Source organism: Acinonyx jubatus, chromosome A1 (genome assembly GCF_027475565.1).
Source record: "Acinonyx jubatus isolate Ajub_Pintada_27869175 chromosome A1, VMU_Ajub_asm_v1.0, whole genome shotgun sequence".
NCBI lineage: Eukaryota > Metazoa > Chordata > Mammalia > Carnivora > Felidae > Acinonyx > Acinonyx jubatus.
Genome location: NC_069380.1, coordinates 155,492,288 through 155,564,376, shown reverse-complemented (window position 1 = coordinate 155,564,376; position 72,089 = coordinate 155,492,288). Strand labels below are relative to the sequence as shown.

Sequence of the window (72,089 nt, the reverse complement as noted above, 5' to 3'; positions counted from 1 at the left end):
GGGGGAGAGGAGAAGAAGGGGTGTTAGGAGAGCCAATGAAAGTGCAGAGCTTCGTGTCACCCTCTGGGGTTGCCCCTAGTGCACCTGGGGTTTGATTCTTTATGGCTCTTCCTGCCCAGTCAAGGCCCCCTCCCTGCTAGCAGGGCTGAAGTAGCCTCCGGGTGCCTGCAGCTGAGCTCACTCAGGGAGAGAGAACTGCCTTCTCGATTTTCTCTTGTGTGCCTCATAAGACTTCAACTACTTTATACATAAAATTACAAGTTGTTTTTAAGGTGGGGTATGAAGGTATTTATTTTTGAGAGAGAGGGAGAGAGCACACAGGCAGGTGAGGGGCAGAGAGACAGGGAGGTACAGAATCTGAATCTGAAGCAGGCTCCAGGCTCTGAGCTATCAGGACAGAGCCCGACGTAGGGCTTGAACCTGTGAGCTCTGAGATCATGACCAGAGCTGAAGTCGGATGCTTAAGCAACTGAGCCATCCAGGCGCACCCCCCCCACCCCGCCCCTTATTCTTTGTTAAAAAAAAAAAAATTAATGTTTATTTTTGAGAGAGAGAGCGCAAGCAGAGGAGGGGCAGAGAGAGAGGAAGATAGAAAATCCAAAACAGGCTCCAGGCTCTTTGCTGTCAGCACAGACAGCCCCAACATGGGGCTCAAACCCACAGAGGTGAGATGATGACCCGAGCCAAGCCAGATGTCCAACTGACTTAGCCACCCAGGCACTCTATTTGTCTTTTGCTATTATTCTTCCAAGTCATCCTAAGGATCGGGTATGAATGTTCTTTAAGACAATCTGCCCTGCCTTCTAACCAGAGGTGTCAGACACAGACCAGAGGATCCACTCTGGGAAGGAAAAACCAACAACTCCTGGGAAGACCAAATCAGAGACTTTGGCTGGAAGCTGTGGCCACAAGGCCTGTCCCCTAGCATCTAGAATGCAATCTCCCTCTGTGGCAAGAGTGTGCACACAGGGTTGACTCTGATTGCCTTTAACCAGTCACCTGAGTGGAAGATGTCACTCACAAACACAGTCATTGGATGACCAGAGAGTGCAGAGTGTGAGGGAAGAAAAGGATGGATTACAGGCTGCCCTCTCAAAAGAGAAGAATGTGAGTAGCCTGAGACAGAAAAAATGTAAGCTAACCTGAAAGTTGCCGTGGTTCTTTTCCCAACCCAGAAAGCCTGAGACAGGCAGCACCAGAGAAGGGATAAATGTGGCTCTGGGCCATTTTTGATGACAACTTATCCCACTCAGGTATGTCCCAATAGACTGTCCTTAATATAACAAGGAAAACTCCCCTTGTCCAAGTGAGGGTTGGAGCAATGAACACAAAGTGCCCCTTCACGCACACCTGAGCTGGCATGAGAAGAGAAAATATCCCTTTGTGAGAATCTGGGGAGTGAGGGCTATGTGCTCCCCATAATGAGACGATCTTTAGTGTGAGGCCTCTTCTCTCCACTGATTATTCTTTGGCTTGTGGAGAGTGGACCCTGTGACCTACAGAAACCTGGCATGGTCTCAGGGCTGTTGACAGAGTCAGAACATCCACAGATGTTCCCATTTTCCACAGGTATATACAAAGACGTACCTTTCTATGTATCTTTTACTACATCTATTTTTTTCTAGTATTTCAAAAAAGGTGAACAATTGGTCTACCTAGTTAGAAGTTTTTCTTGGTTTATTTTCTTGTATGGCAACAGCAGCAGGGAATAAAAGATAAACTCATTTAAAGGATCACTGCATGTACATAGAATTATCTCTTCAAAATAGTTAATTGACTTAAAAAGAAAAAAACCATCTCAGCAGTTATAGTAGCTTTTGACCATTACTGTTTTCTCAGTGGCTAAAGCATAACCACTATATGTGGAGAGGCTGTGGTCTGTCCCATCTTTTAATATCGAAAAAATGGGGAGGGGAGTATCCAGAAGTTTGGAAATATCAGAAGCTATTGTCCTATACCAAAGAGATGGCTAACACCTGGTTCTCAACCTTCCTATTTGCACAGATCAGAATCTAGAAAACAGCCACAGACTAAAGGTAGTAGCAAATAATGGTTAACTCCTATAAAAGTCAGTGTATAATGAATTTTATCCCATGTTTCCCAGGCATTTTTAAAAGGTTATAGAATCTACCCATTGGCTGGAATAGGAGAATATAAAAGTCTGCATGCTCTGATGAAAGCAGCTTAGACAGACTCAGCTGCTATCACCGGAGGCCAAGCTCATTCTATGTTTTGAACATGTTTTCACTCATGTGATCCTCCCAGTGGCCCTATAAGCCAACTATTATTGATGAGAGAGCGTGGGGCAAGCTGAGGGCAAAGTACAGGCTAACAGCACCCCCAACCCCAAGGTGTAATATGTGATGTTCCTCGAACACTCCTGGCTACCCAAGAACATAGGAAAGAGCTTTAAGTGCTTGCCATGGTGATGCAAGAAACAAAAGCAAATGAAAAATTAAATTCCCTTACTGTGAGCAGCCCACTGACAAGTCCTTGAAACCAGCAGAGTGACCTCCCTCTAGGAGCTCGTTGTCTTGATAACATTTTGCTAGGGGCAAAAGAGCATCTTGGCTTCACATTATCCCAACCTTGAGCATACTGTAAGTCTACTTTAACATATAAAAATTCCACTGGAAACTTCCTTTATCTCAACTCCCCCAGGGTATATGCTGGCAATCACACTCCAAGCCTATGGCCCCTGATATACATCTGAAAGTCTCGTGACTGAGGTTTTACCAAACAGTAATAAATGGTGCTTCCCTAGCAACAGCTCACCCCCCTCAAGATCCTGGAAACCTCGTTTCCAAAATAGCTTAGAGACCTACTCTATCCCTGACCCCCTCCCAACCTGAGGGCACATAATCAGTTACCCATCATGACCCCAGTTCAGCTCTTTCTGGCCATGGGTCCTGTCCCCATGCTTTAATAAAATCACCTTTTTGGATGTAAAATATCTGCATGCTGAAAACTATAGAAAGCTTATGAAGGAAATTGAAGAAGATATAAAGAAATGGAAAAACATTCCATGCTCACGGATTGGAAGAATAAATATTGTTAAAATGTCAATACTACCCAAAGCTATCTACACATTCAATGCAATCCCAATCAAAATTGCACCAGCATTCTTCTCAGAGCTAGAACAAGCAATCCTAAAATTTGTATAGAACCACAAAAGACCCCGAATAGCCAAAGTAATTTTGAAGAAGAAGACCAAAGCGGGAGGCATCACAATCCCAGACTTTAGCCTCTACTACAAAGCTGTCATCATCAAGACAGCATGGTATTGGCACAAAAACAGACACATAGACCAATGGAATAGAATAGAGACTCCAGAGTTGGACTCACAAAAGTATGGCCAACTGATCTTTGACAAAGCAGGAAAGAATATCCAATAGAAGAAAGACAGTCTATTTAACAAATGGTGCTGGGAGAACTGGACAGCAACATGCAGAAGATTGAAACTAGACCACTTTCTCACACCATTCACAAAAATAAACTCAAAATGGATAAAGGACCTGAATGTGAGGCAGGAAACCATCAAAACCCTTGAGGAGAAAGCAGGAAAAAACCTCTCTGACCTCAACCGCAGCAATTTCGTACTTGACACATCCCCAAAGGCAAGGGAATTAAAAGCAAAGATGAACTATTGGGACCTCATGAAGATAAAAAGCTTCTGCACAGCAAAGGAAACAACCAACAAAACTAAAAGGCAACCAATGGAATGGGAAAAGATATTTGCAAATGACATATCAGTCAAAGGGCTAGTATCCAAAATCTATAAAGAGCTCACCAAACTCCACACCCAAAAAACAAATAATCCAGTGAAGAAATGGGCAGAAAACATGAATAGACACTTCTCTAAAGAAGACATCCGGATGGCCAACAGGCACATGAAAAGATGCTCATCGTCGCTCCTCATCAGGGAAATACAAATCAAAACCACACTCAGATATCACCTCACACCAGTCAGAGTGGCCAAAATGAACAAATCAGGAGACTATAGATGCTGGAGAGGATGTGGAGAAACGGGAATCCTCTTGCACTGTTGGTGGGAATGCAAATTGGTGCAGCCGCTCTGGAACACAGTGTGGAGGTTCCTCAAAAAATTAAAAATAGACCTACCCTATGACCCAGCAATAGCACTGCTAGGAATTTACCCAAAGGATACAGGAGTACTGATGCATAGGGGCACTTGAACCCCAATGTTTATGGCAGCACTTTCAACAATAGCCAAATTATGGAAAGAGCCTAAATGCCCATCAACTGATAAATGGATAAAGAAATTGTGGTTTATATACACAATGGAATACTACGTCACAATGAGAGAGAGTGAAATATGGCCTTTTGCAGCAACATGGATGGAACTGGAGAGTGTGATGCTAAGTGAAATAAGTCATACAGAGAAAGACAGATACCATATGTTTTCACTCTTATATGGATCCTGAGAAACTTAACAGAAGACTATAGGGGAGGGGAAGGAAAAAAAAAAGTTAGAGAGGGAGGGAGCCAAAGCATAAGAGACTCTTAAAAACTGAGAACAAACTGAGGGTTGATGGGGGGTGGGAGGGAGGGGAGGGTGGGTGATGGGCATTGAGGAGGGCACCTGTTGGGATGAGCACTGGGTGTTGTATGGAAACCAATTTGACAATAAGTTTCATATTAAAATAAAATAAAATAAAATAAAATCACCTTTTTGTACCAAAGACATCTTCAAGAATTCTTTCTTGGCCATCAGCTCCAGACCACTCCACCATCACCCCAAAACTTCATCACTATCACCATCATTTCTGTTCTAAAGATGCAACACACAGAGAGGTTAAGTAGATTACCCAGGATCTCTCAGCAGAGCCAGGATTTGAGTCCAGCAGGCTTCCAGGAGCACACGTGCACATACTTAGAACCACACTGTCCTTTATTAGGCCTTTCACCGTGAGGAAGACATACAGGTATTTCCTGGTCCAAAGGAATGACTGAAGGGCCTTCGCAGGCCTCTGGGTGCTGAGCCACAACCACAAGAAATGATCTGATACTTCTCCAGCATGACTGTCTCTTAGCTCAGGGTTTCCCAGAATAGATACTTCAGAACACTGGCTCCATGCCACATTGATAAAAGTTACATGAAAAAAGGGGTCTGATGGTCAAATGAGTCTGGGAAATGCTGGGCTGCACAACTGGCTGGCTGCAGGAGTTGCACTCATTTTCAAAGTCTATGCATTTTATCTGATAAACTTTAAGAACTTACGCACTTGAGGACTTCCAGCATCCAATTCAATACGTAAGAAGCTTAGAAGTTGACACTCCACTTTAACAAGTGAAAAGCTGAATAAACCGAAACATTAACGGTGTTTCTTAGATCCGTAAGAGAAATGAAGTCACAGGTTAAACCACTGCCCTCCACATTGGAGAGACTGACAGGCAGATACAGAGAATCACAACTGACCAGAGCAGGGAGCTCCATGAGGATTAGTGTCGGTGCAGGGAGACCTGAATTATAATCGGTGATTTGCTGGAGGCCCAGTGTGGACAATCTAAGAGTTAAAAACTCCAGGGAGCCCCCACTTTTTGTGAGGTCTGCTTCCTATTTTTCTAAAGAGATTCTCACAGTGAATATTGGAGAAAAGTCCCCTCATGGTTCCAGCAGGGGGAGGGGAGAAAAACAAAAACAAAAACAAAAACAACTTTGACATGTGCCACTGTCAGTGCCACATGAACACTGTTTTTCTTAACAAGGTCTATTCTCTCGGGAGTTAACTCTTTAACTTGGGCCTAAACTGCTGGACTTTTATCAGAAGCTAACTGACCTGGGGGAGGTGAAAACCCATCTGTACTCCCTGTAGTCTTCGACAAAGGAAAAGGGAAATGCCCATCTCCATCCTAGCCGTCCTATTGTACCCGGCTAGGGGAGGGGGGATGACATGTGAACCTTACAGTGCAGAAGCACAGGCTCACTAAAAACTGACACCTACCAAAAGGACTGTGGAAGGCTTCCCCTCCCCCCACACATCATATAACCACATTATTGAAGTCTTATTTACAACATTTACCCAGGACATGTGAAAAAATGATAAGGTGTATTAAAAGGCAAAAAGCACAGCTGGAAGAGAGAGAGAGAGAAAGCCTCAGAACCAGATTTAGATATGGCAGGGATGTGGGGATTATCAGGCTGGGAATTTAGAACAACTATGATTAATATGCTAAGGGTTTTAGTAGATAAAGTAGACAGCACACAAGAACAAATGGCAATGTACAAAATGAGTTGGAAATTCCAAGAAAGAAACAAAAAGAAATGCTAGAGATAAAAAACACTGTAACAAAAATAAAGAATGCCTTTGATGAGCTCATTAGTAGACTGACATTTGCTATGGTCTCAATGACCCTATCCCCCAAATGTACATGGAGGAATTCTTATACCCAATGTGAAGGTGTTAGAAGGTGGGGCTTTGGGGAGGTTATTAGGTCATGGGAGTGGAGCCCTCATGAGTGGGATTAGCGCTCTTATAAAAGAACCCACAGAGCTCACTAACCTCTTCCACCATGTAAGGACACAGTGAAAAGCCAGGACCAAGGAACAAGGTTCTCACCTGGCATCTTGACCTTTCTAGCCTCCAGAAATATGAGATACAAATCTCACTGTTGTTGATAAGATACTCAGTCTATGGTAATTTGTTAAGCAGTTCAAACAAACTAAGATGGAGGAAAGAATCTCTGAGTTTGAGAATATCTCAAAGGGAACTTCCCAAGCTGAAAAGCAAAGAAATAAAAGACAGGGGGAAAAAAATAGAGAGCAGGATATCAAAAAACTATGGGACAATTATAAAAAATGAAATATATGCAAAATGGGAACACCAGAAAGAGAAGAAAAAGGAACAAAAGAAATACTGGAAACAATAAGGACTAAGAATTTCCCAAAATTAATATCAGACACCAAGCCACAGATCCAGGAAGCTCAGAGAACATCAAGCAAGGTAAATGCCAAAAAACTGTCTCTAGGCATATAATTTCAAACTACAGAAATATAAGATAAAGAGAAAACCCTGTAAGAAGGCAGAGGAAAAAAATATCTAACCTATAGAGGAACAAACATAAAAATTACATCTGACTTCTTTTCATAACCCATGCAAGCAGTAGGCTGAAATACTTAAAATGTTGAGAGAAAAATCCCACCAAGTTAGAATTCTGTGCCCTGTAAAGTTACCTTTCAAAAGTGAAAGAGAAATAAAGATTTCCTCAGACACACAAAAAATGGAAGGAATTTGTTGCCAGTATTCATAACTGAACCAAGAGATAGCAATTTATCCAAAATAAAAATAGCAACAATGTATTTGATTGCACGTGCTTAGGTATATAGTATATGGACATACGTAGGCTTATGCGTAAGTGAATCAAGTGACAGCAATGATACAAGGGAGGGAAGGAAGAATGAGGATTTGTTTGTTAGTTATGTGTGAAGCAATACAGTGTTCTTTGAAAGTGGATTTGGATTAGTTGTGAAATGCATACTCAAACTCTAACACAACCTCTAGAAAAGGTAAGAAAAAAAATTGATATGCTATGAAAGGAGAAAAAACTAAATCTTATAAAATGCTCAATTAAAACTAAAACAAACAGGGGCGCCTGGGTGGCTCAGTCGGTTAAGCGTCCGACTTCAGCTCAGGTCACGATCTCGCGGTCCTTGAGTTCGAGCCCCGCATCAGGCTCTGAGCTGATGGCTCAGAGCCTGGAGCCTGCTTCCGATTCTGTGTCTCCCTCTCTCTCTGCCCCTCCCCAGTTCATGCTCTGTCTCTCTCTGTCCCCAAAAAATAAATAAACGTTAAAAAAAAAATAAAAAAAAAAAACTAAAACAAACAAAAAAACAACAGAAAAAGAATGGAAGACAAAAAAAAAATAGGAACAAAGAACAGGGCAAAAAATAAAAAGTAGTAACAAATCCCAGTATACCAGTAATCACTTTGAATGTCAATGGTCCAAATGCACTGATTTAAAGACATTGTCAAAGTGGATCAAAAAACAAGGCATATGCTTAAAATGTAAAGACACATACATTAAAACTAAATGGATGGAGAAAGATATGTCATGCTAACACTAATCAAAAGAAAACAGATAAAAGCTATACTAATTTTAGGCAGAGCAGACTTCAAAGACAAGAAAGTTACCAAGGATAAAAAAGGGCATTACATAAGTATAAGGGGTCAATTCTCCAAGAAGACACAACAGTCTTTAACATATAGGTAGATAGAACAACAATTAGATAAAGCTACCATTATTTTTTTAAGTTTATTTATTTTGATAGAGAGGGAGAGCACGAGTGGGAGAGCAGCAGAGAGAGAGGGAGAGAGAGAGAATTTCAAGCAGGCTCCACGCTCTGTGCTGAGCCCAATTTGGCGTTCAGTCTCATAACCATAAGATCATGACCTGAGCCGAAATCAAGAGTCAGACACTTAACCAACTGAACCATGCAGACACCCCAATAAATCTACTACTATAATTGAAGAATTCAACACCCCTCTACCAGAAATAGATCCAGTTGGCAAAAAGTCAGTAAGGACATAGTTTAACTCAAATCACATTTAAGCAACTGGATATAATCAACATCTATAGACTACATTCAAAACAGCAGAATACATATTCTTCTCAAGTTTACGTGAAGCATTCATGAAGATAAACCATAAAACACACTTTAACAAACTTAAAAGAATAGAAATCATAAAATATCTGCTCTCATACCAAAGTGGAATTAAATTAGAAATCAATAACAGAGGGGTACCTGGGTGGTTTAGTCAGTTGAGTGTCTGACTTTGGCTCTGATAATGCTCTCACGGTTCATGAGTTTGAGCCCCAAGTCGGACTCTGTGCTGGCAGCTCAGGGCCTAGAGCCTGCTTCAGATTCTGTGTCTCCCTCTCTCTCTGCCCCTCTCCTGCTCACACTCTGTCTCTCTTTCCCTCAAAATAAATAAACATTAAAAAAAAAGAAATCAATAAAAGATACCTAGATAATTTCAAAATACATGAGGATTAAACAACACACTTCCCAATAACACATCATTCAAAGAAGAAATCTCAAGAGAAACTTAAAATATTTTTGACATATATAAAAATAAAAAAGAAAAATGATTCATCAAAACTTGTGGGATGCAGCAAAAATGGTATTTAGAGGCAAATTTATAGCATTGAATATATATGTATATATATATAAAGAGGCAAAGATCTAAAACCCATCATCTAAGCTTCTATCTTAGGAAACTAGAAAAGATGAGGAAATTAAAGCCAAATAAAGCAGAAGATAAGAACAATACAAATAAGAGCAGAAATCAATGACACTGAAAATAAAATCAATAGACAAAATCAACAAAATCAAGTCTGTTCTGTGAAAGATTTGTAAAATCAGTAAGCCTCTAGCCAATCTGCCCATGAAAAAGAGAGGACACAAATTACTAATATCAGAAATGAAAGACAGTACATTACTACAGAGCCCATAAATGAATACTATGAGCAACTCTATGCCTGCACCTTTGATAATCTAGATGAAATGGGCCAATTCCTTAAAAGACACAATTTGCCAAAATTGACACAAGAAGAAATGGACAATCTGAATAGGCCTATATCTGTTTCAGAAACTGAAATCAATAATTAATAACCTTCAAAACAGAAAGCATCAGGCCCACATGGGTTCACTGGTGAATTCTACCAAACAAGTTTCTACAATCTCTTTGAGCATAAAAACTGAGGGAATATACTTCCTAACTCATTCTATGAGGCCAGAATTACCCTAATAACAACAAATACATCATAAGAAAACTACAGGTCAATATCATTCACGAACACAAATGCAAAAGTCCTCAACAAATTATTGGCAAATCAAGTCCAACAGCGCATAAAAAGAATTATATACTTTGACCAAGTGGATTTATCTATCCCAGGTATGCAAGGCTGATTCAACATCTGAAAGTCAATTAACATAATCAATCACATTTACAGGCTAAAAGAGAAATCACATGGTCATATCAATAAATTCAGAAAAAGCATCTGGCAAAATCCAGCATCAATTCATGATAAAAACTCTCAGTAAACTAAGGATACAGGTGAACCTCCTCAACTTGATAAAGTATATGCACAAAAAGCCCACAGCTAACATCATACTTAATGGTGACAAACTTGAAACTTTCCCACTAAGATCAAGTACAAGACAAGGATGTCCCCTGTCACTACTCCTTTTCAACATCTTCCTAGAAATTCAATAAGACATGAAAAGAAATTGAAAGTATACACATTGGGAGACCCAAAAAGTCCTGAAATTAATAAGCAATTATAGCAAAGTTGCAGGATACAAGATTAATATACAAAAGTCAATCACTTTCCTATATACCAGCGATGAACAAAAGGAATTTGAAATTAAAAACACAATACCATTTATATTAGCACCCCTCAAAAAATACTTATGTATATGTGTAACAAAATATGTAAAAATCTACATGAGGAAAACTATAAAAGTCTGATTAAAAAAAAACAACAAGAAGAACTAAACAAATGGAGAGATATTCTATGTTCATGGATAGAAAGATTCAATATTGTCAAGGTGTCATTTCTTCCCAACTTCATATATGGATTCAATGCAATCCAGTCAAAATCCCAGCAAATTTCTTCTTGGATATCAACAAACTCATTCTAAAAGTTTATGCAGAGAGGCAAAAGATTCAGAATACTGAATACAATATTGAAGAACAAAGCTGGAGGACTGACACCATTTGACTTCAAGGCTTACTTACAAAGCAATAGTAATCAAGATGGTATTGTTAAAAGAATAGACAAATAGATTAATGGAACACAACAGACAGCCCAGAAATTGACCCACATAAATGTAGACAACTGATTTTTGACAAAGGAGCAAAGGCAATGAAATGTAACAAAAGCTGTCTTTTAAGCAGATGGTTATGGGACAACTGGACCTTGTTTTGCACATGCAAAACAAAGAATCTCGACACAAACTTTGTAATCCTCACAAAACTTAACTCAGAATGGCTCACAGGCCTAGATGCAAAATACAAAATTACAAAACTCCTAGAAGATAACATGGTAGAAAACTAGATGACCCTGGGTTTGGGTATGACTTTTTATTTTTTTATTTTTTCATCTTTGTGATGGGAGGAGATGACTTCAGATACAACACCAAAGGCACAACCTATAGGGGAAAAAGTGATAAGCAGGACTTAATTAAAATTAAAAATTCTGTTCTGTGAAAGACACTGTCAAAAGAATGAAAAAGCAAGCCACAGATTGGGAGAAAATATTAGCAAACAATGTATCTGATAAAAGACTGTTACCCAAAATATATAAAGAACTCTTAAAACTCAATGTTCAGAAAACAATCTGATTTTTAAATGTTCCAAAGAACTCAACAAATACCTCACCAAAGAAAATATACAAATGGGAAATATGCATATGAAATGATGCTTCACATCATCTGTGATCAGGACAATACAAATCAAAATTAGATACAACTACACACCCATTAGAATGGCCCAAATCCAGAAAGCCGATACCACCAAATGCAGGTAAGGATATGGAGCAAGAACCCTCATTCATTGCTGGTGGGAATGCAAAATGGCCTAGTCACTTTGGAAGACAGTTTGGTGGCATCTGACAAAACTAAATATACTTGTAACATATAATCCAGTAATTGCACTCCTTGGTATTTACCCAAAGAAGTTGAAAACTGATGTCCACACAAAACCTGCACATGAATGTTTATGGCAGCTTTATTCATAACTGCCCAAATTTGAAAGCAATCAAGATGTCCTTCAGTAGGTGGTAGAGAAACTAAACTGTGGTATATATAGACAATGGAATATTACTCATTGCTAAAAAGAAATGAGCTATCAAGTCATGAAAAGACAGAGGAACTTTAGAAGCATAATACTAAGGAAAAGAAGCCAATATGAAAAGGCTACATACTATAGGATTCCAAATATATGACATTCTGGAAAAGGCAAAACTATGAGGCAGTAAAAATATCAGTAGTTGCCAGGGGTTGCAAAAGCGGGATGAATAGGAAAAGTGCAGAGGACTTTTAGAGCAGTGAAACGATTCTGTATGATACAATAATAATGGATGCATATTATATTTGTACCAACCCACAGCAAGTACAATACCAAGAGTGAGCCCTAATATAAACTATGGACTTTGCGTGATTATAACATATCAATGTAGGTTCATCAACTGTAACAAATGCACCACTCTGGTGAGGGATATTGATAACGGGGGAGGTTGTCTATGTGTGAAAGCAGGAGTATATGGGAAATCTCTGTACCTTCTGCTCAATTTTACTGTGAACCTAAAACTGCTCTAAAAAATAAAGTGTATTTAAAAAAAATATGCTCTTAGCCTCACCAAATCCTACCTACATACAAACTTAGAACTTCTCTCCCTTTGCCAAGCTATAGGAAGGGGACAACAAAGGATAAATGGTAGGGAAACAGCCTCCCTGAAAGGCATCTCCAGCTTGGAGGATATGGGGTAGGTCACTTAGGGTCCTAAGTAGGTGGGCTCAACCACACTCTAAACCCAGTCTGACACCCTGGACCATCCAGATGTACTAAATCAGCATCTGTGATGTGTTAGATGTGGAAGTTTGATTTGTCCTGGGCATTAGCAGCAGAGCAGTGGCAATAACATGGAAAGAAAGGCTCTCAGGCTATCAAATCTCTCCAAGAGACACCCATACAGACACCCATACAGACTCTGCCAGCCCTTGAGGCCTGGCAGTTTTACCTCAGAACTTGTCAGAGCCTTTAATATACCAATGTACATTTTGAATTTCCAAAGTAATAATAAAGTACTCATTACTTCTCAAAGCTTTTAACCAGCAGTCCTTTCCTCAAGAAGCACCTCTCAGAATTTAAGTCACAAGCATTGAGAATGCTGATTTATTACCCTTTCACTTCCCTCCCCTGATTTTGCCAATTCTCATGTGCTTTTCTGTGCATTGCACGTAAAGGATGCTCAACTGGTACATCACGTCAATGATATCTTCCATGTTAGTGTCCTCTAACCTATTTATGCCTTTATGGATAAATGGTGTAAATCCTGAAGTTCTCAATAGTGAAACAAAATCCATCAAAATCCTCATCTGCTAGAGCAATTCAAGCATCGTTGTAACTCAGTCTGTGCCGAGAGTTGTTATACACTATGATAGCTGATTTATCAACATAGTCTTAGGCATTAGCAACTGTATAAATGGCATCGTTAAGGCTGAAATCTTTCAGATTTCTGTTAACTGCAGCAAGCATGCCACTACCAAACACACACACACACACACACACACACACACACACACACACACACACACACAGGTGTTTGTGCTTTTTCTTCATGGAATGTAAAATCCCCTGGTCACAAGGCTGTGTTGCAGGTATGACATGGAAGGGAGGGTTAATAACTTCACTAGGGGCATGGAAATCATTTCTCCAGAAACAAAATTTTTCTGTTTTTATCCAGTTTTGCTGCTCTTCACTGAACTCATGTCACAGGTTTACAGTGGTTACTGAACCAGTTGGAAAACATTTTTCTAGCTACTCATGTTTTATTTTCTTTCCTTCCTTCCTTCTTCCTCCCCTCTCTCCATTCCCAACTTAACTTCTTTTCTGCCTTTCTATCTTTCTTCCTTCCTTTCTTGTTTTTTATTTATATGACTTTATTCAGGCATATATTATAGGCCATGTAATTCATCCACTTCACTTGTATAGTTCAGTAAAAGAATGTTCACCAAAGCTGTATAGCTCCTGGGGCACCAGGGTGGCTCAGTTGGTTAAACGTCCGACTCGATATTGGCTAAGGTCATGATCTCTAACATGTGGCATACAGCCCCACGTGGGGCTCTGCACTGACATCTCTGAGAACAGCTTGGGGTTCTCTCTCTTTTTCTCTCTCTGTCCCTCTACCATTTGTTCTCTCTCTCTCTCTCTCCCTCCCTCAAAATGAATACACATTTTTAAAAAATGCTATAAATTTTATGAAAACTGAAACTGAGAAAACTGGTTATTTTTATCCAGCTTTAAACTTATTAAAGTAAAAGTAAAAATAAGACTTCCAATGAGGAGGAGGGGAAAAGCATGAAGTCCAAAGTAAGCCCACGTGAAGGGGACAGTTGGTTACTCAGTAACTCCCTGCCACCTGTGGTAAAAATTCCTGAGGCCCATAAAACTGGTTTAACCAAACTTTGTCCTTCTAGGACCTTCAGTTTAAAGTAGATTATTTGTGATTATGCTCTAATGCTGTTTCCAATTCTTACAGGACAACTGAATTTTTTTTTTTAAATCAGAAGATAACAAAAAGGTCGGTAATTTTCAGGAAAAAATGCATACTGTGAGACTAGCAAAATCTGTCATTGTAAACAAAATAGATCTAGGGACTCACATTTCCTACTTAAACTCTCTCAAGAGTACACATACAGATTGTCTAAGGCTTTCTGAAAGTTAATTTTACTTTAAATCATTGAGAAGTCAGAGCCCTGCATCACCTCTTGGGCAAGACAGTCAAAGGTCCAGCACACAGCATCAGCCCAGGGAAACCTCAAGCTCAAGAGGAGACTGGAAGGCCAACAGTGGTGTGAAATGAGGCCTGCAGGAGGCTTAGTGGGTGACCCTGAGTGTCTGAGTCCAGCCTCCCTCCCCTGACTCACCACCCTCAAACTCTCCCGCCCGCACTAGGCAGAAATAGTCCTAGGAGTCTCTGCTCTGCCTGGCTGCCCCATAGGCCGAGGCTTAGGGGGAAACTGTTGGCTTTTGGACAAACTCTTGTGAAGCAAAAACAGAAAATGAGGAAATGGTGAAAGAGCTAGAAAAACTATCAAGGAGACAGAGGAGGGACTTGGGTCTAGAGGTCAACGTTCAAACTGAAAAAGGAAGGGGAGGGGATAGGCTCTCAAGTAGTCAGGTGCTTCAGATCCAAGAGAAATGAATTGTTTAATGGTTCTCAAAGCATGTTCTGTGGACCAGCAGTATCAGCATCACCTAGGAACTTGTTTCAGATGGAAATTCTCAGGCCCCAACCAAGACCAGCAAAGTCAGAACTTTGGGGCTGAGGCCTAGCATTTTGCTTTTAAAAGCACTTCAGGTAATTCTGGTAACTGCTACAGTTTGAGAACAACTGGTTTAATGAACTACTGAGTTAAAGGTACTGGACTCTACTCAACCCCCCCCCCCCCTTAAATGGTTTTGAGAACAAAGGATGTAATTCATGACACCTTTGTATGAAGGAAAAGGGTATATTAGTTTCCTACTGCTGCTGTAACAAATGAGCACAAACTTAGTGGCTTAAAGTGACACAAATTTATTTTCTTATAGTTCTGGAGGTCAGAAGTCCAAAATCAGTCTGACGGGGCTGAAGTTGTCAGCAGGGCTGTTGCCCTCTGAAGGCTCAGGGGAGAATCCATTTCCTTGCCTTTTTCAGCTTCTAGCGACTACCCTTCTTCCTTGGCGCGTGACCCCTTCATCTTCAAATCCTTCCTCTCTACCTTGCCTCCTGTTGTAACTCTTACTGTACTGCCTCCCTCTCATAAGGGCACTTGAGGTTATAAGGGACCTATTCAGGGTAATCTTTCCATCTCAAGATCTTTAACTTAATCATTACCTGCAAAATCCCTTTGCTGTGGAAAGTAACATTCTCAGGTTCTAGGGATAAGAATGTGGATATTTTGGAGGCAGGGGGGCATTATTCTGTCTACCACAGGAGGAAAATGAGAATGTACATTTTAATTGCTCCTATTCACATAAGTAAACACTGTAATGACACCTAAGAAACTAATGTAAATGATTACCTATGGGGAATGTGGAAAATAGGGCAAAGGGAAAGAGATGGGAGCAAGGCCTCTTTTCCCAAAGTATACTCTATGTTGTTTTGAACTTTCAGCCCCACAGACATATTACCTATTAGAAAAAGTTAACACTAAACAACAAAAAGAATGAGAAACTTTTTAAAAACTCTTGGCCGTTGAAATGTTCTACTTGAACATGGGACATCAGAGACTAAACCATAGCAACTCTGTAATCACAGAAGTTGTAAGTATTAAAAGAAAAGTGTTCTAATGGTGATGTGGTTACTAGAGGAAAAGGAATTAAGATATCAGAACACCCATTCTTGGGAACAAAAACAAGACAGGCATGAAGAAATAGATGAGGGGCTAAGCTCAGCCTTTAAGAACATCAAGCTCTGACAGTTAAGCAGGGCAACCAAGAGTTTGAGAACACAAGGTTCACATGCCAGGAAAATCACTTACATGCAGTTATAGGATCATTTGCATACAAACATGCGCAACACTGGGAGCTGCTTCCCCTCTGTTATTCACAACAGAAACCCTTCTGTTACCCCCTCAGCTCTTTCTGCTGACCTCCAATGGCAACTCCCGGGCAGGACCATTGTGTATATGTTCTGCATCCCCCTCAATGGTCCAGTACTTCTCTCTCTTCCATTTTGTTCATCAAGTCCCCAGAGAGTCAACCACCATGGTCACTCCAAGTCCCACATGCCAGCTGACTCTGCCGACTCCTGGACAAACAAAGCCTCAAGTGTGAGGGTACTACTCACTTGCAATAACAAGTTTTTGATTATTGTTCCAACAGAAGCAATTTGGCCTTCTCAAGGGCCATTTATTAGATAGAGTCTATGTCAGTCCCATGCTTGTTGGAGGGTTTGGGAAGGGGTCACAAAGATAAATCAAGACATGGTCCTTGTTCTTAAGTTATAGCCAAGTTTAAACCACCAATATATTAATATCTAAAATGCAGTAAGTGCCATAAAAAAGGTATGAGTAAAGAGCTATGGAAAGACACATGTAGAAGCAATTACTTCTTACTCACATGCAGAAGCAATTCTCAAGTCCTAGAAAGCAAAAGAGATATGATGTGTAAGTGGGGTTTTACAGGATCTGCAGAAGTCTGCACAATAGGGAATGGCAACCCAATCCAAGCCATGAGAAGAGTATGAGCTGTGTAAGTACACAGGTGATGTGGATGGATTCCACGTGTCCAGGCAGGACAATGAGGCTGGTTATGAAAGGCCATGATGGCAGTAAAAACTGTGGAGTTTCTTCTATAGGCAGTAGGGGTCCTCTGGAAGAGAGTGTTGCCAGGTCAGGTTTGTGGTAGGACCATAATTCCAGGGGAATTGTAGAAGCCTTTATTTGTTTAGACTTTACTGGCAATTTAGTAACCTGGGGAGGGACTGTATTATATAATGCACACTCCATTTTCATGTTATGATTGCCTCATCGTTCTCCTCCTCCTATCTGACCTCCTCAGCCCTGAAAAGTTCCACGCTCTTTTTCTTTTTCATTTTTTTTAAATTTACATCGAAATTAGCATATAGTGCAACAATGATTTCAGGAGATTCCTTAATGCCCCTTACCCATTTGGCCCATCCTCCCCCACAACCCCTCCAGTAACCCTCAGTTTGTTCTCCATATTTATGAGTCTCTTCTGTTTTGTCCCCCTCCCTGTTTTTATATTAGTTTTGTTTCCCTTCCCTTATGTTCATCTGTTTTGTCTCTTAAAGTCCTCATATGAGTTAAGTTATATGATTTTTGTCTTTTTCTAATTGCACTTAGCATAATACCCTCCAGTTCCATCCACGTAGTTGCAAATGGCAAGACTTCATTCTTTTGAATTGCTGAGTAATACTCCATTGTGTGTGTGTGTGTGTGTGTGTGTATATATATATATATATATATATATATATATATACCACAACTTCTTTATCCATTCATCCATCAATGGACATTTGGGCTCTTTCCATACTTTGGCTATTGTTGATAGTGCTGCTATCAACATGGGGGTGCATGTGTCCCTTCGAAACATCACACCTGTATCCCTTGGATAAATGCCTAGTAGTGCAACTGCTGGGTCATAGGGTAGTTCTATTTTTAGTTTTTTTGAGGAACCTCCATACCGTTTTCCAGAGTGGCTGAACCAGCTTGCATTCCCATCTTTTTCTTTTTTAAATTGAGGTATAGCTGACATGTAACATCCTGTTAGTGTCAGGTATACAAATAACGATTCAATATTTGTATACATTATGAAATGATCACCACAGTAAGTCTAGTTACCATGCATCACCACATAGTCGTAATTTTTTTTCTTATGATGAGACCTTTTAAGATCTATTCTCTTAGTAACTTTCAAACAGAGAATACAGGATTAACTAGCCACCATACTGTGCATTACATCTGATGATGACATGTTATAACTAGAAGTTTATATCTTTGGGCTTCCCTTTACCCATTTCACCCATCCCCAGTCCCCAACCTCCACCTCTGGTAAACACCAGTCTGTTATCTGTATCTACGAGCTTGGTGGCTTCTGTCGTTAAGATTCAACATATAAGTGAGATCGCGTCATATTTGTCCTTCTCAGTCCGACTTGTTTCGATTAATGTAATGCCCTTAAGGTCTATCTATATTGTCACAAATGGCAAGATTTCATACTTTTTATGGCTGAATAATATTCCACTGTGTATATACAACATTATTTTCTTTATCCATTCATTCACTGACACTTAGGTTGTTTCCATGTCTTGGCTGTTGTAAATAATGCTGCAGTGAACATGGAGGTACAGATATCTTTTCAAGTTGCTATTTTCCTTCTTTTCTTTCAGATAAATACCCAAATGTGGAACTGCAACATCATATGGTAGTTCTATTTTTGATTTTTTTAGGAACCTCTACACTGTTTTCCACAGTGGCCGCACCAATCTACATTCCCACCAGCACCACATGAGGGTTACCTTTTCTCCACATCCTCATGATTTGCAAATATTTTCTCCCATTCAGTGGCTTGCCTTTTCATTTTGTTGGAAAGTTCCAGTTTCTTAACCCTATATTATGCAGAACGGCTTCATATTTCTCAAAAGTCTTGGCCTCAGCCAACACTCAAGCCACAGGGCTTACTTCTATGCTAAATAATTATCAAAGCATTTTTCTAAATAAAGGCAGTTATTTTGGTAAGAGAAATGCCAGTAGCAGCTGTTAAAGGGAAATATAAATTTCTTTATCTCATCATAGGCATCAGCAACATCAGCGATATTCTAAGTATCTTCTATGTAATGGAAATTATCTGTGAAACATAATTATGCGTGAGAAACACAGGCAGTATTCCCAAATTTATTTCAGCATTTCAACATCCAAGGTAAAATAATTGCAGGATGCTATGTTAAACTTGTTTTAAAAAAAGTTTATTTGTTACAAAATGTTAAATACTAAAACTAAAAACATATAAATCCAGGTCAGGCTATATTAAAATACACACATACCCTTCTTAGCAAAATTATTAAAGATTGAATTAAACAGATGCTTTAAATAAAATAAAGTACTCTTGAGGAAAATTTTTTTCTAATTAACTATGTCAGTGTAGTGTAGTTTTTAAAATTACAATTGAAAAGTTCAGCTGTCTTAGAAGTTAAATTTATCCAATTCTTCAGTTTTCTGTTACTGTCCAATATGAAGCTACCATGCTGGCTTCGACAGGGTGAATTTCAGTTATGTTACTGAAACGTCTATTTTACAATCCTACTCTCTTATAATATGAACAGAGAGTGGTCAGAAGTATACAAAGGGTTATATAAGGTGAAAACTTGGCCCATAAAGAAAAGGCCTTAGTTCTACCACACAGTATCTTCTCTAATTAAAATGATTGGTAAATATACTGAAGCAGAGATGTGCACAAAGCATACATTCATCTAGAAATAATCTTTCAATTTAAAAAAAATTCAAAAAGAGCACTCATTTCTCCAAGATAGTTGATAAATATTTTTAAATTTCCTGTTATTTTAAATTGAGTTAATTCAAAGGTATTGAAGAGTCTAGGTTTAAAAACTAATTTGATTACTGTTCTGACTAGTTCTGAAGAGCCATGACACCAGTGTGTCTGAGTCACTCACACAGGTGGTAAAGCACTTTCATAATAAAAACTACATGCTCAACACTAACAGAGCACCAGCTTCCAAACCTAACTTCCACTCAGGTCAAACAACCTAAAATAGTATCTATGGTCTAGGTAAATGTTAGATTTACAAGTATTTTCAAGAAATACTTTCTTTTGCTTTAGAACTTAATATTTTTTCAATTTCCTAGATTAAAAGTTACTGATTTAGAACATTAAGTGCTGTAATTCACACAGGGTAAGACTACGCTTAGGAAGAACATAAGACTATTGTGTTTTAAAAGACCTTAAATATGATGAATTTCTAGAAATCTACTGTAGTATTTATTCTTTACAATGCTTATCCTTGTCAAGTGGGATTTGCCAATAGTTTATGAACCCAAGTGATTAACATACAAAAAACATAAAATGCATTCCAGTAACCTTCATCAATACAATCTAATTAAAAATATATAGAGGGCATTTTTACTGTCTTACTCTAACAGTGCTGATATACATCCAAGGACTAACTATATAGTACTTTGTCTAATACTATGGTATAAAACAATTTAATTAAACCTTTGAATAGCTGGAAAAATTAGGTGTCTTCGAAAGTCCTTAGAAATTAAAAGAAAATTATATCCCAATACTGAATTACAAATGAAAATGATGTTAACAATAAATAGTAATCTGATCTTCCATCGCTCGGCTTGTGAGCTTCTAATGTAATTATTTCTGTTGACATTTGATACAAGAGACACTATAATTCTATCCTAGTACCATTTTCTCTACATGTAATGAGTCTCTGATTTATATCCTTTCTTTTAACTTACTGGATTATCTTGAAGGTCAAAATTAATGCTACTCCTCATTAAATAACCTTGCGGTCCTCAGAATTCAAACAATTCAAGCTGCTGACATCCTAAGCTTAGTAAGTTACTAAACAAAAAACTCTTGAGCCTTTGCTTACAAATTCTCCAGAAAGCATCTCTTCCTATGAACATCTTTATAAATGATGCATTAAAGTCACACTGGTCAGTCACTTTTATTAACATCCTGGTCTCACAATGATCAAGAAAGCATTTGTTCACCTGTTATGGAACCAGAGCTGTGAGTGTTCTAATGCTGAGACAACACAAGACACATCTCCCTTGCCTGAGGAGGTGGCAGCAGAGGCAGGAGAGACTTCCCCAAGGATGGGAAACCCCATGTGATTTCTTCCTTCCAGCATGCCTCCTTCCCTTCCCTTGATGTCAATGACTCTTTTTTGCTTTCAGAGAAAATGATGTTTGAGCGATGAAATACAGTACATATCCTGCCAGGAGATACACATAATTTGGGGGCCCCAGTACAAAGTGAAAATGCAGGGCCTTTCTTTAAATATTATGAAGAATATCAAGGTGGCAATGGCAGAGCATTGAACCAAGCATGGGCCCCTGTGTTAACACACGTTACATGGCCTTAAAGCCAGCTCTGTTTAGATCTCCTGCCCAGTCAGAATCCAGAGAAGAGACAAGGTGGCACAGTTGGGTTGTCCACATAAAAAAATAATTTTTTTTCATGATGGTTTAAACATTGTCACTGATTTGAATCCACGTGGCATTTCACTTTCAAAATTCCATGCAAATTTCTATTCCTTAAAATTTCAGACTGATCAGCTCTACCTTAGATTTTTTCATTACTGAAATAGTCATACCAGGTCTTTAAAATGCCCATTATTTTAATAGAGCAATTAATCAGACGATGAAATTTTAAAATTAATCCTACATGATTTTTTTCTTAATTTAATTTAAACATTTCTTAATTTAAACATTTCGTAACTGGGAGGGGTACTAGTATCACTAAAGCAACAGGGCATCTTAAAGGGAAAAAATAGCTGTATAACAACTTTATATATTAGGATGGTGACACCTTAGTTTTAGCCTATGGTATATTTTGTTCCCTTTTAAGATCACAATAGTAGTTTTTTGTTTGTTTGTTTGTTTGTTTGGTTTGTTTGTTTTCCAGAGGACTAACAAACACATTAAGCTGTATGGTAATTCTTTTTAACGCCCATATTGGTTTCAGTCACAGAATTTTACTGGAACACAGAGGTATCCCATTCTTCATAATAATAATAATAACAATAATAAAAATAATAATAATAATAAAAAGTGTATGTATATAAAAGCTCTGGGTTACATTACTAAGCAACGACACTTCCGGGAGTGAATATACTTCCTGTATTCCGCAAGCTGCTTCAAGTACATATTCGATGGCCATCTGTGCTTTTCAACAAAACTGCGTTCTTCCACTAAAATTTTTAGAAAAAACAATGTTAATTGCAAATATTTTATTTTGGATCAAGTTTAGATATTAACTATTGATTCCTTATTTAACAGATGGGATCCAAGCTCTGCTCTGTATCCTCGGCCCTTCACTCAATGCTTCCAAAATTGTTTAACATAATTTTGGTTAAATCAGTCATCAGGATTTATATTACATAATTTACGATAATATACATCTTGCCCACTTCTTTATCAAGTAGTATTTATGTTCTTTTTGTTTTTCTCCCAAATAAGACTTATTTTTCTTGGAGATGACAACAGACTTGCTTTTCATTTAATTAGTTTTCTTTATAGCTGACTTATTCTTCCAAACTCTTTAACATCCTCTCAATTCCATTCTCCACCCAACCACAGTCACCGGATAATCTAACTACTCTGGTAGCAGCTGCCCGTCTTGTCATGGCCCTGGAGACATCCCTTCCTCAGAGCCCTGTACCCTCTTGCTTTCTAGGCCTGCTTCATTCTTTTGTGTTGGATCCCTCCACTTGTAGACTCTAGGTCCTTCACTCAGTTTCTTTTCTAGTTTTAGTGAAGCACAACTTTTATTAGCTCCCTGAAAAAGGGGGTACATATGAAGTACTTTTGAGACCATGCTTGTGATGAAACATCTTTATCCTCTTTACACACAAATGTAACTTGGTTTGGTACCAAATTCTAGGCTGAAAACTTCCCTCAAGACGTCGAAGACAGAATTCCACTGCATTCTAGTTTCCAAAGTTATTGAAAACTCTGTTACCATTAAGATTCATAGTTCTTGGCAAGTGATCTGTGTTCTTTTAAAACTTTTAGATTTTTCTATTTGTAGTCAGTGTTCTTGCATGTCCCAGTGATGGACCTTGTTCATTCATAAAGCTGAGCACTTAGTAGATCCTTTCAATCTGAAGACTTGGGTCCTTTGGTACTAGGAAAACTTCGTGTATTACTTCTTTGCTAATTTCCTCTCTCCAATTTTATTCTGTATTAACTTCTATTACTCAGATACTTCATCTCCTGGACTGAGCCCCCAGTTTTTTAAAAATCTTTCTCTCTTGTCTCTTTAGCTGTTTGTCTTCCTTTTTATGAGATGTCCTTATCTTTATTTTTCAACTCTTATGTAGTTGTTTCAACTCCTTTATTTACTTAGGGTTTTTTGTTTTGTTTTTACTATCATATTTGTAATTTCCAAGAACTATTTCTTGTTCCTGTATTGTTTTAAATTTATGGTAAAACACAGCATAAAATTTATTATCTTAACGATTTTTAGGTATATAGTTAAGCACATTCACATTGTTGTGCAACCAATCTCCAGAACTCTTTTCATCTTGCAAAACTAAAACTCTATTAACTATTGTTTTTTTTTCATAACTATCCTGCTTTATGGATTTATATCTCTTATTCTTTCAAGCTATTCATTTACAATTTTTAAAGTTTTTTTCCCTATTTTTTGTGCCTCTAAATTCTTTCTCTTGTGTGTTTATTAATTTTATTTTGGTTTTGGTATCTGTCTTCCATGTTGGACACTGCCTCAAGTAATTGCAGATCCCTGGTTATCTCCTTACATTTAAGAGTGAGACACTAGAAAGCTATTTGGATATCTTGTGGTCATGGGTAGGACTTACTGACTGGTAGAATAACTGAGCAGATACTTGTTGGGTTCACTGAAAGAATTCCCAAATGAATGCACCTATATATTTTTTTCTCTGAGGCCAGAGAAAGATGCTTCAATTTCATGCCCAGAGTATGGGAGCCAGGCAAACACCTGGCTGCCACAAATCCTAGAAGGAGCCTGGAGGCTAAATATACAACATGCACAATTTCACATGACCCCTAAGTTTTCAGTCCAGCTCCTTAACCCATTCTCAGCTATACCTGGAGTTTGTGATTCTATAACATTTTTGGTTTAATTTCTCCAGTAATAAACCTCCCATTCCAGGATGATGAAGGAGAAGGAGTTGTCTGCCTGGGTGGGATGGAGTGCAGCAAAAGCTTCTTCATCAACTTTCAATTAAGTACTGCTTTCAGCCCTAACCCTTATTCTGCTTTCTGAAATACCTGTTCCCTCAGGTTTCTAAGGCTTCTTGGTATTCTGCTGGCTGAATCAGCTTGTTTCTCATAGTATTCCCTTCTGTGGGTACTTAGGTTTCTTTCTGCTAAGTCAGTTCCCACTTCTCCATCTACTGTTTGACCTCATATATTATAATTCAGATTAATGAGGACCTGATCCAGGCTGCAGGACACGGATATAAAGAAACAATCTAGCAGCTCAAGGAAGTTAGCTGTAGTTTCATTAGGAAGAAAAGGTGACCTAAGACTACTCCCTTGGTTAAGATTTAAAAAAATAGAAAAGTTATCACAGGTGAGCTCTGGCAGCCAACAAAAACCAAAACAAGACAAAAAAAAGCTTCGCAGTATATAATATGTAACACAATATTGGGCCAAATTAAACTGTGGGAATAATGAATCCATAAATGCCAAGGGTAACTCATATTCCTGTGTAGTGTTATTTGTTTTCAAAACAGTACAGCATATAAAATGTATCTAACATTTAAAAGCTATTTAACTAAGTTTTGTTGCATCAATGCCAGCATTAACATGACATCTTGTCTATTCTCACCTTTCAATTTCTTTTTTTTAATGTTTATTTACTTTTGAAGGAGAGAGAGACAGAGTGTTGAGTGGGGGAGGGGCAGAGAGAGAAACACACACACACACACACACACACACGCACAGAATCTGAAGCAGGGTCCAGGCTCTGAGCTGTCAGCACAGAGCCCAACGCCAATGTGGGGCTCGAACTCATGAACCGCGAGATCATAACCTGAGCCAAAGTTGGATGCTCAACCAACTGAGCCACCCAGGCGCTCCTCACCTTTCAATTTCTAAACACACTCAAAGAAGAATTTTTAGTTGAGAGAAAACAGTTCACATAATTCCAATAATAATTTGATAATATCTGAAACCGAAAATGGGAAATTATTTAAGGGAGCTGTAAATTGATGGTGACAAGAACCCTTCCAACTTCAAGTGACACTGTGAAGTACGTCCAGTATAAGGCAACAGGGAGGAGGAGAGGTGACTAGGATACTCTGGAGGGGACACGGTCCTTTAAAAGGGCAGCTACTTGCTCAGTTCCAGGTTGCTGCCATGTGGGAAGAGGGGCTGAGAGTAACCAGGTCTTCCAACTTTTCAAAAGAAGACAGAAATGGAAACTGTTACAATTTTTACATGATGACCACTCAAAAAAAGTAATACCACGTGGTCCAAATAAGACACTTGGCAGACTATATTCAGCTACATTCAACCCACAGATTTCCAGTTTGTGACTACTAAGTTAGATTAGCAAATTCTCCCTTATCCACCAGGGGCTTTTTTCACTACCTACAATGACACACCACAGCAGGTCCTAAACATAAACAGGTACCAGTGAATCAGAACATTCGTGATACCTTAACTCCCATCCAAGGAACATAAGACAGTCACTGACATTGCCTCATCTTCTCACCTGCCTTCTTAAAGCACACCCTGGAGTCCTGCTTCTCACTCTGCCAGGCAGTCATAACATACTTCACAGTCAATTGTATAAGTGATAAAATAAAATAAAAATTTATAACCCAACAGATTTATAGAGCACCTTTCTCCTAAGGTTGTTAACAGTACTCCCTTGTGTGGCATACTTCTATACAAGATAGTAAGTGGAAAATAATCTTATTCTTTTTTTTTTTTTTTTTTTTTTTTTACAAATGAAGGGGACCTGAGGCAGAATAATGAAGGTGGTTCTAAAATCACAATGTTCACTCATTTCATTTTGAAAGAACTTCTTAAAGAATAACTGTATAAGAATGTCCCCACTAACAGCAAGAAGCAGACTTTATCTTTATGAATGGAAGGGGTTTGTTTCTTTTTTGCACAAAGTATATGGTTAGTAAATCTCTATATTCTGCTTTAATTTATTATGTTGCCCCACTGCACTAATAGTTAAATTATATGTAAGAAGGCTCCCAATAGGTATACAGTGTTTGTCACCTAACTGAATACAGCTGCCAAAAATAGACTGTGTGTTTCCTAGTTTCCTATACTGTGCAAGAAGCTGAAAGAAACCAGAGATTTTCAAACCTGTTAGCAGCAAATTATCTTTTACAAGTAAAACTTTATGGAAAACTCTAAGATATAAAAGCAGGGGCATCCAAGAAATACAAATTCCAGCCTTCTCTTCTTCCTTCCCTCTTCCCTCAGCTACTTCCAGCTCTCTGCCCCCACTTCAGAAAACCTTCAGGCATCTCCAAGGACACATCCCTGTTTAGAGTTTGAAACTACTTAACTAGGTGATCTTTAATTTCCTTTGCCTTTTAACTTGATTATTCCTTGAGCCTATTCTAGGTAACATGAGCAAACCATTGGATCTAAACTGTCTACTCTGATGACTGTTCTGTTCTCATTTTCTTTTTTCTTATGCAGTACTCAGAAACTCACACTGTGATTGATTTTAAAGTTTATAATTTATCTTACAGATCACATTATGTATACTCTGTTCCGTATGTTTTGCAACATTTATCAACAAAAAACCCTGTTATTCCCAAGTAATATAATGGATTCCTATATAGATATACTTAAATATAGATATCAGAACAATAGAACTGATATAAACAGTAAATGATAGTTTCAATTCTTTCACAAGAAAAATTTTTGAAATCTGTACTATTTAAATTTTGCTTCTGACTTAGGTGATTAAAACCAAGATCTCGTTTATCACAACCAAATACCACCTGAGGTCACCTTATCTCTCTACTTCAGGAAAAAAAGGTGCATTTAAAAATGGATGGAGCTATAAAACAATCATTAGAAAACTTCTTGTGTAACACAGGTCAAGCTACTTATATAGCCAGCTGATTCTAAGTTAGAGAGTCCTCAATTACCACACTGTGTTTTTGTTTTTGTTTTTTTCTAAATAGGCTTACACCCAGCGCAGAGCCCAACATGTGGCTTGAACCCACCGCCCTGTGATCAAGACCTGAGCTGAGATCAAGAGTCAGATGCTTAACCACCTGAGCCACCCAGGAGCCCCTGCACCGCATATTTAGAGGACTATATGATGTTGACTTTTTTTTTTAACTTTTTGTTTTTTAACAGCTACAATTCCTACAAGTTATGTCTCAAATCTAAGAACAAAAACAGTTTTCTTTTCAAAACAGTAATTAGCAACCTACCTGAAAGATCCTGAAACTCAGGCTTTTGGCTGAAGATGAGGTAGTTCGTGGCGATGAAATGGAGCAGCCAGGTTGAGAGGCACTCGGAGTGGTGAAACTGCAAGAGAAATGGAGTGTGAAACCATGCAGGGACCATGCACGGACACCAGGCGGGGAGCGCAGTCTGCGACGAGAACCCCCTGGGAGCTCACTGTGTCCATGTTTCCGCCTACTCTGAGAGCAGAAAGGAAAGGGGGGGAATTGCTAACGTGTAATCATAAAATTATAGCAGTGAAGACACTAAATCAAATGAACAACAAGCTCCAGTTGCGGCAGCGGCTAAACGTCCGAAGCAGGGGCACCTGCACCAGGAGTTAACAAGACTGGCTGAGGTTCCTGAGGATTTGGTTTAAGCTTTTAATCTAAGGTCACGGCCTTCACCAACTGCACTTCTGTCTGGGTTGCAGAGATGAGATTCTGGTTAGCAAAGGTACACACTTGGCCAAATATGAACACGTGCACCTGAGGAGCAAACCAAAAAATAGTTTGTGAGGGAAATGTCATCAACCTAAAATATGAGTTTCAACGTGTACATATGTCTCTGAGAAGGTTCTATCTGAACAGTTGCTTCAAACTAGGATATACTGTAACAGTGAGCAGGATTTCCAGCATATTTCTCACTCCGAGTTTCAACAGCTAATGGAAGGGAAACTCGGAGCAACACAGCTATGACATCATCACCTTTGTGCCAGTCCAGTGAGATCCATCTAACCACTCAATTCAGATTACAGTAACTTGCTAGCAGACAGCTTCGATACAGGAGTATAGTTCTGTTTGTTATTACTGCAGTAAAATATACGTAACATAAAATTTACCATTTTAACCTTCTTTAAGGAAACCAGAGGCATTAAGTGCATTCATGTTACTCTGCAACCGTCACCACTATCTGTTTCCAGAATGTTTTTACCATCCCAAACTGAAACTCTGTACTCAGTAAACAGTAACTCCCCTTTTACCCCTGCCCCTAGTCCCTGGTAACACTACTCTATTTTCTATGAATTTAACTATTCTAGGTACCTCATAAATGCTGAATTAGACAGTAGTTATGTTTTCTCTGTTTATTTTACTTAGAATAATGTCCTCAAGGTTCATCTATGTTGCAGCATGGATTAAAATTTCATACCTTTTTATTTTTATGTATTTATTTTTTCAACGTTTTTTATTTATTTTTGGGACAGAGAGATACAGAGCATGAACGGGGGAGGGGCAGAGAGAAAGGGAGACACAGAATCGGAAACAGGCTCCAGGCTCTGAGCCATCAGCCCAGAGCCCGACGCGGGGCTCGAACTCACGGACCGCGAGATCATAACCTGGCTGAAGTCAAACGCTTAACCGAGGGCGCCACCCAGGCGCCCCCTTTCATACCTTTTTAAAGCTGAGTAATATTCCACCCTATGTCCATGCCACATTTTATTTATTCACTCATCTATTGATGGGCATTTAGGTTGTTCCCACCTTTATGCTAAATATAGCTCTTAAAAGGGAAGCTCAGGGGCGCCTGGGTGGCTCAGTCGGTTGAGCTTCCGACTTCGGTTCAGGTCATGATCTCACCGTCTGTGAGTTCGAGCCCCGCGTCGGGCTCTGTGCTAACAGCTCAGAGCCTGGTGCCTGCTTCAGATTCTGTATCTCCCTCTCTCTCTAACCCTCCCCTGTTCATGCTCTGTCTCTGTCTCAAAAATAAAATAAAAAACATTAAAAAAATTTAAAAAAAAGGGAAGCTCAAAAATATAAGCAATAAGTAATGAGAAATTGAAGAAAAATTTATAATCTCAAATCTTAAGGAGGAAACTCCAGTATTGCTCTTCTAAAAAGTTATAACGTGGGAATATTTTCACATGTAAACCCAGAGGTCCCTCTGATTTTCATTATACAAAATCACAAATTCTGACACTTTGTGCAAGACACTTTAATTCAGCTATGACCACGTCACATTTTAACAATTTTTATTCACCTTATCTTTTAGCAAATGTGAGTGATCTCAAGGAGACAGAATAAGAATGTGCAGCTATTTTAACAGAAGCCAGCAGACTATCAGATGATTAACCCAGAGAAGATAACCCACAAATAAAAGTTCAGAAAATGACCTAAGGGCTGTGACTTTAAATAGAACGAAGATCACTGAAATGAATAGCTGGCTATAAAAACATGGTTATAATGCAGAATTTTATTTTTGACCAAGATTTAAGATGTCACAATTGTAGGCTTTTAGCCAGAGACAGAATGCATTTCACTGTAAGAACTACTTTTCTGGAAAAATATGTGCTAGGTTAAACTGAAATAAATAACAGAATAAAAATACTATAAATCAAATGCTATAGCATTTAATAGTTCTGTGAAGAATAATATTGGTGGAGAAAACACCCAGAAACTCACGAGGAAAAGGCCAGAAACCAAACTGGTGGCCTAAAGCAGCCAAATATTAATGCATAGATCATAAGTAAGATAAGGAGTTTAAAACTTTAAGATGAGAGTTAACAGGACTTCACAGGAATCACCAATGTTTGGCTAGATAGGATTTAAAAGGGAGTAGGGCTAAGGAGATCTTTACTTCAATTCAGAGAAATTAATCTGATTTAGGGAAAGAAGCTTCTTTTGTATTTTAGAGTCCAACTTGATGGACAGATACTAACCTGAAGGTAGAATCATGGTAACGAACCCAGAAAGGTTAGAGAAGGCCAAGTAACAGAACACCAAACTGCTCCACCACATGGAAGGTATGAAGGATGCTTTCCTGATAAACACTACGAAACTAGCAGAGAGGATAACAGAGTGATCGGAAACCTTGCTTATTCAGAAAGCTACTCAAAGTCTAATTCTGCTAAAAGACAGTTTCCCCTTCTATTAGAAAAACAATGAAGCAAAGTTTAACTAAATTTTGACCAACAGTATGAACTGGTTGGTGAACTAAAGCCTCAAACTAGGAACTTCAAAGACAACTGAGCAAGAAAATTATCCTATTACCTTGGATTTGTAAATCGCCAAGTTAGGGACCAGAATAGAATAGACTAGAATAAAGGAAGACTGGTAAATGGAGACTTAATCCTAGAAAATAGAATAGTCTTCAGAAACAAAGAATAAAATTCCAAAGGAGTTGGTATCTTACACTTTTATTTTTATTTTCATTCTTTTTAACGTTTATTCATTTTTGAGAGACAGAGAGACAGTGTGAGTTGGGGAAAGGCAGAGAGAGGGAGACACAGAATCCAAATCAGGTTCCAGACTCTGGGCAGTCAGCTCAGCGCCTGATGAGGGGCTCAAACCCACAAACTGTGAGATCATGGCCTGAGCTGAAGTCAGACGCTTAACCGACTGAGCCACTCAGGCACCTCTGGTATCTTACACTTTTAAAACTGAAGAGAAATAAGTAAAGATAATTACATAATCAAAACCACACAGTCAGGGAAAAAATGTCTGACAAAACAATCATCAATGACACTGGTGAGGAAACATATACATATGTGCATGTGTGCATGTGTTTGTGTGTGTTTGAGGGACGGAGGCACCTAAAAAATCCATGCAAGCATACAAGAAGTTCTTTGAACTAACAGGATACTACAAGATAAGGAAAGAGAAGCTCATGAGCATGTTTTTTGTCTCACAGACTTCTTAGAATAGTATGAAAATGACACACCAGAAATGAACTGAGGTTGTGAAAATACTAAAAAGGACAAAAGAGAATTTTTAAACTAAATCTAGAGGGTAGCTATTTATCCCACACTCAGTGTAAAGATTATTACAAAGATCAAAGTTACTCGGTGTTGTGGGGTTTTTTTCTTTTCTTTTTGTTTTGTTCTCTTTTACTTGCAATAGGAATTACTACCAAAGTCTACTCACTGGGCTAGAGACCCTTGCGGTGTTGGCAAGACTTGCCCTCATGCAGCATACTGCACTTGTGCATTCATCGGACAGCCAACAGCCTCGGCCCCAAGCTCCAACCATGTGCAAAAGGTTACTCGGTTTTGTAAATTCGTTTTTATTTTTAAAATTAACTACATACAATGTTGAGATTTGATTATGAAATAAATGAACCCCCAAATCATTAAGGAGACAGTAAGATTCTTTAAATGAATTCCATCCAAACCCAGAAATATACATGTTGCTTAAATGAATTCATTCCAACCTGGAGGCAAGCGTTTAGCTGTCAGAGTCTGTCCTTGGCCCCATTATGTGGCTCCATTTTAGCAACCTGAAAACAAAGTGATTATATTTTTCTAATTTTGGATATCAAAACTGATAGGGATAGCCAATATGTTGTATGCCAGACAATATTTTACAAAGTCCTGATAGTCTCCAAAGATGGGTCAAATATATTCCTGTAAAAGAGACCAGAAGGTTCAGCTCACTGTAAGTTCAATATATACCATTATATTCCATGACTGCTGTAAGCCCTAAAAATCTCATAAGACAGGGGATAGAAAGGTAGAATAACCAAGGGTAGGTTGACATGTCTGGATACATTTCTTACTCCTAGGAATAAAAGAGTTGGAATGAGGAAACAGCAGATTTCTGACTGTAACAGTATCTCCAAGTTCCAGAAGGAGATTTCAAAAAGGCAGACTGAGTTTATTTATAGATCTGAGTTTATTTATAGATCATACTGTAGGATCTTTGTACCTGCAGTTATTCACAATTAGCTTAACTATGTAAACTCTGTTCCCTAGAATGTGTAGGAATACAGTCCTTAAAAACAAAATGGCTCTAAGCTTAGAAGAAGCCAGAAAGTACAGTGTGCCAGAAAGTAGGAGTGACTGTCACCTGACACATTTTTACTGAATATATTCATGATACCACGAGCCAGATCAACAAAAGGCATTTGCAAAGATTAATGAAGTAAACCAATACTTCCTACAAACAACTGGGAACTTCAAAACATGTCCCTGAAGTGGAAGGATGGATGAATGAACAAATAAATGAGTTTAGCCTAACCATCTCTATCAGTGTGTACAGACCAATTCTATCACTTGTCTTTCATGAACCCTAAGATGTGATTGGGGGAAATGCAATGTAAATTCCATTTCCTATGATGCCTATATGGCATAGTAAAGCAACATATTTAAATGACTCTAATAGAGGCTGCCATTCAGTTGAAACATTTCCTATCAGCAAATTCGACCTCCTTAGAAAAGGACTGTGCAAAAATCGTATGCTTCAAAATTGTCTAGCCACAGAAATTGCTGTGAGGGCACTTTACCCTCATTTCACCAAACTTCCAGACTAAGACAAACACTAATAAATCTCTCCATAAGCAGAAACATTTTTTAAGTATAATTTTTAGAAGATTTTTTTTTTTTAAACCAACAACCAGATGCATAGGGCCCATTACCTTGGCTTTCTTGAGCAGGTCAACTATATCCAGGTTCATGGACGCCAGTTCCCTGCTTGGCATGCTCTGCAGCTGTGTGATGATGAACAGCTCACAGATGTGCTGCAGTCTGGACACCTGATACATCTCAGCACAGATCAGAAGACACATAGCCTGAAAAATGCCAGCTGATGTGGGAAGGGAAATAAGAGAAAATGGACAATAAAGCCATTTCTTTTATGACCTGAAACAAAATAACAACAACAGGCAAACCACCACCAACAACAAAAAATGCTGACCATATCATCCAATGCACAATAGAATGCACAGAAAAGCTTTGAGGGAGTGAGTCTGCATTATACACTATTATGCCATTTTATTTATTTTTTTAATTTTAAGATTTTGTTTTTAAGTAATCTCTACGCCCGACACGGCTTGAACTCACAACACTGAGATCAAGAGTCCCACTCTCCACCCACTGAGTCAGCCAGGCACCCCTATTAGGACGTTTAAAAAAAAAAAAATTAATTTAAGCCTTTACACTCCAGAGTGAATCTTTTCGATGTTTTTTTGTTTGTTTTAAGTTTATTTATTTATTTTGAGAGAGAGCACAGGCAGGAGACGGGCAGAGAGAGAGGGAGAGAGAGAATCTCAAACAGGCTTCACACTGTCAGCGCAGAGTCCCCACAGGGCTCTATCTCAAGAACTGTGAGATCATGATCTGAGCCGAAATCAAGAGTTAGAAGCTTAACCGAATGAGCCATCCAGGCGCCCCCATTGTTTTTTCATTTTTTGTTTTTGTTTGTTTTTTTTTAATTCTTCAGAGAAGGGGAATCTACAATTGCCCTTAATAACCAATTCTCAGGCTACTGTGTAATTCCTTCTGCTAGCTAAACTAAATCCTTGCAAATTTTTCCTCTCTTGCCTTTACTCCCAGGTTTGTTTGTTTATATTGTGGTAAAACAAACATATCATAAAATTTATCATTAACCATTTTAAAGTGTACGGCTCAGTGGCATTGAAGTACATCCACATTGTTATCTAACCATCATCATCATCCTTCTCTAGAACCTTTTTCTTTCCAAACCAAAACTTCGCACCCATTAAGCAATAACTCCCCATTTCCCCCTTCCCTTAGCCCCTGGAAATCACTCAGGTTAGGCTATTTTAATTAATTATTAAAAAAAAATTTTTAATGTTTTTTTTTTTATTTTTGAGAGAGACACAGAGACAGAGTACGAGCAGGGGAGAGGCAGGGAGAGAAAGGGAAACAGAATCCAAAGCAGGCTCCAGGCCCTGAGCTGTCAGCAAAGAGCCCGACATGGGGCTTGAACTCAGGAAACAAACCATGAGACCATGACCCTAGCTGAAGTCAGCACTTAACCAACTGAGCCACCTAGGCACCTCTTGTTATTATTGTTGTGTTTTAAACTCTTCCTTCTAAGTGATTTTTCAGGTAATTCTCTTTCTAACCCCTCCTTAAATTCCTCACATTGTTTTGTAGCTAGGAAACAAGAACACTGTGTATGATCAATACTTAACTTAGATTACCTTTCTTTCCCAATGCAAACATTTTAGTATCTGATCTGCTTTTTGACTATTCATTTTGACTCACTTTCTCCCCACACCTTTTACCGACTTTTAAAGTGCTTTGTCCTATAGTTATTCGCACTTCTCTGAGCATTTTTGTAATTAGTAAGAGAAAACCTAAAATTTGAAGCTTCAATTACTCTAGTGGGAGGATGATTGAGAAACGAACTTGTCTTTTTTTTTTTATTTATTTTTAAATTTTTTCTTTTTTAACGTTTATTTATTTTTGAGACAGAGAGAGGCAGAGCATGAACGGGGGAGGGTCAGAGAGAGAGGGAGACACAGAATCTGAAACAGGCTCCAGGCTCTGGGCAGTCAGCACAAAGCCCGACGCAGGGCTCAAACTCACGGACCGTGAGATCATGACCTGAGCCAAAGTCAGCCACTTAACCGACTGAGCCACCCAGGCGCCCCAAAATGAACTTTTCTTATTTTAAATGTGGGTCTAAGTTTTTATTTAATATACAAATTTGCCAGTACTCAAATAATGAAATAAACAATAACACACATTCTGATGAGAATTGATCTTTCCTTTTTATCAAGCAAAAATGATAAGCCAGTCTTTAACACTGACAGTAGCAACTATAACTGGCTCCAAAGTACTGTACAGCTTGCTGCAAGAGCAGAATTAATTCAGTTAAAAAAAGGAATTTTCTGGGGCGCCTGGGTGGCTCAGTCGGGTGAACATTGGACTTCGGCTCAGGTCATAGTCTCAAGGTTTGTGAGCTGGATTCCCGTGTCGGGTTCTGGGCTGACAGCTCAGAGCCTGGAATCTGCTTCAGATTCTGTGTCTCCCTCTCTCTCTCTCTCTCTGCCCCTCCTCCACTTGTTCTCTCTAAAAAATAAACAAACATTAAAAAAATTTTTTTCTTTTTAAAAAAGGAATTTTCTTTTTTTTATCTTCTAAACCTTTCACTAGAGGGCTCATGCATGACTTGTTTAAAACTTAAGAGATTTTAATAACACACTGGGAAATCTTCCAAATCTAAAAATGAAAGCAATAAATCTGAAGAGAGGGATGGTCTGAAATGTGTGTTTTCTTTTTATCTTCGCTAGGCCAGGTTCTGTTATCAAGGTCACGGGCTCCTGAATGAAGTAAACCACCAGAGATTTACTCTGGTCCTGTTTGTGGTGGGAGCCATCTGGTGGCCAGAGGACGAAGACTAATTAAAGGGGCTTCCTGCATCCCAAGGCTCTAGGCCTTTTGAAAGGATTTTGCAATTTCTCCAAGGACCCCCTCCCCTCTACTTCCCCACCCCACCACCACCGCAGCTGGAAAAAACCTACAAGATCTGTCCCAACCTGCAGCTGCCAAAGATGATTAGTTCTTAGACAAATACAGTCTTAAGTCAGTGAGTAGGGAAATAAATCCTATAGTCCACTAGGCATCCTAAACATCTTAAAGTTTTTGGACAAGTTAGCTTAAGGAGAATATGACTTTAAAAGTCAGAAGAAGGCCTTAAAAAAAAACCCACATTCTCTGGGCCACAGATAACTAAGTGAGGGGGGGGGGGGTCTCAGAATATCCAAAGTCCTTGAAAGTGCCTCAATCAGAAGTTAGAGCCATAAAAGCAACTACCTAACCCTCTTCTCTTTATGGAAGGATAGTCCTCCAAGGAGCTCTCTGTCCCAATCTATAGAATTAGAGTGGTCACTGGGGACCATCAGACACCTCCATTTCTAGGGTGCCCACAGAATCACCACACTATTGGTGCTGGCTGGGACTTATGCCTGAGTCTGAAAGCCTGAAAGAGGTACCCAACCACTGCTCCTCCACCTGAGCTGACTGAAAACTCACTGTTATCCCAACACCACCTCCACCTGATTAGCACATGCCATGATGTCAACTCTGATAAGTCTTACACAAAAACAAATTTCACAGAATGCAATTTATCAAAATGAGTGACAAGGAAATAAAGAATTAGGAGATATTACTCAATATTTATTCTGCTCACCTGGGCAACAGGAGTCTGTGTATAGATATTCTAAGAATGACAAGAAAGTCTCTTTGGAAACTCCATAAACTGGAATCAGAACACTCTTTGCTTCCATGTAATTCCCATTAAACATAGCTGCCATCACTTCACAACGGGCCACCAGGATAGCCCTGTGGGCTGGCACTGTTGTACCTGCAAGGTTCAAAGGGGAAACAAAGTTAAGTTACATAAACTTGCAGAATCCTTAGTCTAGCAATTGTCCTTTTGATGACAGTGGTATTGCATTAAGCACAGCTAAGCTGATGTCAGAAAGCAAATTTTGGGGAGATGACCAGCATTAACCAGAAACGTTTTAGTTTTTATTTGAAAAACAAAGAGTTCAAAAATGACTTTGAAACCAACAATTAGAAGACAGGAAATTAAGACTGGCAATTATTTGCTACTTAGTTCATATTTTCTGAAGACAGAAACACTGACATGAAATATTTTGCTTCCTATTTTTATAATGAAACATGTATCCTTTGCAATTGGCTTGAAATACCATCACCCACTCTTACCCATGTGCCTCCCAAGAAAACACTGCCATTGCCCGTCTTGGACACACTCAAAGAGCAGGTCCTGGCCAGGCTTCCCCTTATCAGAAACAAGAAACTGTAGAAAGTGAACTATCCCTCGGCTTAAGCAGTCCATGTGTTACATACAGCAAGTATGGTGAGGGGATCTTTTATGGAGTCAAGGGGAGCATTTCAGACCTTCTGGAAGACTTGGGATGGGAATGACCTAGTCCCCAGGTGTCTCTCCAGGGTACCACCTCCTTGGGGAACAGTGCTGCTTCTGGGAGAACTGGAGCTCCTTTAACTTTTAAAGGCCCCTCAGCCCATACCCCTCACTGAAGCTCAGGAGACCACACCGGCTCTCTAGTGAAAGCCTGCTAAGGTCTGCAGCTACTGTGCCACCACACCAAGGCAGCACCAGATGGCACGTGGGTGGAGAAGCACTTGTCACCACTCCCACCACCTTAGAAGACCATGAATCCACAGCAGCCTTCAGTTCAGTCTAGATCAGCTTCACACACCATTTCTGAGCAGCCACCATGAGCCAATCACTGTGTTAAGTATTAAAGATACAAAGATGAGGAAGACAAAACTACCCTGCTTTCGGGCAGTCAAGCTTTTAGTTTGGTGCAAGACACCACAGCCGGTGTGAATGAGGAAGACTTCGAAAAAGTATGAGCCAAACCACTCCACTCTGCCCAAGAGTCTTCGCCTATATGTCCTTAAAGTCTCCTACCTCTCAGGAGCATATATTCTTCTCTAAAATATTTATAAGGATTGGATTACTCAGCCTGTTCAGGTCCAAGCAAAACACCTTCAGGTTCAGAAAAGAAGGGAAGAGTTCCACCTAAGCCCAGTGACTTTCTCCAAAGTCAGTACGATTCACAAACAATGCCCACCATTGCCAATTCTGAGCTCAGTGCTTAGAGCTATGATTTGCACAAATGCACCTCCCACAGGAGCAGGGAGAAGAGGCTACATAATAGTGAGCATTGCTACCAGGCCATCACACACCTGCTAGCAGGCATCATCCCCTCTTTGCTCCTTCCCTTCCCTGCCCTTTTGCCATTAGGTGGCCTGTGTCCACCGATGGGTGGTTTCCACGATTAAACATGCTGGAGAGCTCTGTACACAGCAATTGACAAAGAATTCAAACAGGTAATACAATTGGACTTGTAATTCTAAGGTTTAAAAATATTAAGTAGTGAACTATTGAAGAAAAAGAGAAGGAAAATGAGAAGCATTGCTTAATTTTATAATATTTGGGTTGAGAGGAGGGATTTAAGATTGACCAAAAATGCCAAGTGGACAGGAGATGGGGAAAGAATTTGATAAGTAACCTTGTAATTTTAACAGAAATTTTCCATTGATAATATAGTTCCAACAGAGTTACAAAACTAGCAACAAAACACTCATTAAAGTATTTTCAGCCCATTTCAAGCTCGGAATTTGGTTTGGAAAACCGTTATATCTCCAGTTAAGAAAACCACAACTTCTTTTTCTCACCTTTTCAAACTACTGTTCGGTATTATAAATTGTTCTATTGTGAAACTGTAACACTATACCTCAGTACAGTCACATTTTTCAACATAGTATATAAACTGTATAAATATAGAAACACTGTATAAAATATGCTGAATGAACACAATCCAGGACTTTTATACCAACCAGCAGTAAGATAAAGCTGATGAATTAAAGGAGAAAAAAAGTATCAATTTTCTAGTTAAAAGATAAACATGTTCTTTGAAAATATCAAGGCCTAAAGTAACTTTCCTTTTGTAGTATTTAATTTCTGTTAGTTTTAGACTTAAAAAAATTTTTTTAATGTTTATTTATTTTGAGCACGAGTAGGGGAGGGGCAGAGAGAGACGGAGACACAGAATCTGAAGAAGGCTCCAGGCTCTGAGCTGTCAGCACAGAGCCGGACTCGGGGCTCAAACTCATGAACCGTGAGATCATGACCTGAGCCAAAGTAGGACACTCAATCAACTGAACCACCCAGGATCCCCAAAACTTTTTTTTAAGAAAGAATGTTTAAGACCGAAATAAAATTTAAAATCCCAAGTTTTCTAATAACACAGATTATCAAAGATCTTTGTTTTTATTATTTATTAAAATAAAATCCTACATTTGTCATACCTTCTTCACATTATTTTCCAGGTTTCAAAAATCAAATGTTTAGAATGTTTCTGTTTTACTATGAAAACAGGAAACTTGCCTAGGACAAGAGAGACTTAGAGTATGTACCATCAGGCCTTTAAATATACTTTTATAATAATGCACCATCTCAATCCTCATGACTGCTCTACCAGGTAGAAATGAGTATCCCCATGTTATAGGCAAGGAAACAAGAGACCAGATATAAAGTAAAGCAGCTACACCAATATGGCAAATATGCACCCATGCAAGATCCCAACCGGGTCTTTCTAGTCCTGACCACTACCCCCTCCACAAGCTTAACACTAAAAATGACCTTTTAGAACCTTATGGTTTACCTTCATCACTCTGGAAACGAAAAGACTTAACGATGCAAGCCACGTTAAGTGACTGCCCTAAGAACACACTCTTGTGGGAATGCAGAGCCAAGGCTAAAGCTTGAGTTGCAGACCTCAGGTTCAGCCTTTCTCCAGAGAGGACAACACTGCTCCCTTCTGCACGCTAGAGTTCCCCTCCTCAAACTCTTCAGAAGCTAAGGTTGCCTCTCCTCCCACAAGTGGCCAGATGGCAGAGAAGCTGTTGCTAGACCCTGCTTCCACTCATACCTGCTTGTCTCAGCTCCTGGCTCCTTGGGAGGCCTTGGTTTTTGAGCTGATGAGAGACAAAGGACAGCCCAGGAGCTGAGCATCAGCACAGCCCACAGCGGGCCCTCCCGCACCCAGCCTCCACATAGGTAGGGGCCATGGGCAGATGCCCACAAAAGGGTTAGGAGGTAGAATTGTGAGAGAAAAGCAAGAGACTATAAGGAGAAAGAATTCTCCACATCATTGCTTATTTCTTTTCTCTTAACATATGTTTTCATATGTTGCATATCCCCTTCGAACATCTTTTCGGTGGGTTACATTAACATGATGTTTGGTGTGAAGGCTTCCTAGGCAAATTATAAGGAAATGTGGTCTCTTGTTAGCTTCCCCCCCCCCCCAAATCATTCTTTATGTATTTCAAGGTCACTCTTATTGTCCCATTCTCAATGTCTCATCTCACATTTCAAACAGCACTGACTGTAGCTTATCTGAAGGCACTTGGGAAAGTTTCCAATTCTGTCTTGGCCAGTGGCCAAAGTTAAAATGAATCTTTCTGGGGGAAAATTTTAAAAGGCAAGTGACTATTAGCTGCCATCCATTTCTATCATAAAATTAGCATCATATCTTGCTTTTAGTAATAGCCCACCTGAAGTTCTATTTAATACATCTGGAAACAACCCCTAGCCTTCTTGCACAGTTAAAGGTACCTGACTATTCATTTTTATGATTATGCTTTTAATCTACTCAAGTGGCAAAATCATCCAAGCGAATAATCAATAATGGGCATTAAAACAGCTTACCGTTATTAAAATTAGGCAGCATTACTTTCCTACAGAGATAAAAAGCAACTCTCAGTTGCTCTGGTGATAATTCTCAGAGTACTGTGACGAATAAGTGTAGCAATATCTACCAATGCCTAATGTAAGCTGGGCATGACCCTCAATGCACAGTTAGTTCCTTTTGCTCAAATAAAAAGAACCGAACCAGTTACAGGTAATACAATGTAAAGGGGGCTGGTTTCAGGTGACTCAAGAAGTAGCATCTTAAAGAAATACACAGACAAAAATACACAATGAGGTGATATTACAATTCATTCCATTGCACACTGGTCCCAGAAGTTAATGAAGCATATGTTAAGGGTAAAAAAAAAGTGGAAAATATAATTTTCTTTCACTTCCCTAGATTCTGCTGCAATTCAAACAGTACTAATCTATATCTGCATTACAGAATAGTCACTTCTTCATCTAAAATATTCAAAGCTGAAATAGAGAGTTAGGTAAGAAAATAAGGAATAAAAACAAGTAATGAACTTTGCAAAAAAATTAACCATACCTTGTATTTCAAAGACAACATCAGCAAGCATTGGTTTATTAAGGAAAAACTTCAGGGAAGTGTTATAAAACCACAGAGGTTTTCTGGCTTGATAAGTTTTGCAATTCCTTAGACAATTTATCTATAAAAGAAGACAAAAAAAAAAAAGGAAATGTACAATATGCTTTGGTAATATATGTAGGTTGGTTAGAGAATCTGGAAAACTGTACTGAAATGTCTGAAGAAATAAGGATTACCTAGTCTACGGCATCTCTGATCATAGCTGTCAGGGGAACTTGCCCTCAAGTATGGCATGTGCTACATGAGAATAAGCCCTGTGCAGTATTCTTAGCAGTGAGTGAACCGACTAAATGAAAACTCACTTCGCTGGCTGAGACACGTGGGGTCCCAAATCCATGCAGGCCTCTGTTACCTGGGAAACAGACAACAGTCCAACCTCCTATGAATGCCTAGTAAAATATGTTTACATACAACCTGTGTGTTTGTTCACTTTAAGAAGGTACATACACAAAAATTTGTTTGTAATTTAAAAGAATACACATTTCCCCCATCAAATCCTGTCCTACTAGGATCAACATTAAAATACCTGAGAGTAATGAATAGGTTCATCTCCATCTTAATGTATAATCTTATAATCCTAAGTGTCTTTCTACCCACAGCTGGGACTCCTGGAATCTATAAAAGGTTGCCTGGATCTCCTATCCAGAGTTCCAGAGAACCTCTTCCATGACTACACCTATCTGCACTCTCACATCTGCTTGCTCTAGATGGTGGCCTCCAATAATAGTGGTTGTGTGACTTAGCAGTCTCCAACCCGTCTCTAGCCTCCACCTAGGATTTAGCGCTTGGTTTATCCTTTCTGTAATCTTTCAGACATTTCTTTGTTCCAACCCCAGAATTCGAGAGCCAGCCCCTCTCCCCTCACCTCCAGGTAGATAGATAGATAATCTTATAAACAGATTCCTGTGTGATCAATGCCTTGAATTTGAAGAAAAAAATACTGAAGGATAGTTGTTTGGACAGAACACTGATAAACGTATTATACATTTTCACTAGTCTATAAACAAGTAATCTAGAGAAATTTTGAAAAACAGAATATAGCTTTATGCTCACATTTCTACAAAAGCGTTAGTTGGATTAGACTGCAAGAGCTACCACTCTGCCATACCCTTGTAGAATTGGACAGCTTCTGTATACCAGCTTCAGTGTGTTATTGAAACAAGAAAAGTCTTGCTCCTTAATTCCATGTTACTTCATTTACAAATTTTTTTCCCCAACTCAATAAGCCAGGAATCTTCATTAAAAGCTAGTACAGTTTTAAAATCTTAACTTAAAAAATCAAATATTAACTTAAAACATCATTAACTTAGGTTATAGAATTGACAGTCATCTGTATAAAAAAATTAAAGGAATAATATTTTTTCTTACATTTTTTCTTATATTTTCTTACATTTCTTCCATTTAACATTTCTTACATTTCTTACATTTACATGTCTATATTCTGCTAGGCATTGCACATACTTACCAAAAGGTAAGTATAAAAATATCTACTGTAGCCAATTTGTTTATCACAGAATCTGAAATAAGAATGCACTGGCTAAATTGTATAATGTAGTTGTCTCAAAATAAATTTATTTTTGAAACACTTCAGACTCTTTACAGTCTAAGTGACTGGAGTTTTAACATGCACATGTTTATGACTTGTTACAAAGTCTACATTTTATAACCTTTGACTTATAATTTTAAACCTGTACAAGATGAGAAACAAATCCCTAACTGTCCACCTGATCAAAGAGGTTTCTTAGGACTCTTGAAAAGGGTACACAAAGAAACAGCCTTGCTCCAGAAAACTACCTGGACTTAAATTCTGAGAAGTGAGAAAGCATTCCCTTTAACAAGCTTAACCGTAACCAGACAAATTCAACAGCACTTCATTCTTGACATAGATTGCATATTCCTGGAGCTCTAGGGAAATGTTTCAGAGGATGGAATTCACAAGTCAACATTTTAAAGACATGACTCACACATATTCTAATTCTTATATGAATTAAAATCTGAGATAGTAAGAAATAATACAAGTTTGTGTTTAAAATATTTAATGGCAAAAACAGGTTCAAGAAAAACATATTTATATGTTATTGACTCTTCTAATGACTCAATATTATATTATCATAGTATATCTGTTAAAATTCAGAGAACATCAAGGTAAACTGATTTGCAATAAAGTAGTTTTACCTTTCCTGGTGTTTTCAAAATGCATTTAACTTTCTCGATTACATTTGAAACATCCCCAGAATCTTTCAATTTCTTCCTGATATCTTCTTCCAATTCTTCCCACTGAAAAGCACCTATAAACAAATTAATATATGTTGGATTTTTAGGTAAAAACAGGAAGTACAGAAAGTAAATCTCTTATTAGATATCAATATTCCTTCTTTATTTAGTATTTTCTTTTAATTTTTCTTTGCCAAATATATATCCTTGAAATTACACTAATACATTTAAACAGTTCTCACATTAAAAAAAAAAAAAAAATCAGTTTGCCTTCCCCTAAAGTATTTCTCCAAACCTGAAGTCTTCCTCCCTAAACAGCTGCCACCTCTTTGTAATAGACAGTCAGCTAAAAATGACAGTAATGGCCAGAATATCATTGGCCATCACAAGTAGTCCTTCCTACACTCAAATTATTTACTTGCTCTAAGTAAGAAAGCAGATGTGTTTGTTTTTTTTTCCAAGATTGAATTAAATCATACTAATCATGGACAGCAGTGACTACCATCAGGTAGAAGAATAAGCAGTAGGAACAGAATGCATTCAAAAGGTCTCACACATTGTCAGGGTCAGATAAGGATGTTCTATAGCCAACTCTACAGAACCAACCCGAAGAAGGGAGGTAAATAATGACCTGATGAGCTATATGACCATGGCACTGGAGCAAAATCACTGCACTTCGTCCCTCCTCCCCTTGTCCTCACCCCAACCCACTTCCAAGCTATCTCTCCCTAGGCTCATTTCACATCTGTCTCACACTGTTAGCCCCTTTCCTCTGTATGTTACAAAACTCCTGTGTGATGGTCAGCGAAAGTTCACCTTTCTCTAAGCACCCTCTTGCTTGGCTTATAGCAGCCTCCTAACCAGCGTACCTACTCCTCCGTGGCTTTGTCCACACTGAATTGATCCCAATGCTCAGTGCCAGTTTCTAAAAGTATGATTCTGATGATGATATCTGAAGAGATTACTCCCATCTATCCCTGACTTACAGAAAGTCCTAACTCCTTAAAATATAGTTCACCCAGGTGTAGTGAGGGCGAGCATAGTTGGGAGACTCAGGCTCCGGTTCTCTCTCTGCCATTACTGGTGTGACTTTAAGCAACTCATTTGACCTCTAGTAACTCAAAACCCTTTTCTATCAGTTCTCAATCTATTTCTTCTGATGTTTCCCTTTATGTATCCAGAACTTCGCCAGATGCCTTCATAGACATTAGGGATGGGGAGAGCACATGATAGACATTTATTGAAGCAGTGAGATTGGGCAATTGCAGCAAGCCTGAACAACCAGATCCAAGCTGCTCTGAAGAGTCAATTGGTAGTCCGATGGCTCCCAGGCGTCACTGCAGTCAACCTCTGTGGCACTTGGCACTCTTGAGTATCTTTAAACTTCTCCTCACCTGACCTTCAGCATTACTACAGTGTATCCTGAGGAGAGGGGAAGGGGGAAGGAGAGCCCTGATCAGGGCCTTCCGCTACCTCTGTGGTGTAAAGACTCCTACCATGGCCACACTCAAGCCACCAACATGGAATCACAGAGCACGGACCTGGGAATAAACATAATCGGCTCTCACGAGCTGGTGCCAGCCAGCTCCAGCTCATCACTGCTTCTTCCTACCTTTCATGCTCTTTTTCTGACTTCACTGTCAGCTCCTCCTCCTCCTCGGATTCCCAAAGGTGTGCTGTCTAGAAAAGCCCATGTTTTTTTGTTTTAATTTTTCTGCACTAAGGATTTTTAAATTTAAGGTCACATACTCTTTCAAAATCTGATAAATTCTTTGGACTATCTCTTTAGAAAATTTCCCATGCACACATAAAAATTACAATCCACCTTAAAATGTTAGAAGAAGAAGAACCTCTGAGAAGCCAACGGACCCCACTTCAGAATGATTTACTCTATGCCAGTGATTCTCAACTATAGCTGTGTATTACATTTACCTGGAGATCTTTCATAAAACATCACTGAGAAAGTCTCATTCCCAGACCAATTAAATTAGAATTTCTGGGGCTGGGGCCCAGATATCTTAAGAGCGCCCCAGGTGATTTTGAGGTGCACTGAGCGCGGGCCGTCACTATCTCTTCCTTTAAACATTTCATTCATTACTAAAACCCAGGATCAGTGGTATGCAGAAATAGTGGGTAATTTTTACTGTCTACACTCGTGCATGCTAAAGGAGAACACACATATTATCTCTTAAAAATAAACTGTATTAACTAATGAATACTTACACAGTGTCTCCATTCAGAATATTATCTGAGAGAAGGCAAGAATAAGTCTAAATATATGGGGTTATTAGTAGGTAAATCCCTATAGGCCACTCATTTGTCTAAGAATAGACACAGAAGGATCCAATAACTAAAAATGAAAGTAATAGTTCACAGGGCACTCTAAAGATTGGGCTGTTCTTACAATTAGAAATGCTAATCAAGTCATTTTTGACATGTTTTTGTTCAAATAAAGCAATAATCCTTATACCGGGAGTTTTCTTTGCTTTTTTTTAATTGTGGTGAAAACACTTAATGTATCTATCCTTTTGACAGAATTTTAAGTGTACAGTATTGTTAACAATAGCCATGATATTGTACAGCAGAGATCTAGAAACTATTCATCTTGCATAACTGACTGGGATTTTCTATTTAGTTGACCTCTCAGAGCACTGATTGACTTAGGTTCTTAGAGAGCATGATATACTCGTGCATGCAAGCTGTGTTTTTAGGCAGTGCAGAAAAGAGCATACCACGGAAGAATTCCAAGAGCTAGGATACCAGGCAAGCTGAAGATGAAAGCTTGTTTCCACACGTTCATTTTCTCTGGCAGCACTTCAGTAAGTGATGTGAAATTCTAAGGGCCATCTGTGGTATGAAGAGCTCAAAGCAAAATTCTTGAGGTCCTTACATATATTTCAATTCCTAACCATCTGAAACTGCGTGAGTCAGGACTTTGCAAGCATAAAGACTATCAAGTATTGTAAGAATGTCAGAACTGTATGCCAATACAGGATTCTGGGTCGATGAAGACCCAGAAACCGCTGGCCTCGTTCCTTCTCTTTGAGTATTAGTCTTTCAGTACTTATCCAGAGTTAGCTGTTATCCAACAGAAAATTAACATCTGCAAAACACATACTTTTACTGTGTCTATTTATTTAAAAATTTGATTAGAATAAACCGGAGCCTTCTGTTAACCAGACTATTAAACAGATCCCTCCTAAATAGAGGACCCAAATGTCCGTGGTGACACAACACACACAAAATTTCAAATTCCTAAAGATTAAAAAGAAGTGTGTCATTTAGAGAAAAGACATTCTTTGTAATTTTGTTTCTTAAAAACGAAAGAAGCAGGAGATAGATTTAATACGGTTTTTCAGTCCTTGTTTACTCAGGGCAAATATTCCTGAGCTGTCTGTGTCACGGAGTTCTGCCTCTGCGTTAGCAACCCAACAGACACGTGTACAAACGACTGCTGTCTTCACTGTCCACCCAACAGAACTAGTGGGTAGGCCAGGGCTTCTGTGAGGAAACCATTGCCTAACTGGGTCTTAAAACTTGTGATCGGTTCCAAAGTTTTAAAATGCTCAACAACAGGGGCGCCTGGGTGGCTCAGTCGGTTGAGCGGCCGACTTCGGCTCAGGTCATGATTTCACGGTCTGTGAGTTCGAGCCCCGCATCGGGCTCTGTGCTGACAGCTCAGAGCCTGAAGCCTGTTTCGGATCCTGGGTCTCCCTCTCTCTGACCCTACCCTGTTCATGCTCTGTCTCTCTCTGTCTCAAAAATAAATAAACGTTAAAAAAAATTTTTTAAAAAATGCTCAACAACAGCAGCAAGAAAAACAAGCAAAACAAAAAACCCCATAAGCCTGTCCTCTTTACTGAAGTCTCAAAAAAAAAAAAAAGTAGGCTTAAACTTTTTCTTTGATTTGATAAAAAATATTTTCTAGGGACGCCTGGGTGGCTCAGTTGGTTGAGAGACCGACTTTGGCTCAGGTCGTGATCTCATGGTTTGTGAGTTCGAGCCCCGCGTCGGGCTCTGTGCTGACAGCTCAGAGCCTGGAGCCTGCCTCTGGATTCTGTGTCTCCCTCTCTGTGCCCCTCCCTCACTCATGCTCTGTCTCTCTCTGTCTCAGAAATAAATAAACATTAAAAAAAATTTTTTTTTAATAAAAATAAAAAAAAATATTTTCTAAATAAACAGTAAAATATGCACAAAGGCCAGAGGATGAAACAAAATACCAGGGTTTAGACATATGAAATAGGAATTTGGTTGATTTTTTTCTCTTAACAAGTGTTCTCCATTTTTCAAAATTGTCTTTACAAATACAGCCTTAATGTCTTTTTAAACATAATTTAAACATAATGTAACTTTTGCTTGAGTCGGAGGTTATACTCTATAAATAAAGAATAGGTCACAGGCACCTGCTGAAGCATTTAGTTTTGCTTCTCCCCAAAGCATCAGGATCTCCCTGCAGCCCCAGGTCAATGGTCTGTGGCCCAGCTCTTACCTGACAGCACCTCTTCTCTGAGCCTTGACATACAAGGAGAGAACAGAGCAGAAATGCAACATGTTGGTGTCAGGTTAGGAGGCCTGTGCACTGACTGGGTCGAGGGCTTGTAGCTTAGCAAGCTCTCCCCGCCACAACTAAGGGCAAGGGCTACAACACGGCGTTGACAGCTCCAGCTCTGAAGAACTCACATCAGTCAGTGCGCCTGACCCCATTTTGACTTGGTGCCCTCACACTGATAACTGGGCTCCTCCCCTGGGCCCTGGACTGAATGCCAGGCTCTTAGCCCCTGGCTGTGGCCGGCACTCAGTTCTTCCAAGAGCAGGTGTTGCAGCTGCTTAGAGTCCAAAGCACTAGTACCACCTGGGAGACTGTGTGAAATGCAGAATCTCATGCCTCACCCCCTGGGCCTACTGAATCAGAATAGATGCATGAACAAGATCCCCAGCTGACCTGCATGCATATTAAGTTTGAAAAGCACTGTTCCAAATGATAGACAAGCACCAACCACATAATATCAGAGTAATGACCTTCCTGAGGTTGATCTCCAGAGCAATGGAGCTTCTTTACTAAACTCCTGTCTAGCCTGCTCTATTCCATCTCTATCACCAGAGATGAGTTTGCCCAAACCCAGTCTGATCATGCTTAAAATTCTAGAACAGCTTCTACAGGCAGCTTCCACCTAGCTTGCCAGCCTCGTCTACTGCAAACCTTCACCTCGTATGCTATGCTCCAGCCATAGGAAACTGTGTGTGGTTCCTGGAAAATAGCAGTTCCTAAAGATTACATTTTCCTTAATGCTCATTTCCCAACACATTAACTTATCTCAAACAGCATCAGAGTGAATACATAAGGGGACTGAGGGATGGAAGAAACTTTTTTCTTTCCCTTTTTTTTTTTCCATCTGTATGTATTAATTTTGCAATTTAAAAAAACAAGTAGGTTCTGTCACTGGAGACACAACAAGCCCTCTTACTGCTACCTTATCAAAAAGGATATAACTGACTTCAAAGTATTAATGTGCCTTCAAAACTATTCCATAGATACTGTAGTAAACTTGCTGAATAATTCAACAGTAACATCATCAAAAAGCAAAGCCAAACACTTCCTTCATAGTTTTCTAAACATCATTAAAGACATTTTTTTTTCTTTTACCATGTAAACATTTTGGATTTTCAGAATTAGCCTTAAATTCTGAACTGTGAGACTAAAAGTTTAAACATAAAAGTCTGTAGTAGTAAATGACATCTTTAGTCTGGTTTATCCATGTGATGCTTCACAAGCCACTAGAGTCTACTCATTAATTCACCCAACACATACCCTACCACACTGAAGGCACTGGGCTCTGTAGGAGTGGTTATTTACGCCTTTGCCAAGCCAATATTCACTAAACAATAGATTTAATTAAGACCTATCCTTACCATTCTACTCCTAGGTAGTATATGCATATACATATATGAAGATTTTTAAAAACTTTTATATTATTTTTTTTAAGTTTATTTTTGAGAGAGAGAGGGGGGGGGGAGGGAGATAGAGAAAGAGCATGAGCGGAGAAGGGGCAGAGAAAGAGAGGGAGACACGGAATCTGAAGCAGGCTCCAGGCTCCAAGCTGTCACCACAGAGCCCAACACAGGGCTCTAATTCACAAACTGTGCAATCATGACCTGAGCCTAAGTCAGACACTTAACCTACTGAGGCACCCAGGTGCCCCAAAACTTTTTTAAAAAGTAATCTCTACACCCAACATGGGACTTAAACTCATGACCCTAAGATCAAGAGTCACATACTCTACTGACATTCAGCTAGCCAGCCACCCCCATATATGTACATTTTAATCCACTTAAATCCTCATGCTGCAACTGTACTTTTCAAAACCATTGATTTTTATTTTAACTTAGAAAATTATATAACCACAGCCCAAATAAAAAAAAATAAAATCTTATTTTAACATCAATTATTTTACATCAATTCTTTCCCATTCTTATATAGGATATTTAGATACGACACCTTCAATTCATTGACTAAAATGACTCAAATAAAACTTCTATTTTTTAAAAATATAGTTGCTACAGCATTTAAAAGGAGAAGAAAAATAATTGATAAGCTCAATCCTAAAAAGATTAAGTACACAGAAGAAAAAGTAAAACCTAACATAGTCAAAGTTGGGGCTCCCGGCTGGCTCAGTCGGTGAAGGATGTGACTTTTGATGTTGGGGTTGTGAGTTCAAGCCCCACACTGGGTGTAGAGATTACTTAAAAATAAAATAGTTAAAGTGGATCAGATCTCAGCTTTAACTTTAGATACTGTTTCCAGTTCCTAAACTGAATGTAAGGACCTTGCTAATTTCTCTCAATGCCCTCCAAAATCTAACAGTAAAACAGAAAAGGGAATTAACGGTCAGGTTTTAAGATGCAGAGATTTATTTCCATTCATACTTTGAAAATTTTGTTTCTTTAAATTTAAACTAGATAAAAAACTCTTGTATTTTCACATTTTAGATATTAAAAAAAAATACTACCATACCTGCTCAGTAGAAAAAGAAATTACTATTTTCACAAGTAGATTTAAAACCAAGACAAGTAAACTTATAAGGAAGATGGAAAGTGTGGACCAATTCCTGTATATAAAGTAGATACTCTTTTATGTATAATCCTTACCTCAGATGGTAGAAAGAAGAGAAATGTGAAACTAATAACCAATACACCTGACGACCACAGGCACACTTCATTTCAAATCTTACAAGAATGTACCAGAACCACTTAACAAGGTACCTGAATAAATGAAGCGCAGAATGTCCGATAAACAAGAACAGAAGAGGACGTCTTTAACGATGACACGTAATGGTGGGTTGCCTGGAGAATCCTGGCTAGCACCTGGAAATGCAGTATCTCTGTTTATGGCAAAGAGGTCCTGGGTGGTACGGATGATACTGGAATCCTGAATGTCAGCGGGACTCTTCACATTGAAAAGCAGCATGAAAACATGGCTTACGGCACAGAGAACAATCTTGTGGGCCTCGGCAACTTCCTTTAAATCTGGGTTGTAAAATACCACGTCCACACACTGGCAGCAGAACAGCAAATTATTTAAATCAGAGTTATAATGCGATGCTTCAGCCTTTAAGACAGGCATTTTTTCTATTTCAAAAAAGAAAACAAATATGATAAATTATTCTTTAGGTCTATAGACCCAAACATCTCAGGTTCCTTTTAAACACAACAAAAGAATTCTTTTAATATTATTAAGTTGAACCATATGAAATTGCCAACATATGGCCATTTTTGACCTATGGAAACAGCAATTGTATTTAACTTAACCTAATTATAAATATATATAAATTAATTATTCTGAGTTAATAGTCACAGAAATATCGTAATTTTTATAGTGCAAGTGAAAATTGTACTAAATGCCATAAACAGCAATAAAATAGTACTTCTCACTATTTGCGTGTCCCCAAATAAGCTATTTCAACAAATACTGAATTTTAGTATGTTGGTAGTTAATCTTTACTTTATCCAAATAAAAAATTCAAACAAATTTCTGAGTAAGTTCTGAAGAACCTAACCCACATTTAAAGTCATTTTCCTCTCGTGGTTGGAAATGGAAGGGAAGGAAATTGTTCAACTTAAAATGTCAACCTCTCAAGGCCAAAGCTCAGAGTCTTAGACTCCATTGTCTGAAACCATCTTGACCATTTTATTTTGATCCTAAAATTAAATATTTTTTTCTTCCTGGTAAAACAAGAACCAGCTTTTTCCTCTCAGCACACCTGAGGTAAAGTGCTGGCTAGACTTCCCAATTTCCAAAAAAAAGGATGTAATCTTCCATTTCCTAGTCTGATCACTAACAAAGATTAGCCCTCAGTCAATTCAGAATACCCCTACAGAGGATCACACCCTAGGCCCTCATCACAGACTCAAACTATAGAATGTCTGCTGTCTAGCTTTTATCCAAAGCTGAGCCAAGGAAAGTGTTATCTGGAAAGTGTTGCCTGAAGGATATGCAGTCTTCTCAATGAGAATTCAAACTTCTTTAGTAATGAAAATTTTTTCCTCTAAAGCAAAGCTCCAGTCTATAAAACAGATAATAACAAGGTAATTTGGTGGCTAGGCTCTTCCTGAACTATACCCCACTCATCCTTCTCTCCACTGCCTAAGGCACCTTCACAGACCTTTCGTGGCTAAGAGCAATCTGAAAGCCACTTGCCCCAGAGCCCAGGATCAATCCTTAGAACAAGTCAGCATCAGAAGGAATGCTCAGGGTGATACCTAACAGAAGGGCACAGGGACAGCTGAGGCTGCATTTACAGACACTCCTGAAGGCCCTGTCTACTAGGTCACCTACTGCCCCCAGCACTGCCCCCAGCAGAGACCCACATGAGAAATTTCTTTTAGTGCTAAATGGCATGAAATGCTTTGCTTTCTCAGAGGAACTTTGCTTTTCTCAGAGGATCTGCTTTGAATAATAAGAATGAAGAAATCATCTATCTATCTACATTGTTTATTTGGCTATTCCCCACCCATCTTCTCATCCAGAAAGTATTTAAAGCAGCAAGCTTGCTACATAACAATGTCTCCTCTCACTTTGCACACCAGGAAGTTCAAAGCAAATGTGTATCACTCATGATTTATATATCTGCATGTGTGTAAAAACCCAGAATTGACTTCCCGTACTAATTTATTATTTTCTTGATTTTTAATTTATATTGATTTATTTAACAAACACTTATCAAGTACCTGCTTTTTAAAACAATATCCATAACAAGTTGATCTCACAGAGTACTATTATTTTATTTCTATCACAAAATTAGGCAAAAAATTTGGGGCATCTGGGTGGCTCAGTCAGTTAAGCATCTGACTCTTGATTTCGGCTGAGGTCATGGTCTCACAGTTTGTGAGTTTGAGCCCCACACTGAGTTCTGCACTGACAGTGGGGAGCCTGACTGGGATTCTCTCTCTCTACCTCTCACTCTCTCTCTGCCCCCCGCCCCTGCCCCTGCTTGGTGCTCATGCACACTCTCATGCCCATGATCTCTCTCTCTCTCAAAATAAATAAATAAACATTAAAAACAATAGGCAAAAATTTTAATAAAACTTAATTTTGATAAAAATTGTATTTATTTATTTTTAACTGTATTTTCCTCTAACCTTGTGTTATTAACACTTTCAGACATTCAAAAAAAGTTGAAAGAATGATACATAAGCACACACATGTCCTTCACTTAGAATCTGCAATTATTGATATTTTGTCATGTTTGGGGTGCCGGGGTGGCTCAGTCAGTTAAGCCTCTGACTCTTGGTTTTGATTCAGGTCATGATCTCACAGTTTTGTGAGTCCAAGCCCCGCATCAGGCTCTGCGCTGGCAGCATGGAGCCTGCTTGGGATTCTCTCTCCTTTCTCTACCCCTTTCCTGCTTGCGCTCTCTCTCAAATAAATAAACTTAAGGGAAAAAATTTTTTGTCATGTTTGCCTTATCTCTAGATAGGCACACACTTACACATTCCTATTGCTGAACCACTTAAGAGTAAGTCGTGATCATCAGGATACTCCAGCTCTAAATACTCTCATATTCATTTCCAAAAAATAAGGACATTCTTCCATTAATCACAGAACCATTACCATACATATGAAAATTAACAATAATTCCATCATGTCATATAATTTCTAGTCCATATTAAAATTTTACCCAACTGTCCTAAGAGTCTTTTAGAGGTTTCTATTGAACTAGTATCCAATCAAGGTTCACACACTGCATTTGGTTGTTATTTCTCTTAGATTTTTTTTTTAATTTTAATGTTTATTTATTTACTTTTGATAGAGCACAAGCAGTGGAAGGACAGAGAGAGAGAGAGAGAGAGAGAGAGGAAGAGAGAGACACAGAATCTGAAGCAGGCTCCAGGCTCTGAGATGTCAGCGCAGAGCCCGACGTGGGGTTCAAACCCACAAACTGAGAGATCATGACCTGAGCTGAAGTCAGACAGTTAACCAACTGAGCCACCCAGGCGCCCCTCTTAGATTTTAATCTAGAACAGCTCTTCACCACATACATTATTTTTTAAAGAATCTACAGATTCAAGTTAAAGACTATTCCTCAAAATGTGGTCCAAGTGCCACCTGTTTCAGAATCACCTGGAAACTTACTTTAAAAGCAGATTCCAGGCCCCATCCCAGGTTTACTGAATAAGAATACCAGGTGAGTCATCAACATACTCAAATTTGGCAACAGTTGCTCTAAGACTTGTGAAGTGATCGATAATCAATATCAATCGAATGTGCAGACATTGGTTAGTAAATGCACCTGGTTGTTCAAGCTGAGGTGGTCTAACTCCATGAAACGAGTTGCTCATTTTCCTTTTCTTCATTTTTTCACTTGTCTTCTGATTTAAGGCTTGAATCATAAAATACTCCAACTAAAACATGAATCAAATTTTAAGTAAAGCGTCAACAAAATTATGTATCTGACATGATTATTTGTACCCCAAATCACATTTGCCAAATGTTCAAATGCTGGTACCATCTACAAGTACACTGTAGCAAACACTTGTAAACAAGTTTTTTATTTAAAGACAAAAAATGTATCAAGTAGAACAGACTGTGCCTTGTCTAAGCATAAACTACCCATTCAAGAAGGAACTGTTCATTCTCTTGAATAATCAAGAAAGCCCAGCAGTACAACTGTGGGACTGTCAATAACTGTCTCGTGGGCAACCACAGCAGTTAATACTAGAGACATTCAAAGCAGGGCAGATCTGGCTCTATGTCACAGATGCTCATATCAGCTAGGGATGTTTTCATATGTTCTATTCTTTTCTTGAATAAATCACTTTGAAATACATCCTTTATATGGGAAATTACAAATCCTAAGCATATACACACGCACAGCTCCAGGCCTATGCCTTGACGCTGTGAGACTTGGGGCAAAAATACAAACAGAGATCCATGTACCACATACACAAATATTTAAACATCATAAATAAAGAACTATTACGTAGAAAATATTCTATCCTACTTTGACAGAGGTATCATCATAAAAGCCGAGAAGGCCAGGTTTAGATTTAAATTCTCAGACGACTCAGAGCTTCATGTAGCACAAGGAACTGTCCTGTAACTCCTGGGCCCGGAGGCTGTCCTTTCTTCTTACCCACTGCTCCATCCCACACCTCGACGAGCTTTATGTATACAAGTAGACATCCATGCCTACACACCCAACGTCTGCCTCCCCTCCCCCATTCCTCATAAGCAGTCACCCTTCGGCCACCTGTCAGAACTAAGGACATACACACTAGCAATGCAATCCACTTTCAGGATGATGGACCCAGGAAAAAGGCCTGCACAGGCCTTGGAAACAGACTGAGTGCACTGCTAAGAGAATTCTGGGGTCCTCAGTTTTGGAACATGGTCACAACACTGTATAACAGAACCTTCTGCTCTGTGTTGATGGAAATGCTCTGTAATATCTGTGTTATTCAACAGAGTAGCCACTAGCCACATGTAGCTACTGAGGACCTGAAATGTGGACAGTATACCTGAGGAACTTAATTTTCTTTAATTAATTTAAATATAAATAGCCACATGTGGCTAATGGCTACCATATTGGATGGTGCAGGTCTAAAAGGGGCTACTAGCTGCAGGTGGGCAAATGCGCTTGGCTCCATCATCTCGTGCCATATGTGGGAGCAGGGATGGGGTGCAAATGGAGGAGGGTCAGATGGGGCTCCCTAAAGCTCAAGGGCATGTACTCTTCTTCCCAGGTTTTCATCCTCAACTCTCAAACACAAGAGTTTTTCTTTTTTTTTCTTTTTTAATATAATTTATTATCAAGTTAGCTAACATATAGTGTATACAGTGTGCTCTTGGTTTTGGAGGTAGATTCCCGTCATTCATCGCTTACATACAACACACAGTGCTCATCCCAACAAGTGCCCTCCTCAATGCCCATCACCCACTAACCCCTCCTTCCTGCCCCCCCATCAACTCTCAGTTTGTTCTCTGTATTTAAGAGTCTTTTATGGTTTGCTTCCCTCTCTGTTTGAAAGTATTTTTTCAAACACAAGATTTCACTCTGACATTATCATCTCCATCTATATTCCTGCAAATGCCACTATTTCTTACACTCAAGATCGCAGCTATACTTCACTACTCAAGAATCTGAAAAGGGTCACTCTGATCTTATTTCCATATTCTCACTAAGTCTTAGGGAAAAAAGAAACTGTCAAGTCTTTTCTCCCAACCTTGACCACATCTTCAATCCTTATCATGCCTCCAACCCTAATTGCAACACTAGGTGTTAGGAACAAAGACAAACAAGGAGGAGGAAGAGAAAGAGAGCAGAGAACATGGGAGGTGGCAGGTGGGAAGTGTGACCATGAGAATTTCAGGTTCGGGAGGTGGAGCAGAACACAAGGAGACCTACATACCCCAAGAGAACCAGGCCCCCCCTCTCCAACAAAAGAAACCAAACTATCATTTTCCCCCAGTTTCCTAGGTATTTCAGGGAAATACAAGATTCTTAGACTAAGACTTTTTTTAATCCACTACAATATTAGATTTGAGTCCTGTCTATCTTTCTAACCCTTTCTACTTTTTATTTGTCACTGTAAATAAATTTAAAAAGTTTCTCACAGTCATTGATAATATCAATATTATGAGTATATCTTTCTTAATGCAGCTATATTATTGTTGCTCTACATTACTGAGTTAAAAATAGCCACTTACACGTGATAGAAATGAGGACCATTTATATTTGGTTCCAAGTTTAACATTGGTTGTTATTTGGAGTTTAGTAACTTCACAACAAATGAAATTTCTACAGTCATCTGTGGAGACCTCAACATTTGGACACAAATCTACATAATGAATAATCCGGCATACTGGAAAGAGTACTTGATGAAGAGCTGGGGAACTAACAGAGAAGTCTAAAGTGCTTCTGCTCAGTGAAGGGTTTACACTGGTTTAAACCTCTTATCCATGTTTACCAAACTTGTCTGCTGAAAGGAGTCACCTGTTGGGGAGTTGAAATGATAGTTTCAAAGGCAGTTTTAAATGGCATGACTCCACAGTATTCTCCAAGCACCATGCAGTCCTAATATTGTAGGGTAGATTCTGTGGGCTAAGAAGGGCCTCCAAATGCCTGCAAGACCCAACAAATGCCATTGCAACAGAGCAAACAAATCCCAACTTCTCACATATCCAACAACAAGCTATTTGTAGAAGTAGTTTCTATGGATATTTTTGAGCTGCATCACTTAGGAGTATATGAAATATTGCCGAAGCACACACAGAGGAAGAAAAATCATTCTTTTCAAATAGTAGATAGAAATAAAAACCTTTCAGAGCCCAATGATCAGGTTATGAGGCTCACTGAACTGTGTGAAGATTACTAATAAAATTGACGGAACAGGCTTGTGTGAGTAAACATGCTTTTGATATATACAACAAAAATCAATAAAGTGTCACCAAGTGGAAAATTCCAAAATATTTTATTAGATGATAGAAAATGTTTAATTTGGAGAGAAAAATAAAATTGTAATTTGACTCTGACAAAACCTTTCTTCTACTCTCATTTTATTTCTTGAAGTTAAAACCAATCATGTTTTTAAAACTAAAGTTCTAACTGAGGTTCTAGAAAATACCTTCCCAGCCAACCTGACAAAGGACCTTAATTTACATAACAGGGATTACCACTTACCACTCCTCCAAAATACTTTCCTATGTAGAAGTCATCAAGGCTGTGTAGTTCAAGATAGGTGGCTCCTAGTTCTTTAGCAAGTTGGATCCCTTCGGTTGTACTGACACAGCTCCCTCTGTCTGAGGTACACAGTGGGCATGTACACGGTAATTCTTCTGAGAAAATAAATACAAGTAACAAAGAGCTTTGAAATTAAATAGGAAAAAATATACATAGACAATCTGAACATTAAACAACAAAGTAAGAGCTCATACAAGAACCACAGTTCAGGGACAGTTAGTACACCCACCATCTATCCACTAGATTCTGAATAAAAAGCATCAATGTTAATACAAAGCTCCCCAAAGTAAACAAGCTTTAAGTGCAAGAAGAAGAAACCATATTTTAGAAAAGAATTTAAAAATAAGTGAATATACATTACCAAGGCTATTATAGTAATTAAGCCAATCAGCTAGTAATGGAGGACATGTTTCCTTTTATACAATCCTGACATCCTGAGTATCAGTACAAATTTAACAATTTAATTGCCATGGGTTGGGTCTTTGTTCTTTTCTTTCTTTCTTTTTTTTTTTTTTTTTTGGTGATAAACTTGAAATATATTCACCAAGTTGACTAGATCTGAATCTTCAAGGCTACAAAACTGCCACTCTCTTTGGAGATTTCACATAAAGTACATTCTTATTAATCCAAACATCTTAATTATTAGACTCTAAAGTATTCAACTACAAAAACCAAATTCAATCACTTATCTTTCTCTTCAAGATTAAAAAGTCATAAACTAAAAGAATAAAAACGTTTTTATTAAAAATGTGAACTATCCCAAGAGTCATGGTTGTACCATGTACAGATCTATGACTGGGAAGGTGGTAGATCAAGCATCTATAAGAATACTTCTTAGTAAAGCTAAAAATGTATGTTTATCTGTGAATTCATAAGCTAGCTTTGTTTTGTTTCATGACACATCAGATATGTCATTGTATAAAAGACAGCCAAGTCAAAGGGAGATAAATCCATTTCTAGAAATGCATTTTGTTATAGATTAGCTTCCCTAGAGAATCAGACTCTGAGATGGAGACTGGTGTGCAGGAGGTTTATTGGGGAGGGAGGTGCTCTTGGGAGCAAACGGTTTCAGGGGTGAGGGAAATGGGGCTGGGCAGAGAAAAAATTTGAACTGCAATATAGCTACAACAAAGATCTCAGCAGATCCTACTGGGAAGTCTGGAGCTCAGATGGCCCTTTAGAATGAATGGTTCCTCATTTGGGGGAAAGAGAACTGGGCCTTTGTGTCCCTGTATCAAATAAGATAATGAGTAATTAGATGAGGGCTGCCATGGGTGAGGCAGAACCTTGGGTAGGCAGCTTCTACCAGCACAAGGTAATTCCCAGTCCCTAGGAGGAGATTCAGCTGTGAATCAGCAGCCAGCAGTTCAGTAACCTGAGGGAGGAAGGATGGTGGCCCTCAAAGGGCATTTGGGCAACTTACCACAGCATACACAGCAAAGTCCTTACCAAGCACCTGCATATAGATAGAGCATGTATATATACATATGGAGTACACTCTAAGGAGGTTTAGTGCATGTGCCTGCTATGTACTTAACTATGTAATAATTTCAGCTTCACTGAAAGCATTTTAGAGCTCAGAGACCAGGAATTTACATCCTCCTTCAGCAGAGGAGGAAAGTGAGGGTCAGGGAAGATGAGTGCCCTGGACAAGTCTCCTGGTGTGTCAGAAATGGAAAACAATGATACAACTGTTATTTGCTCTATCTGGTAAGTAAAGTGAAACAAAAGATAGGATAAAAATTTAGTCTGAGTGAAGAATTACTGAGTAAAGATACAGTGATTTAAAAGTTAAGTGTGGGTTCTCAAAATTAAGCCATGATTTCTGAATTTTCGCTTTACTTTTAGTAAAAGATCATTTTAGTTCTGGAGCACATAAAGTTTTTATACAGAATTTAGCCTATCTTGAAAAATAACACAATGGTATTTCACATTCTTTACAAAGATTGATAAACAGTGCCTTTGATTTTCTGAAGACAGAAGCCTTCTTATGTCTACAAAGCTCTCCTTATGTTGATGGAATGGGGTGAGTAGGCAGACCATCTTATTAAACTGTATTTCTGAACAAAAATAAAGCCAAGTGCTTCAAGTGGAAAATTAAGTGAATGTAATGTAAAAAATTTTTAACAAGTAATCTTGATTTGAAGGAAAATACAACTAATTTCAGGTTTAACCCAGCTGAGAAAGGTTTTCCGCTGTGTGTAGCCATTACCCTTACTGACACATATGCCTAGAAAACCCCTCTTCACATCTAATCTTCACAATCTCCGTGTGTCACAGAACACCTCTTTTTGTTCATATGCACCCAGAAGGAAAAAAATGTCTCATTGTTATGTGTTGGATATAGCAGGAAAGCCAGTAAAACATTTATGGAATAAATAAACCTATATTAAGCATTTCATTAGGAACAATCAGAGGACCCAAATAATTTTAAATTGTGGTGTTTTCTTCAGATCACTCTGTAAGCTTACCTCAGGGTCACAGGGACTCTGTGAATCAGTGTTAGACTTCTCATTAACACTGTAGTCTTTTTTACTTCTCTGACATGATAATCTTTTAAGGTGTTATCAGAAATGTCTATTTTTTAAAGCAAACACAAAGTAACTCTGGAATTCAAATGAACTGCGTCTCTTTCAAAGCAGCAGCTTTCAGAATCTGAAGGGTGATTCTTACAATGTTGCCAGTGCCTGAAAGCTTTAGAAAGAACTTTTAAGAACTCTAGCTTAGCGATGTACTCAGCTCTATCAGAACTTCAAAATGAAAAGAAGACAGGATGCCCATTTGGGGGAGCTCAAGGCTATGAATACCCTGAGGCATGTTCAGAAAAAAAAATTCTCTTTCAGAGATAGATTCAATATTTAGTAAAAAGCCAAAAATTTTTTCAAATCCAAATGTGATGAAGACATACATAGATAGCCAAGCTTGTCAAAATACGTGTAACAAAGGAAAATAGGAAGACTGATTGTTTTTGCTGAACTATTTCTAAAAAGAACTCAAGAGAGGAATTACCAGAACACCAACACAGCTACATGTATCGCAAGGGACTCGGGGAGGGAAACAATACAAGTCCTTGGGTTGAATATCAGATTTAGCTTGGTAATTAATTACTTTGCAATCACATGTCTATGTGAAATTAATTTCATCTTAAGACCACTCATTCACTAATTGAACAAATGTTTACTGAACACCTACCATATATCAAACAAGAAATATAAAGATACACAGACAAAAGCTCAGAGTCAACTGGGCCAACAGAGACAGGACTGCACAGAATTATAATATAATAAATATAATAAATACTAAAATAAAGGTGTAGAAAATCACCATGGGAACATAAGAGAGGAAATTAACTCTGCCTGAGGGATTGTGGAAGGCTTCACAAAGGAGGCACTGGTTTACTAGACAAGGATGAATTTGCCATACAGATAATAGGAATTGTGCAGAAGGGCACTCCAGTCAGGGGTGGGGAGCATATGCAAGGTCTGGATGTGAGGAAAAAACACAACATGTTAGCTTCCAGTTTCAAAATGGAAAGCTAAGCTCACATTGCAATCTCCTTTCCCAGAGAAATCACAGAAATGATTAAATAAAGGGGAGGGAGAGGAGAGGGGGAGGGAGCGAGAAAGGAGGGAAGGAACAAAGGGAGAGGTTGGGGAAGGATGAAGGGAAATGTGCATATACAGCCACACTCAAAAATTAAGAGGAGAGAATCTCATCAGCCCAGAAACTGGGAGCACCTGAAAGGCTGAAGGCAGATAGCATACGACCAAAGAGGGAAGCTGAGGCTCAGGGGACAGGTGGGAAGTCTTGCACTGAAGAACATTAAGAGTACTCAGTGCTCACTGATGGGGGCACAACAAGGAGGCGCAAGGGCAACTGAGTGGAGATTAGTTGGAGACCTCAGTGGAAGCAGCTAGGCTTGCAGATCTCATATGAGCTCTCACTCCTACCCTGACCCCAGAGAGCAACTGGACAGAGGAGGAGAAAGGCATTAATCCAACAGAGAATCTAAACTGCAAAATGAGGCAAATTAAGAATTATCCAGGGGCGCTTGGGTTGCTCAGGTGGTTGAGCACCCGACTCTTGATTTTGGCTCAAGCCATCATCCCAGGGTCATGGGATCAAGCCCCCAGTCGGACTCCATGCTGAGTATGGAGACTGCTTGTGATTCTCTCTCCCTCTTCCTCTGCCCCTCCCCTGCTCATGTGTGTGCACACACATATCAGCCCACTCTCAAAGTCAATAAATAAACTTAAAAAAAAGAAAAAAACTATCCAAAGTTTAAAAAGCATCCATACCATGAAATAAAATCTCATCAGATGAAAGGACTTAGAATGCCTCCCCCCTCAAAACAAGACTTAATAGAGCAATCAAAACAAAATCTTAAAGTAAATATAATTAATTGAGAGAGGTTTTCTTCTTAAAGTATTTACATTCTTAACACATGAAAAAGAAAATCAACCAATTAGAGATCTTGGATGTGAGAAACTGTTGAAATAAAAAAAAAAAAAGTAATAATGTAAAAGAGCAGGAGAGACCCAGTAGAAGTAATTTGTGAGCTAGGAAAAAAGACCAAAGAATTCTCCCATAATACAACACAGAGACATAAAGGGTTCGGAAATACAAAAGAAAGATAAAAGTAACAGAGGAGACATCCAGAAGTCTCATCATCAGTCTAATAAGAGAACAAAAAGAACAGAATAAAGAAAATGTAGGGAAGGTGGTATCTGAAGAAATCATGAAGTTGAGACTTTCCCAGATCTAAAGAAAGACCTTAAGTTCATCAAGTAGTTCTGTGCAACAGGTACATAAGACACAAAAGATTACACTCTACAAGGCTGAAGAAGCAGTCAGGAGCTATATCATGAAGGATCTTGCATTTTAGATAAGACTTTACAAGAGAAAATTATTGAAGTGAGATCCAAATACTGGATGAAAATAATGGAATCAGTAGGAACCCATGATTAAAAGAAATACATGGTTCTATCCAACGAAAGGGTCTTGATGCAATGACACTTAAAGTTATGAGCACCCTTAAAGTCCAGATCTTGGTTTCTAAATATCATCGCTCACCAAATGGAACCCGGGCTCCCTGAAGAAATGACTGATTTCCAGGGCTGGAGCAGGCAGAATAAGGTGAGCCTAGAACATCTTATGTCAGAAAATAAGGAAGGACTCAAACATTAATCAGAACTAGCTTGAAAAGCCTTCCTTCATGCAAATTTGGGGTAATACAAACAACAGAAAGAATACGAAGAAAACATTATAAAATATGTAATTTAAAAAACAAAGCCATGAATCATAATGATTCTAAAAAATGTGGGAGCAGAGAGAAGGGAAAGCTCTATTTAGAGAAGAATACCAACTAATAAGTGTAGGAGGAATGACAGAAAATCACTATTTTGCAATCACAATGATCACAACTGAAGGAATTATGCAAAATAATGGGCTCAGATTCTCTAAAAATGTCAATGTTATGAAAGATAAAAAAAAAAAAAGGATGGGGAACTGTTCTGGATTTAAAGAGACTAGACAGACATAACAATTAAATGCAATGAGTAGTCCTTAATGACATTCTGGATTAAAAAAAAAACAAAACAGCTTTGGAACAACTGGGAAAATGTGAATATGGATTGTATTTAAAATAATAATACAATAGATAATAGTATGTCACATTTCTTGAATGATGGTTGCATTATGGTTGATAGAAGAATGGCACTGTCTTACATAACACATGCTGAACTAATTAGGATTGAAGAAATCCCATAATTTTATAATTTACTCCCAAATGAAAGAGAAAGAGAGAGGATGTGTGTGCATGTGTGTATTTGTAATCTCTGGGATTCACTGTTCTATTCTGGTCAATTTTCTTAGGTTTGAAATTTTGCAAATAAAAGGAAAAAAGAAGAGAGTTTCTAAGGAACATTAAAGCAATGACTATCATGATCTGACTTGTATTCTAGGATGATTATTCTGAGAGGATTTATTTCAGGAAGAAGCAAGGCAAGAACAGAAGGACCAGAGGCCAATTTACCATAAAGCCGATGAACCCTTATCTTGTGGGTCCCTTCCAAAGCCCTGGGAGAAACCTAAGCAATAGATGGTTAACATCATCATTTGCTTTTGTAAAATTTGCAAAATAAGATATTCTAACTATGCTTGGTTAAGACCACTGTCTCTTTTCCATTCCAACTCCCTTCACCTTCCGTCAGGCAGCTCTGAAGTAATGACAGGCATTTTGGGGATCCTGCTAATGGGACTTGAAATTTAGGTTTAGTGGGATATTATCTGTGGTTTGTAGTCACTTCCTTGTACAGTTAAATGTTTGAGAACTGTCTTGGTACACGAATAGCCTTCCAGAATGCTTCTGTCACCCAATGTGCAGACTTTTTTGGTGTCTTGAAGACAAAGATGCCAAGCTGAAAGAGGAACACAACACAAACTATAATGCCCAGCACCAAAAAGATGTGAAGAGCAAAGAAATACGCTGGAAGAAAAACTAATTCTCATATTCTTCTCTACATAGAAAATAACAAAAGCAGTTACCTTAGGAAAAAGTGATCAAAGACTGCACAGCCAAAAAACATAAGGAAAATTAAAGAAATGTCAAGCTGTTAAATAGTAGACATGTTTTTTAAATGTCTGTGGTATTTGACAGCTTTTTAGATTTGCAACTCACCATGCTTCCTTTTCTCATTCTAAATATTCATGAGTGTGCATGTGTGTATCTGTAATGTTGTAGTTTTTTTCCCAACAAGGACCTCTGAAATTATTTAAGTTTCAGGTCCTACAAAATCAGGAACTACCCCTTGAGACCAAAAAGGCCACTATGACAGATAATTACATGACTAAGATCTGAAATCCAATGAAGAAAAAGAGAACGCGTGGAGTTTGAGGTTTATTTGAAATGTAAAACCAAAAGGGCTTCTTAGTCAACTGGATATGGGAAATGGGAGGAAAGCTGGGTTGGATGATTCTAGTTTGGGTGAATGAATGGGTTTGACATCATTCACCAAGGCAGCGAACTCAGCAGAAAGAGGAAGATTCTGTGGAGATACTGGCCAGGAGAGAAACTAGAGCCAGAGAAACAGACTGGGTATTCATCAGGGTCTATACGGGGAAAGGTAAAGCAACAGATTAACAAATTCAAGGTCAGAGTAAACAGCAAGAAGTGAAGCCAAAGGATGAAACCCTGGGAAACAACTAGTGGTGTGTTGGTTCAATATGTGTATGGGGGTGGGGGGTGGTGTTGACCAGTAAGAAGACAGAGAATTAAAACAACCAAGAAACAAAGAATAGCTTTTTTAATTGAAGGGACAGATGTGTTTGAATAACTTCAAAGGATGAATTGTTATTAAAATATAAATCAAATTAAAGGGTAAATGTAAATGGATGTCAAATTTGTCAATAAGCATTTAACTGGTAACCATGGGCGAGAACAAACGCAGTATAATTGCGAAAGTCAAAGTCAGACTGTAGTGGACTGAAGAATAAATGGGAAGTCAGGAAGTGGACTCAGGAAGTGTGGATGACTCTTTCAAGAATTGAGGCCTGCAATAAAAAGAAACTTAGGGAAGTAGAGGGGATGTGCGGTCAAGGAAGGGTCAAGCCTACTTTGTGTCTTCTAATGCTAAACATACACCTACCCTACCACTATGACCCCAAATCCTACTCCTAGGAAACTTAAGCATCATTAAAAGGAGAGTGAATAAATAAATCACAGCACATTCACACAACTGAAAATATACACCAAAATAACAAAATATAGTTAAGTGCAACATGGATATATGCCCAGAATATTAAGCTAACTGAAATTAGACACAAAGTACTACATACGGAATAATTCCTTTTGTATGAAGTTCTAGAATACGTAGAACTAATCTATACTGTTAGAAGTCAGAATAGCAGTGATCTCCAGGGAGGGGTGCTATTAACTAGGAAGAGGCATAAGAGAGCCCTCCAAAGTGAGGCAAATGTTCTCAATCTTGACCTGTGAGGCGGCTGCATAGATACATGTACATGTAGGAAGGCATTAAGTTGCACTCTGGGATTAGGGAACTTTACATCCCTTACTTTGCTCTACCTTAATGAAAAGGAAAAATAATCAATGAATAACATTTTACAGCCAGCCTCACTGAGGAAATACCACTAAGATGGAACTATCAAAATACCACCAAATCAAAGTGAATTCCAAGCTGGCCCTAGGAGATCTGACAACGATATGCATAGCAGCGAATGCTGGCACTGGCTGAACAAAAGAATCCAGCAGCCTTGGAGTCAACGCTTCCTCTCCCTCAGGCGGTGTTGCCAGTGTATTCAGTTTGCTCCTTACTGGCTACCTGAAAACCCTGCACCTAAGCCCAATTCCTTCTGCGGACAATCTATCCTTCCCACTGGATAGACCTTCAGAATGTCAGAAAGAATCTTCCGGGGCTCAGCGCCAGCCTCATACCTTTCCCGTATCAAAAGAACACAAGTACTGACTTCCTTCACTACTGTAGAACAATTTAGAAGACAAATCTCTACCATCAGAATCACAGCAGTAGTCCGTGACACTTTACTTTGATGTCTCACTATCATACCATGTGATGAAGAGATTAACGGCTGGCATTTGAATGCAGTGATTTTATTCCCAAAAAAAGCCCCATATTAATCATGAATAAACTTAGCACTATTTAAAATTATCATGGTACCTGCATTCTCATCATAAAAAAAATTAAATACTTACCATTTTGTCTGGTGCCAACAGCAGCAATGATTACTGGAACTGAATTTAATGCCCTTTTAATCACTGGAATATAATTATCCTTTACTTCGTGGAATGAAAACTTGTCATTTACGTTGTATTTGATCACAATGATGTCAGCACTCCCAATTAGATTTCTAGAGGTATACCAATCACTGTCAAAAATGTCCTAAACCAAAATGCAAAGAGCACTCTTTAGTCTACTTGTCTTCAAATGAATCATGAAATAAAATGTAACACATTAAATTTTTTCCTATAATTTTTGTAATTCATAAAAAGAATTTATTTTTAAATAAGTAACTATCTAAAATTAAAAATGTTTAAAGCCTACCAACTCTTCAATTTTTATGTATTCATTTAGCCTATTCAGCAGTGTAGTTGTTGTACTCTGAGACAGATCTAGGGAATCACTGTCTGTGTGATGAAATACGCAATTTCTTTCAATATGTGCACTTAAAAATAAGCACTTTGTTTTAAAATTATGCCATATTTTTATCACCTAATAAATTTGAAAATGTTAACACTACGGCAGTAGATGCCAGAGCATCAGTATGAGTAAAGAAGCTTCAGAGGATTTTCCGTGACCCAATTAGACACTGCAGGAGTGTTCAAGTGGTTTAAATGGCAATGCATTGTGAATTCTGTGGAGTTCCATGTATTTTATACATATTTTCAAAATTTATACATACCTTTCAACTTAATCCATCCTTTGGACGGTACAGTATATATATATAATGTATGTGTGTATATAGGGATGTATGACTTATAAAAAAATACTATGTATTAGAAAGTGTCAACATGGTAAAGAATAGATTTTCAATTCCTGTTTTTAGCTTATATAAATTAAAAATTCAGGATAAACCTTTCAATCTTGAAATTTTTACTTTTGGACTACAGTTAATAATTACCACTATATAGAATCAGGGCCAAAAGTAATTTATTATGAACTCTACTCCTTAAAAGCTTTGATACTTAAAAAGTATTTTTCAAAGGCTTTATGTGAATAGTAGCATAAGAAAAATATGTTTATATATCTTAATACCACAGCTAAGTATGCATTAGTAGCTTTTTTCCTCATATTCTAGTTAACTATTAATCATTATTTGTCCTTTCCTGTGGCCTTTAGTATGTATTTCCAGGATATAACATGGCTAGATTAAGAAAATAGTTAGATGCGGCTAACAGATCCAAAAACTGTTGGGCTATGAAAGTTTGCACTTTAAAATATGAGCCCCAAATAGGGTAATAATGCTGAAATCAATCAGTCAAGATCCATGTGACAGAGCTTTCATCCTATGATGGAAAATTCTGGAGAAGTGTTACACAGCAATGCCCTTTAGAAGAGAGAGCTGCTTCTCACCAGGACCTCCACCATCCCCAGCAAGGCCTCCCCCAATTCCCTGCACCCACCCCAACCCACCTACTTCCTATGAGTACACTCAGAGTAATGAGAACTGCAAAATGTTTGGACATGGATTTTTTGAAATGTTTGGACATGAATTTATTGAAAGTGGGAGCACTGAAAAAGGAAGATTAAAAAAACCAACAAAGAAAAGTAGACAAACTATGGGGACATAAACAGCAAAGGCAAAGTCTTAAGCTTGGAGGAGGGTGGAAGAGGCGGGGAGAAGGGAAGTGGGACACAGATCAAGAAAATGTGAAGGCTTCCCAGCAGAGCTCCACACTCATGCTCTTTTCCAAATCCCAAACCACAAACCCATTCAGTTCCAAATGTATCTGCTATAGTATCCAAGTTCAAAGTAAACAAGCATAACAGGGTATATAAGTACAACAAAGAAAGAGAACAAAGTCAGATGAATGGGATTAAAAAAAAAAAAAAAACAACTAGAAATAGGTGGACCAAATGAAACAGCTATTTAACTCTGACAGAACAAATCAAAAGTAACCGCTCTTTGCATTCCAAATAGTTTAAAATTCCAGAGTTACTGGAGAGGTGTACTAGGAAAAAAAGGAAACATTGAGAGGGAAGTGTCAGGAGAAAATGGGTTTTGGCATCATTACCACGGATGTATTGAGGATATAAACACTGTAAATAATTGTATTTTTAAAACATCAGTTTCAAATCCTGCACAAGAAAAGTGTGCATGTGTTACCTCATTGCTTTTTGTGGAATATCTCTGGTAAACAGGAAAAGATCTAGAAATAAAATAACGTAACCGCACACACAAAAAAAAGAGGATGGGTTTGAGAGAGACATCCTAAATAATGAACTACATAAAATGAATATGAAATGCATTAATTTAAAAGTGCCAAATATATATACCGCAAGGATCCAGAGTAAGGCCATGGATCTACAGAAAAAACAAGAGAAGTACAAACTGTCTCATTCCAATTCCAAGGAAATAACACCACATTCCTAGTCAAACTGTGTCAAAGAGAAAATGCTCCCCTGGTTTCTAGAAATATGAAGGAAATCAAATTCTCCCACCCCTTGTAAATCACTTCCAGGATTTCCTCTAGGAGGTTATGCAATGCAAAGCTTGGAGCCGCATTGGGAGAATGGAAATCATTTTTTTTTTAAATAATCTAAATTTTTGCAGCAAAACAATTGTATTCTACTTGACTATGGGGCTGCAAAGTACTGTTTTGTACTTTGCACTTAGTACTAAGTACTAATACCACGGCCTCAGTGTGGTGGCAAATTCACTACATTTGTGTGAACCTTGAATGATGTATACGAAAACTTCTGCTTAGTGTGACACATGGCTATATTGAAGTCGTAATAAACACATTATAGGAGCTACCACCTACTGAGTGCCTACTACACGTCTGCTTCTACACTAAGAACTTTACACGTGCTCCCTCATTTACTCTTCAGCACAGCTCTAGGAGGCAGGGATTATTTTCATTTTATACATAGGAAAAGTGAGGCTAAGAGAGGATCGCTGACTTAACCAAGGAAAATCTCTAAGTAGCAATGTGGGGATCTGAAAGCAGGTCCTTCTGCTTTCAAAACCTGTGCTCTATCTGCTCTGCTATATTGAATATTATGTTTCTGTACATGTCAAGTATCAGCTGATAAATACAATCCACCTGAATATCTCTGATGGACTTTTACTTACCACCAAAAAAAGAAAAGCACCTGAGAAGAGAAACTCTATAAATATATTCCCTCATGTTTGAAGATCATTATAACCCCCAAAGTGTACCTGGTTACCAACTCAATGCCTTAAACAGGACCAGAGTCTAAACAAACAAAAGGTTAAGATTAACACAATAAAACGCAACAATCAGTATATGGCAAAAATCTAGACTACAGACGCTTATTCTAATCCATTCACTTACTACAACACATGATCACAAGTACTGTTTTTTGCTAAATTATCAACATAAACAGGAAAGAGCTAACAGCTCAAAGAAAAAACAGGAAATGTAAAACCTAACATCCAAATTCAGCTTATTTTCCCTACATTTATTTACTCTACTCACTCAACATCTGTTCCACTGACTGTAGTAAAACCAGTAAGTTTTTAGACTGTACTATCTTTCACAATGAAATGGCCAAAGTGAAGAAAAAAAAAGTGTTTCATTTGCTTGCATAGACTCCAGCAAGTTCCTGATCAATGCTTCTTATGACTAGCATCATCACTGTCATAAATGGGAATTCAATACCACCCAGTAATGGAAAAACTGTTTTGCATTTATTTTAGCCCATTAATGTAAATATCCTTTAACTGAAAATTTGTTTGGGCTATAGTGATCCTTTCTTGCCATAATTTGCATAAGACATTTTTTATGTACATTCCATACATTCCTTTAGAAAGGTGTATCAGTTCCCCATAGCACCTGATCTAGATTTTTAAAATTGCTATTTAAACATACAGTCTCACATAATGAGAATTTGTATCTTCTTTTTCAGACACTCAGCTTTCTTCTGTTATAAAATACAATCTTGAGCTTTAGTTATAATATTATAACTCCAATACCAGTAAAGAATAAGAAATTTCCAAATAAGATTAAATGAAAACATTAAAATTATTACTATTATTGCATACCTCAGTATTACATTATTGTGCATTAAAAATATTTATGTGTCACAGAGTAGATTCCTTTCTCCTTTATCAAGTACTCAAGAATCAGACTGAATTTTATCGACTTTATTACAATTTCTTCTAATTATTGCAAATTTTAAAGCTTTTTGAAAATTCCAAGCAGTATTATTATTTCCGATTTATGAGTCACTGAAAACAAATGGCTAATATATCAAGAGTATCTGCATTATTAAAATTAAAAACATGAATTAAAATTTTCAAAAGTGGATAGTGTTGCAAATGAGTGGTTTAAAATTAATTCTCAATCCCTGTCTCTTCCTCTCCTTTCCAGGGGTCCTATTTCTGAACTGCCCCAGTGAAATTTATTTTTGCTTGTGTTGAGCTTTCAGAGGACTTTATTTTTAGAACACTAATATTACACTATCACCAACAGAGCATGAAAAAACATTGCTCTCTGCGGGTGACACTTGGTGACCCCGTCCCTTGGGGTTGTCACATTCAACTGCCAGCTACCAAGGGACAACCTACAGTCGTGAATTGTAGGAGTAAGCGCTCCAAGTTCCCACTGGGGCTTTTTTGCCTTCTGAGAGTGTTCTCTGACCAGGCTGCCCCCCGCCCGGTGAAACAAAGGAAAACGAAGCTTTTCCCAAAAATGTTTTAAAACTCTACCCAGGTGACCCGGACGGTCCACATCCGTGAAAAGGGAAAAAGGGGGAGGAGGAAAACAAATGAAAGAAAAGCTCCGTCAGCCTCGGCAGTGAGCAGCGGCCGCCCCTTACCCAGACGGGGCAGTCGTGGACCACCAGCTTGACATTCCCAAACGCGCTGGCCTGATACTCGGTGAACACGGGACGTGCGACCGTACTGGTGGCGTTCAGCAACAAGCTGCTTTCGTCCCCCGAGACCAGCGGGCTTCTCCCCAGGTAAGTGCGGATGAGCCCCGACGGCCGATTGTCCTGGTGAAACGCGTCCCCCTCGTTCCCGAGCGCCACGATGTGAATGGACCTACACGACAGGGAGGGGGTGAGGGGGGAGAAGAGGCGCGTGGTCAGCGCGAGGATCTCTTTAATCAGAACAGGAAGTGCGGGGGGCAGCGCGCGGCGAGGATGAGCGAAAGCCCCTCGCGCTGGGGCGCACGACACGCGTTGGGGTAGAGACAATGGCAGGACCGCGACGCGTACGTACATGGTCTCAAATCCAAGGGCAGGGCGGCGACTCGGAGAAAAGCGGCTCCTCGCGGCCTCTCGGGGCCAGGCGGCGGCGTATTCACCCGCAATCAGCTCATCCCCGGCCGCGTCTCCTTCGCGCGCCTCCACCGCGGTGCGGCCGACGCAGAGCGGGCCCGCGCGAGCAGGCGAGCGAGCGACCAGGGGGCCGGAGACGTGCGAGTCGGGCCGTGTGCGCGCTGCCAGCCAGTCAGGAAGTGCCCGGGAACATCCCGAGCGGCCCGCCGCTCCCCGCCTCCCCGGCCGCTGCCGCCGCCGCCGCCGCCGCCGCCGCCGCCAAGAGTGGCCCGGCGCCCGGGCGCTGCAGCCCCCTCTCTGCCGCGCTCCCCGGGCCGGGCAGCTGTCGCCTTCTGCTGCCGCGGCTCCTCCTTCTGGCCGAGAGTGAGTTAGGAAAAAAGCCGGGGCCTCCGCCCCCTCGGCGGGCCGGGCGGGCGGGTGCAGCACGTGCTGGCCTTGGGGGTCGAGCGGACGCGGGGGGCGCGCTCTCCGCCGGGCCCCGGGCCCAGGCAGCGGCTGCCGGATACAAAGGAGCGGCCCGCGCAAGGGCCCCGCGGAATATAAATTAATAAATACAACGCCCAAGCCGGAGAGCTCCTGATCGCCAATCCGCCTGCAGCAAGTTTGTTCAACTCGAAAGGCTGTAACCAGAGCCAGGGAAAGGGGGGTGGGGCGGTGAGGCCCCCG

General features: G+C 39.0%; 1 protein-coding gene across 1 annotated transcript; it reads right to left on the bottom strand.

The window, feature by feature from the left end:
- Window positions 1–21,700: 21,700 nt before the first annotated feature.
- Window positions 21,701–71,493, bottom strand: RHOBTB3 (Rho related BTB domain containing 3). Its single transcript, XM_027037638.2, has 12 exons — window positions 71,365–71,493; window positions 70,959–71,184; window positions 66,149–66,335; window positions 57,361–57,515; window positions 53,971–54,082; window positions 50,444–50,809; window positions 43,145–43,257; window positions 40,910–41,030; window positions 36,301–36,474; window positions 32,777–32,943; window positions 27,415–27,511; window positions 21,701–22,197 (listed from the first exon to the last, which is right to left on the bottom strand). Coding segments are annotated over exons 1-12 (1,836 nt in total). The 5' UTR covers window positions 71,367–71,493; the 3' UTR covers window positions 21,701–22,081.
- Between the last annotated feature and the right edge of the window lie 596 nt (window positions 71,494–72,089).

Coding starts and splice junctions, on each gene's coding strand:
- RHOBTB3 (XM_027037638.2), bottom strand. Junction 50,810..53,970: donor ACCTCAGCTTGAACAACCAG/GTGCATTTACTA, acceptor TTTTTGAAATAG/AAAAAATGCCTGTCTTAAAG. Junction 22,198..27,414: donor TGAGTTTCAGGATCTTTCAG/GTAGGTTGCTAA, acceptor TAAAAATTTTAG/TGGAAGAACGCAGTTTTGTT.